Source organism: Physcomitrium patens, chromosome 6, assembly GCF_059467195.1.
Source record: "Physcomitrium patens ecotype Gransden chromosome 6, ASM5946719v1, whole genome shotgun sequence".
Lineage (NCBI taxonomy): Eukaryota > Viridiplantae > Streptophyta > Bryopsida > Funariales > Funariaceae > Physcomitrium > Physcomitrium patens.
The window spans coordinates 8808936-8881024 of NC_143415.1; the positions used below are offsets into that span (position 1 = coordinate 8808936).

General features: G+C 31.1%; 3 protein-coding genes and 1 long non-coding RNA gene across 10 annotated transcripts; 3 read left to right on the forward strand and 1 right to left on the reverse strand.

Annotated features, from left to right (window-relative positions):
• The first annotated feature begins 17109 nt into the window (after nucleotides 1–17109).
• Nucleotides 17110–18884, forward strand: LOC141045534 (uncharacterized). Of its 4 annotated transcripts, none has more exons than XR_012217734.2 (4): nucleotides 17110–17390; nucleotides 17510–17606; nucleotides 18018–18090; nucleotides 18720–18857. It is a non-coding gene; the product is annotated as an uncharacterized LOC141045534 (long non-coding RNA). The 4 variants fall into 4 exon arrangements; XR_016503287.1 differs by lacking the exon at nucleotides 18720–18857 and adding an exon at nucleotides 18249–18301; XR_012217733.2 differs by lacking the exon at nucleotides 18018–18090 and having other exon boundaries at nucleotides 18720–18884.
• On the forward strand, nucleotides 18838–26986 carry LOC112283877 (phosphatidylinositol 4-kinase beta 1). Of its 2 annotated transcripts, none has more exons than XM_024523179.3 (16): nucleotides 18838–20916; nucleotides 21096–21287; nucleotides 21459–21507; nucleotides 21793–21925; nucleotides 22380–22986; nucleotides 23201–23275; nucleotides 23527–23649; nucleotides 23777–23846; nucleotides 24095–24192; nucleotides 24395–24499; nucleotides 24834–24887; nucleotides 25059–25202; nucleotides 25319–25372; nucleotides 25492–25566; nucleotides 25813–25896; nucleotides 26400–26986. In XM_024523179.3, exons 1-16 carry the CDS (start codon nucleotides 19255–19257, stop codon nucleotides 26499–26501), a joined length of 3627 nt encoding a protein of 1208 aa, XP_024378947.1. In that variant the 5' UTR covers nucleotides 18838–19254; the 3' UTR covers nucleotides 26502–26986. The 2 variants fall into 2 exon arrangements, with proteins under 2 accessions (XP_024378947.1, XP_024378951.1); XM_024523183.3 differs by having other exon boundaries at nucleotides 19083–20916; nucleotides 22383–22986.
• A 9143-nt stretch (nucleotides 26987–36129) lies between these two features.
• On the forward strand, nucleotides 36130–42322 carry LOC112283878 (sodium/hydrogen exchanger 3). The gene is made up of 14 exons (XM_024523184.3): nucleotides 36130–37373; nucleotides 37619–37737; nucleotides 37949–38046; nucleotides 38164–38220; nucleotides 38433–38479; nucleotides 39107–39301; nucleotides 39746–39792; nucleotides 39960–40026; nucleotides 40184–40284; nucleotides 40443–40544; nucleotides 40834–40972; nucleotides 41243–41305; nucleotides 41456–41539; nucleotides 41672–42322. Exons 1-14 carry the CDS (start codon nucleotides 37188–37190, stop codon nucleotides 42056–42058), a joined length of 1692 nt encoding a protein of 563 aa, XP_024378952.1. The 5' UTR covers nucleotides 36130–37187; the 3' UTR covers nucleotides 42059–42322.
• A 2818-nt stretch (nucleotides 42323–45140) lies between these two features.
• LOC112283919 (membrane-anchored ubiquitin-fold protein 3) lies at nucleotides 45141–49004 on the reverse strand. 3 transcript variants are annotated; one of them, XM_024523318.3, is made up of 4 exons: nucleotides 48526–49004; nucleotides 47168–47443; nucleotides 46890–47060; nucleotides 45141–46134 (listed from the first exon to the last, which is right to left on the reverse strand). In XM_024523318.3, exons 2-4 carry the CDS (start codon nucleotides 47304–47306, stop codon nucleotides 46079–46081), a joined length of 366 nt encoding a protein of 121 aa, XP_024379086.1. In that variant the 5' UTR covers nucleotides 47307–47443; nucleotides 48526–49004; the 3' UTR covers nucleotides 45141–46078. The 3 variants fall into 3 exon arrangements, with proteins under 3 accessions (XP_024379086.1, XP_024379085.1, XP_024379083.1); XM_024523317.3 differs by having other exon boundaries at nucleotides 45141–46137; nucleotides 48526–48934; XM_024523315.3 differs by lacking the exon at nucleotides 45141–46134 and having other exon boundaries at nucleotides 46521–47060; nucleotides 48526–48934.
• Nucleotides 49005–72089: the final 23085 nt, after the last annotated feature.

Sequence of the window (72089 nt, forward strand, 5' to 3'; positions counted from 1 at the left end):
CTTTAATACATATCAATCCATTAATATTGGTTGTATTGATGTGTTATGTAAAAATTAACTTGAAAATACATTAAGCATATAGATGTCGAAGGATTTAATTGTATCTTGAAGTTGGATTTATAATCTAAAAAATAATATATATTTTTTAATTAAAAACACATTTTTAGCCAACTTAAGTTAACTTTGAATTATGTTATGTATTCCTCGTCAATTTCAGAAATTTTCTTAAAAAAACTTACTATATTCTAATAAAATCTAAATAATACTTAAATAATACTTAATAATCATAATTTAACCTTGAAAAAATCCTAATCAATCCAAAAAAAATCTTCAAGAAAATCCTACGTAGCTTATAAATAAGTTTTAAAAAATTATAAAAGAATCTTAAAGAAATCATAATAAAACCTTAAAGAAATCCTAATAAATTACTAATAAATCTCAAAAAAATCTCATAAAAAAAATTTATTTAATTTTAATCAAATCTTAACTAAAAATTGAGTAAGCTGTAAATACTTATAATTAAATTATAACTAAATCTTAAATAAATCTTCAAAATCATAATCAAATCTTAATAAAATCTTTAAAAATCCTAATAAATATTATTTAAAATCTAAATAAATTTCATAGTAAAATTTAAACCTTAATAATTATTAATTTAAAAATCAATCTTAATTCAAATAATTTATAATTTTGAATCTAGTAGTTGACAATAAGCATCCAAATTTAAGAAAAATCAAATTTACAAAGTGGGAGTAATTATTCTTAATTTTCTTAGATGTTGGCCATCATTATTTTTTAACCTTAATGTTGATCTTTCAACATTAGTAGATTCTTTTTGCTCTATTTATTTGGTATTAAAAATTGCAAAAATATTGAAAACTTAGTCAATTATGAGCTCACAAATAAACCATTTTGAACCAATTAGAAAATTATTATAAATCATAGAAGCCTAATTGAACTTTAGAATCTAACTTACAAGTCTTTAATTTACTTGAATTTTAATAGCCTCATGTATTATTCTTCAATTAAGTTTAAATTTTTAACAAACATCCAAAACAATTGTGTTTACAAGTCTATCCATTTTCATATGTGGATTTCTTATAATGGTTACAAAATATACCAAAATATAATTCATTTTTTATTCTACAAAAAATAAATTACTCAAAACAACCTTTACTTTGTAATGCTCTTACTAAGTCTTTTTGCACTCAATTCCCACAAAACTAATCAGCAAAGAAATTCTTTCAAGTTTTCTCTCTAATCATGCTCTTTAATTAATAAATAATTTCCATATTTTCCATAGTTTCATAGTTTAGTGCCTCAAGGTCTAGTTTTAGCTTAAGTTTATAGCCAACTCTCTTTAGGTATCAATCTAAGATTTTTTTAAGTAATTATTATTAAAAAAATTTCTTAACTTTCATATTAAGATGCTCATAATATTATTTTTCTAGCCTACTTTGTTTTGTCTTCTTGATGCCTCTAAAAAGTAAGTAGAAATTTTTTTTATAAAAAACCAACATTAGAACTAAATTATTTTTAATACTCCTTCAACTTTTACTTAAATTTTTAAATTAATCTACTATTATATTTTTAATTAAAATATTTTATAATATAATTTTTTTCATATTTTATGCAATAGTCTAATTACAATATAATAATGCAAAGGTTCTTATATATAGGCCATAGTATACTTTGTGCCTTCTATATAAGTAAAAATGGTAAATAGATAAGGTTATAAATTAAGTGTCATGAAATTAAGATTCTAAACAAGAAACTTGTAAATAAAAATTTGATGAATAAATGAGTTTACTATTACATCTAGTGGTATTACACATGTAATATGACTATCTATGCATGGAATAAAAAAAATAAGCCGTTATCATTCATCAAATAAACAATCCCAAATTTTAGCAAGATAAAACTTATATAATATATATATATATAAACTTTGATTTGTGTTAATATATGATTTTTAATTTTAATATCTAGCAATTAATATCAAATAAAATCATAATATAATTATTAAAAAATGTTTTTATATATTATGATATAAAAAAAAAATCTTAATTTGTTTGATAATAATATTGAAACACGTGATTATATTACTTAGATAAATAAAAATAAATATAAATAGATAGAAACATATTAGATAGATAATATTTTTTTGAAGAAGCTTTGAAGAAGTATCTTAGATATATATTAGATATTTAGAATTTTATGGTTATGTTATGTTATTAGTAAAACTTATCCTACGAGTTTTTTTAAGTTTAGAAAATCAAAATGGATGCAACTCACAACTTAATACTAAGCTAAAAGTCTCCTGGTCTTTAGGAAATTTTTACAAGACCTTCTTGATAGTTAGTATATATTGAAATAAGCTTAAAACCATCTTCAATCTTATCAATATTTTTCTTGTATTTTAATCTTAATTCAAGAATTTCTAATATTTTTATAATTGAAAACAGTAAAAAAAAAAAAATTCTATCTTGATTTATCTCTTTTTTTTCTTTTTTTTATTTTTACTTTCTCTCTTATAGTAATACAAGAGTGTTTTATCTTCTCAAATTTTTATTCAAACTTGTGCTTTAAATAATTTTATATAGCTATTAATTTATTTAAAATAAAGTATATTGTTTTACTTCTTTAAAAATATTATTTTAATTTTAAGGTTGCTGGCTATTAACCTTTACATTAACATATTTTTTTCTTAAAGATAATAGTCTATCTTCTTTATAAAGATTTTTATTTGCTATTAGATGTTAAAGAATACTCTATTGTAATTTTACTTATGTATTTCTTTATATTTTCTATTTCAAATCTAAATAAATTTTGATGAGAAAAAAAAAAAAAAAAAAAAAAAGAAAAAAAAAAGAGAGATGAATGCAATACTTGGAGGAAGTAAAAATAAATTTATAATTATTCAGCATTTTTACAATCTTTTTGATATTTTTTGAGTAAAAATATCATGTATTAGAAATTTCAACTATTAAATTATTATTAATATATCTATGGAAGAAGTCAAAAAAAATTAATACAAAAATTTACAAAATAACAACCTAATTATAAGTTATTTGCACAAAAAATACAAAAAATACAAAAAAAACAGAAACAAACTTAAGTATAGAAATTTGTATTTGTATTATTAAAAATACATTCAAGTAATGTAAGATTATTACATAAATTCAAGTGGATTCTAGGCACAAAGAACAAACTCAAAAATAAAAATTTAGAGAATAAAGTCGTCTAGGTGTAGTAAAAACCTTAAGATTAAAAAACTCTAGACCACAATTATTAAATACAAGTCTTATGTTACCACCAAATCCTATTCCTTGTTTTAAGCTTTTTATTTTTATTAAAATTCTAAATGAAGAATATATAGCTTAAGCACTCTTAGACACTAAAGCTTCAATATGTTTTATAGATGAAAAAATTATATGACAAAAATTAATATTTTTAATAAATATTTAATTAACTTAAGTAGAAATTATTGATAGATAAGTATTTACACCTAAAGATGTCAGTGAAGAAACCAATCTATTAAAATATGAATTATAAAATTAAGTATTAATTATTTTATTTAAATCATGCAATAGCTTTCAAATCTAATGTTATTTAGACTTCTTTGTTTTAAATTTAATTATTCTTATATGAATTGGAAATTTAAAAAAATCACTTTAAGATATAATCCAAAAATAAAATAAACATATTATTTTCATTTTTCAAAGCTAAAAGATTTACACAAGATACAAAAGAAAAAGTTTTTTTTGTCATTTATGCAACAAAAAGTCTATATTCGAATAAACATTGAGGTAAAAAAATAGAGTAGTATAAGGAATGTTAAGATGAATTGATTATATATATATATTTCAATTTTATGATTGCCTATTTGAACTTTTAAAAAGAACTTAACCACTAATTGAATCAATTTACAACTTTTTATAAATCAAACTTGCTTCTTTGAAAAAATAAATTTACCAAAATCTTGCAAATAATTTTATAGGAATTTTCTTTTTTATATGTGTATTAGCCTTTTTTTTAAAGAAAATAATGGATCCTTATATATGTTTGTAGATTATCATAAACTCAAAAAAATAAATATTAAGAATTTTTATGCTTTACTTTTGATATTAATATTTTTTAATCAATTGAATAAATTTAAAATCTATAAAAATATAGATCTATAAGAAGACTACAATCTATTATATATATATATATATATATATATATATAAAGTTGAATCTTAAACTTAATATGACTATATTAAATATAACATAGCAAATTTTTTGTTTATAAATGGTCCAATTATTTTTCAACATTCAATGAAATAGGTATTTTGTAAATTTTTAGATAACTTTATATGTCATATGAAAAACAAATTTATTTACTCTATTAATATGGATGAATATAGGCTATATATTTTTTGATATTATAAAAGCTGAAAAATGCAGGATTTTATGCCAAGATATAAAAATGTGAATTTCATATAACATAAGTATAAAATTTTGGAGTATATTATCTTAAACAATAGTTTGTAATTGCATTCTAAAAAGATACATTTTTTAATAGACCAAAAAATTTAAAATTTTATTTGTAACATCTAATATATTTTAAGTTTTATAAACTATTATTAGATACTTATAAAGATTTTTTTTAATTATTTTTTATTTATAAAATTAACTTGTAAAATATAAATTAGAATAGAAAAAGTATTAAAAATTACTAATTAAAGATTTTAAGATGATATTGACTACAAATTCTTTTATTTCTATTTTTTCCATCTAATTTTTAAATTTTATTCTTAATAAAATAAGTACATTAAAATTTTAAATAGATGTAATTTTGTCACAATTAAAAAAAAAAAAAAAAAAAAAAAAAAAAAAACACACTTTATCTTATTATTTTATTTTAAAAGTATTTTTTTAATAATTATGATTTTTCATAACTTTCTATAACAACAAAAAAAATCATAAAATAATGGATTTTTTTAAAAAATGGTGTCATATCTAAAACAATCTTTTTATCAAATCACAATGTATACCATTCACAAAAATCTTAAGTGTTTCATATCAAATTGTGACTTAAAGTTTTGCAAAATCCCTTAAATATGTCTATTTCATAATTTTTATTTAATATTATATTTTTTCTTTAATTTTTTAATACTTTATTTAGATATTTATACATATATATATATATATATATATATATATATTATAAACTTCTAAATAATATTATATCTTATTGAAAATTTAAATTTGTACTAAAATTTTGGAAAGCACCATTTAATATATATAAAATTGATATGAAATATTATGTAGCTTTTTTTATCCATAATAATAGACATATAGAATATATTAAGTAGTTATTAGAACAATATTTGCAATGTATCATCAATTATCATCAAGACAAACAAAAAAAAAATTGTTCATAAAAAATATGTAATAATATAATATATTTTTTTACTTAATAAACTCTATTTTTTCAGTTATGGTTATATTTAATATTTTTGAATTTTTAAATTTTAGAACTCTAATATTAATTGATTTTGCAAGAAAAATAATATGATTTTATATTTTAAGAAAAACACAACTAAGAAAAAGCCTGAAAATAACGAAAAAAACCAATACAAATATTTTAACAAAGAAGAAACCTTAATAAAAGATTGATAATAAAATATTGTTATTCCATTGTAATATCAAGACTAATTGACCTTCTGATAAGTTATGTTGATAGAAACTTAGATCAATTTTTATTTGAAAATAAATTAATTTAATTATATATTAATTGCTATCACCACAATTAACAAAGATCCATTACATATTCTTTTTCGTTTTTTTTATTAAGCCTTATGCTATCATCAATATATTTGAACAAAATAAATTATTTTCATTTTTATTTTAAATTAATAACAACCAAAAGTTCTAAAAGGAAGAAATCTTAGATTTAGGTAACACTAAAATACATTTTAACATCTTATATATTGTGATGGATATGATATTAATAAATATATGAATGAGCCATGTGACTCTTTTTAATATTATATATATATATATATATATATATATCAAGAAAATTTACTAAAACCAAAGACTAATCATTGGTAATAAGTGGTATAAATTAAGGAAGAAAAGTAATAATGATCAATAAGAAAATTTACTAAAACCAAGGACTAATCATTAGTAATAAGATGGTATAAATTAAGGAAGAACAATAATAAGGATCAACTGGTAGAACTTTTTGATAAATTATTTTTAAAGATATTAAAATTAACATGAAGATTATCAAGAAAAATGTTTTTTAAAAATATATAGTAAAATTCAATGTATATGATATCACAATCATGAAAGAGACTCTGATTGCTTAGTGATGCTACTAAATGTGGATAACATATACAATGGCATTCAAAATATGTTTTTTGGTGATAGTTATAAAAAAATTAAATATTATCAAGTAATTGGGAGGTCTTGTGTTAATAAGGAATATTACAAATGGCTGAAGGATACTATAAACTACCATTTTATACAACATATATGAAATTTTATTGCTAATATCATTCAACAAATCTTAGAATTTATCAACCTATAAAAACAATTTAATTTTTTCTTATACAACTTGTTTTTTAGAAGAGAGAATAATTTATCGAAGTTTTATTTAGTTCATGTCTTTGATAGTAGAATAAAAATATAAAATTTTTAAGTATTTTTAAAAATATTTTTAATTTTAAATAAATAAAATATAATTTATTATTATCTATCTTTAAAAATTATATTTTAATCAAAATTTTATTTATCATAATATTTTCTTTGTATGCTTTTTTGCAATAAAATATTTATTCTTTAATGCCTTAAAAATATCATCTACTACCCATATCAATCACTATCTTTGCATACAAAAGATTAAAGAATCTATCATACATTAAGTTTTGTAATGTTTGACTGTACAAAAAAGAATTAAATAGATAAATTGGTTTATTTTTAAAGTAATATTCTTTTCTTACCTACTAGCTAGTAATAAATTATGGATTTTATTAAAAATAATAATTTTATTTTATATATATATATATATATATATATATAATAATCAAATCAAGAAAATCTAGCTTTTGAATAAAAAATTATTACTTAGTTATATATATATATATATATATATAATAATCAAATCAAGAAAATCTAGCTTTTGAATAAAAAATTATTACTTAGTTTTAAATATATATATATATATATATATATATATATATATATAATTTAGTTTTCTAAAAATTAAGTTAATTGTTATTTATATTATAAATGCAATCGTATAAGAATTAAGATTAGAATTATTTTCAATAGTAATAAAAATATTGAGAAGTTTTTAATAAAAATCTTGAGTCTTAATTAATTAATAGAATAACTATATTTTTATAAATACAAAAATATTCAAAAACATCAATATCAATTATGTAAGTTTTTATAAATATATAGTGTATAAAAAATAATGTGTACTAATATCTGAAATCGATGAGCATGAATTGTTTGTAAATACAAAATTCAAACATGAATTATTTAAGTCTTCTATATCATAAAATATTAATATATATATATATATATATATATATTTATAATTAAAAAAACATTTCTATCTATATATATATCCGAAGGACAAAAACCTAATCTTACATATATATATATATATATATATATGTATAAAAGAAAAAATCTGATCTTCCAGCAAAATAAATCTAAACTTATATCATTCATTAACATGGTATATTTCACATAAAATTATAAAATATATAATCATGCATCATTTTACAATAATTTTCACAATTCATTTCTCCATCAGAACATTCAATACAAAGTTTGAATTTATATGCATGTACATGTATATATGCACATATATCTATGTATATTGCTTACATAAACAATATATTGCACATATTTTAACCTATGTAACCTAGCTAATATGCAAGCACCTAGGCAATACAAGCACACTGTTTTCTTTGCTTACAAAGGCTGCAAGCTTACAAAGAATTGTTGTTTCAGTCTGTAAATTTATCCCAACTCCAATCTTTACCCAAATATATTGTAATAAAAATTTATTTAGCTGATTAGCAAATGGGGCTATTCTTTCATGCCTTGGTCTGTTTCTTGTGCATGTGCCACCCATTATGTGCTTTATTACAAGGTTTCCACAAAGTCGTAGATTGTCAACTTACAGTACTCATCCATGGCAACAAATATGAGAAATAACTATTTTCTATATTATTCAGCTAAGGGGCTAGCAGTGTACCGAACCTATTCCGAAGGACAGAAACAATTTCCGTCTTCTAGCAAGTTATATTCTTCCATTGATTGCCTCATACAGTTCGTCAAATCCCGACAGCTTTCTCCAGACCTTTACTTCCAGGACATCTTCCTTGTTTACAACCCCTTGTTGCATAATTCCAAAGTTGTAATATGATCTCATCCCACAAAAAGTGGTACATTCTAAAACAAATACAGATATATCATTTTAAACCTAGATCCACCAACATCCAATCAGGAATTTTTACAACCCATGGCATTGCAGATTGAGAGGTGGGAAGACTGCGCGAAGAGTGGTGAGGAAAATGTGGGTCAAGGTCAAGTTAGATAAAAAGGCTCAAACGAGGAACAATGACCAGGGCTGCAGCTGTGGTTGTGTCGACGATTACCAGTTCCTTGTCAGCTTGTTGGGACATCGCTGATGCAATGCGACTCCGCAAATGGAAGCCAACTGCGAAGTGCCTCGGGAGAATTATACTTGATCTGTTCACCACAAGTACTTGCAGATCCTGCCGATTCATGCAGAAAGAGCATGTCAAAGAACATCTACAACTGTTGTATGGCCCATTTCGCAATTCTAGGCCCATGGAAGTACAATCATAAACAAAGCATGTGGCCAACCATCAATTTGAAATAGATTACGAAGTGGGTGCTGCAATGCACTCCTTATCCCGATCCTTGGGTCTACCGACGAGGACGATGTCAATGAACACACCCAGAAACAGGAAACACTTAACGTCTGAATAGGTTTTTCCTGTATTGCCTTCCAGACATGGCTTTCATACTTGATCAGCTCTTTCGGAATATACAGAACCATCAAGAGGAAAGTACTCCGCACATGGTAAGAAAGCACTGATGAATGATCCTTCGTATTGCCGGAAATATTGTATTCAACATCCTTAAAGAACAATGCTTTTGAAGTTGCATTATAGTGAGGAATTTCTAGAGATTGATGAGATTCGAGGACAATTTCAACGCTGATACCTTCGAATCTGCATCGCAGGGATTCACTGTAGAGAAAGTGGTTTTAAAAGTGGCATAAGTTTGATCAGTTGCCACAAACAATATAGACCACCAGAACTAGCAAAACTTCACATTACGGAACCAACAAAAGTGACACCCAGCAGCGAAGAATTGATCTAAATACTGAGCAAAGTCAAGTGTGTGCCACTGGACTTCACCAGACTCTGGTTTCCATTCCTTCGAACGCTGATTGTGGTCCTTGCATTGTTGTATTGGAGCACAACTTGCAACTGCCCACTAACTCTTTAGGGAGACTGAAGCTGACCGTCTGCTTCCCATCAGAAAAAAGACCTACTAGAACTCCATATTGATCAAAGTTAAAACCATGACAAGCAAATCTTATGACATAGAGAAACCAGTCTCTAAACCCTCTCATGTTCCAATAAAGCATGGGATCATGCTTTGTGGAGACTGTTGGAGAATAGAAAGGCCGATTGGCTTGAAGGTAGAAAATAATAATTTATTTGATCTACTGATGTTTTCCGAAAATAAAAAGTGAAATAGAGAAAGAAAGTTGTTATAGGAAACGTAAAAATTGTAATACATAAAATATAGATGGAAAGTGATGGAGGATGATTTTGAGTGGGAGACCAACCAAAGGAAGAGAGAGTGTTGAGGTAGTAGAAAAGTTAACTTACATTTATTGCTAAGATTAATTTGGGGTAGAAGTAGAATTAAAACCTTAAAATTAAAAATTAATGAATAACATTTACAAACCATATAATGGATACAAGTTCAAATAGATAAATCTTTTCTTGTAAAACAATAATATAATGAGTGGCAATTATTTGTATTTTTATTACTAATTAGTTTACATGGTTAGAGATTTTATAATTTTAGTTCTAATAGAGAATAAGTTTTATTCTTTAAAGTATGCATAAAATAAATAAATAAATAAATCAATTTCTATTAAAATTTGTTCTGTTGTAGTACCTCTTATAAGAAAAATACTATATCTACAAGAAAGTTCTTTAAGATTTTCTTTTACAGTTATAAACAATACAGTTACAATTCAATTGCTTTTACTGATTATAAAATATTTTAATTATACACTTATATTATTCTTTGAAGTCACTAATAAAGCTTTCTAGTTTAATATTTCTAATTTATAAATTCTATGTTTTGTATTATTAATCATTCATCTTCTTGTTAAATTCTCATCTTAAATTATTAAAATTAGATAATAAATTTAAAATTTTATATTACTATTATTTAATTTATTAAAAAGAATCCTTTCTAATATTTTTTTATTATAAATCAATAAATATTTTTATAAAAATAAAGTAAAGTAAAAAAAATTAATAGTAATTATTAACATATTTTCAATACTTTTTAATAAAAAAAACATAAATTTAATTACACCAGATTATGGATGAGTTTAGACAACATATTTTTTATTAGAAATTTTTTGTGATATTTTACATCTATCCTTAATATTTAAATACAAATTTTAACTGAGTCAAATTAATTTTATTTTTAGAAAATTAAATAGATAAATAAATATCATATGCTTAGATGTTCTACTATCAACTTCTTTCAAGTAATCTTAGCCAAAGATAGCTATGCAAAGCTTTTATAGTTTCTGCAATTGTATAACTTCTACATGTTTAGTACAATATATGTATATTCATATTTTCTATTTTTATGAAATAAATTTATATATATATGAACTAAATATATATATATTTATGTTTATTATTATATATGTATATTTATATTTTCTATTTTGAAAAACTAAAATCATATAGAAATATTTTAATTTTATAAATATTATTTTTTGAATTTTAAATTTTAAATTTTAAAAAAATAATAATTTTATTATATATATGACAAGAATAATATTTTATTATAAAATTAATAAAATAATAAATACCTAAAATATTGTATAATTTATACTTCTTATTATATTCATATTTTTTGAATATTTTATGCTATAATTAGATATGTGAGAATACAAAAAAATAGTTGTTTATTTTATTATACTTTAAAAATATAAAAAATATTTTCTTGATTATAAATTTATTTAAAGTCCAAATAATTTTAAAAACTTTAGATGTCAACTAAAAGCTTATTTCACATAGTTATTGAGACTTGCATTTTTTATTTATTTTTTCTTCTAAAAAAGCCTATATGCAATGCAAGTTATGTTACAAGATAAAGTTAGTCTAAATAATTAGTTAAAACTATCAAGTATTACAACTTCTTATGCTTTTGATAAACATAAATCAAGTATATTTTATCATGTAATTATATTATTAAATGAAATTATAAAAGATATTTTAATAACTACCATGTATGTTAAGCAATGAGAAAAATGAGAAATTTAATTAATAGTTATACATGAATTACTAGAGATCTTAATAACAAGTAAAGACAAAAACAATCAAAATAAAGAAACATAGGTGAGAAGATAGAAACTTATTATTTGAAGATCATATGAGTCCCACAAATGCATTTGAATTAGTGGACTTATTATAAATAAATAAAACATATTTTTTTAGATATTAAAATATTAAAATTAGATAGTATATTTTTTATCTAAGTATTTATTTATAATTTATAAGAGTCTTATGAAGAAAAAAAATTATATATAAAAAAATCTTAGTATGTCATTGAAGCAATTATTTTAATTTTTTAGTATATTTTTTAAATTATAATAGTCATTATTTTTTTATTGAAATCAATGTCTAAATTGGCCTTCTATTCATATGTAATATTTATTATAAACTTATTAATATTAATTTGTAGGTAGAAGAAATATAAGAAAGAGATTCATACATTTTAAGTGATTGATGTAAAAAATAGGATTTTTAATTGATAAAAATTGAATTTATAACTATAAAAAAATTATGATAAAAAATATTATTAAATTTATATTATAATATTTAAAATATTAAATAATCTATTTGAATTTATTTAGAATTTATTTAGAAAGTTCAAAAATATATATTAAAGAATTTTGAAAAAAATGATTTTACCACTGTGGGAGGCCATTGTAAACAATTGAAGTAAGATTTGGAGACTTTGTAAGATTTGTAGGATAATTAAGTGTCTTTAAATACCATGATAAAGTCAAAAAATTTAAAAATAATATGATTTATTAATAGAAATCATAGTAATTAGCAATTAGAATAATATTTATAGGAAGGAATGTGCATATGTTCCATATAGGTTGTAGCACCTTGGATGTATGTAGGAGGATAAGACTAAGGTCTTGTGACCCCTCTATGACACCCTCCGCATTACTTTTAGAGCCTTAGTGAGGCTTAAATCCTCAAAACTCATTCATAATAACTCTAATTTACATATTCTTTATGTCATTAGAAAGATAAAAGATTTATTCAAAAATAAATAAATAAAATCTATCTTTTACTTTTTATGAAGTAAAAATCTAAAAAACAAATTATAAAAGTTTTTAAAGTGTATATTTATTTTATTATATTTCTTTCAATTCTGTAATCTTTTTTATTTCTTTGTTTCTTGTTGGTTATACTTTTCACTTCACACCACTAATTACAAGCAATTATAACTTGAATTCATCTTGTAATTTGAATTGAGAAGTAAATTTTACTCTTACAAATTACAATAGACATATCTTTTAATTTGTTTGAAATATCAATATCCATTTTGTCAATATTAACTAAATCTTTAGAAAATTAGAACTTAATTAGCACCTATAAAAGGCTTGATTTATAATTAAAAATAATATAAAATGGAAATAATAAAATAATTTATTTGCATTTGTTTATTGTACAATCTTACTTATTACTGCTCTTACATGGAGCATTAGCATAAGATAAAAATTTTAAAAATAATTAAAATATTTATAATAAAATTTAAAAATAATAAATAGTATTAAATTAAATGAAACGTCACTAAATACAAAAAAATAAATTACAAAGATTATATACAAATAATCCATTTATATAGATTTAAATGACATGATATACAACACATATATAAAATAAAACATTGCAACACTAAATTCTATTCATTACATTTGAATGTAATAAACATATATTATTATTTTTTATAATAATTTCATATATTTTTTATTTGATTTCAACTTTATAATAGAGTTTTAAAACATAAACTAGTTATTTTTAGATTTTTAAAATGTATTAAGTATATTTTTGAAAATCACACTTTTACACAAGCTCTCAATTTTTGAAAGCAAGAATATTATTTTTTTTTCTTTTTAATTGTTATTATTTAATTCTTATTGTTTTAATTAATTCTTTAATTTACCACAAGTTTTTTCAATAGATAATATACGGATATTTGTAAGAAAATTTCTTCAAAGATATTTCTATAATTTTTACAAATAAGGTTCATAATAAAATATGTATTTTTAAAAAATCAAAAAAAATATTATAAAAAGCGATTTAGATAGAACAAATAAGTTGTTAAAATTCTAAATCATTGAATTATTATAATTTGAATATTAAGAAATAAATGATATTATTTTTAAATATCATTTTATTATAATATATACTTGAAGAACACATTACTAAGATTTTATGTATTTTTTCAATTTATATGTCAAAGAAAAAAAAAACAAAAACAAAAACAAAAAAAAACAAACAAATAGATGTCAATTAAAAAAGTCTATCTAATCCAAAAAAAAAATCAATAAACGATTTTCTAGGATTTATGTTATTATAATTTAATTACAATAAAACCAATATGTCAAATATTTTTTAATTTAATGAGTTTATCTTAAATAGCTTATAAAAATAAATACAAAAACCAAGTGAACAATATTGTAGATTTTTATTGCAAGAAAATCTTTCAAAATTTCTAAAATTCTTTCAAGAGTTCTAATGTACAAGATATCTAAAAATATCAGATAAATACTAAAAAAAATCACACAAAACAATCACAGAAAGAAACTAAGATGATTTTTTTATAAATTAAAAATTAAATTAATATTAAAATTAAAACAATAAATATCCATGCCTCAATGTGTACATAACAACCGTTGCATTTAAAAACTTTGTGAATTTTTCACAAGACATATGAATGATTATTAAAATTTGGTACTTAGCAGAAGCTATGCAAGTATATTTTACAACACAAGTAAGTTTGAATTTGAGATTTATGCCTTATGTAGGGCCATTAATAAGTCTAAACTTCAATACATATACAATCCAATGTAGAAAGAAGATGCAACATACACAAGCTTACTCAGGAATAAATAAAATAGAGGTAGAACTGCATATATGAATGTTATTAGAAATAAGATATCCAACTTAAAAAATAAAAAATAAAACTTCTTTAACAACACATAAATAATATTATTTATTAATTTTACATAATAAATATTACGTAGAATGCAATACATTAAAATCTGTTTGAACAGTACATAGAAATATAGAATTATAACCTAACTGCCATTAATATTGAATATTAATAAAAGTTTATAAAGATGAAAGAAACATATTAAATTATTATAATCTTAAAATTTGCAGCTTAAAATACCACACCATCATTTTCTAATCTCCTCTATGTTACAATAACATAGGTTTTATGCAATTCTACTATTATAACACCAACTAAAATTATCAAAATTACCTTTGACCATTCACAAAGAAGCCAATACTTAAGACACAAAAGTTTTTTATATATATTTAGATATAGGTACCACAATCAACTAAAGAAATAGGATTGATACCTTTGATACTACATTTATTACAAGCACTAATGTTGACATTGATTCTACACACATGTAATTTCATCAAAATAATCATCTATTATTAATCCACTAATTGGATTTTTTTTTTTTTATATATATATATATATATATATATATATATATATATATATATAGCTTATGCAATCTCTATACAATAACATCTAGTCTAAAGTTTAAACAAAACCTAAAACCTCACCAAAATGTTTATTCTAAAATCCCACCTAATTCCTTCTAACTTCAAAAAGCTTTGATGGAACACATTCACTTCCACACTTCCTCCACCATCAAAACCCAACAACTTCAAAGGTTTTAGTTTTAGTTTAGACATGTGGCAATGAATATATTGCAATATGGATAAATTGAGGGTAAAGACTTTTATTCAGTTTCCCAACTATGCCATGAGTTGCTACGTAGTCACACAAAGACAATGCCAGAGTCCAATGATTATGAAATGCCAATCCAAATAATAAACTCTTGAGACCAATAGTGTGTTCCATTATTATGATTTTAATTGTTGTAATATTGTGAATACCTGTATATGTCATATATATATATATATATATATATATATATATACATATAATTTCAGCACTTAATAATTATGTTAATAAACTAAAAATCTAAACTTCAGTTTTAGATTTTTTTAAAAATGACAATGATGTTAGTGGACATCAATAATGAAGAAATGTGCAATTACTTTTGGATTATGTATATGTGTACATATATATATGCATATTACAAGATTAACATATTATTATTTTTAATCATTTAAATATATTGCAAGCATGATATTTAAACTTAACATTTGAAAATATTATTACTTGGTTTTAATTTGTATATTACATTGAATATCTCTTCAATATTTATCTTAAAATGTTTTTTCAAAATATTCTTGGATAAAAAGATCCAAATTACTTGAAAATATAATAATGGATTTATGTACATACACACACACACACACACACTTAATTTGCAGAATTTTATCTTTCATAGAATACAGAGTGGAATTCAAATGCATTTTAACTTATTAAGTTTAATGGTTGTTATAACAGAATTTTTGTTGATTTACAAAGCTTGTAAGTTTTACAATTGGAAATACGTACAATTGTAATTGGGTATACTGTAAAAGTTAATTTACAATTCAAAAAACTGATGAAAGTTATTTATAACACTTTTATACTTTTAAGCATCAAATGCAAAGTTTTGAAGAATAAAATAAATGATAATTTAATCATTGTTGAGAATTTACCAGAACAGCTTTTATGTAAATAATCTACTGCATAATTATAAAATTTATTTATTTAATCAACTATATCTGTAACCTTTCATTGGATGGTGAAACTACTCTTTTGATTATTTATCAATAACAAAATGATAAACCAGAACATTTAATAAAAATTTATAACATCAAACTGACTACATAATTTGACTTTTAAAATTAAAATTTTTTATTTTTAAAGAATTAAATTGTAATGACAATGATACAAAATATTCATGATAGATATATAATTTTGTAAGATTAAAAATCTGAATGCATCATAACTAAAGTTGTCTATTTAATCTTACAATAATATAATTATTTTTACAAGGTGGGGGGGGGGGAGAGGCAAAATTCATCCACATTCATCCCGTGAAGAGCTCAGGGGAGTGGTGAGGAATTCTGCAGGTCGAAGGAGTAGAGAAGGGGGACTATCCAACAAATGTTCAAACCTCCAAGGAAAACGGATGGAGTCCCATTGTCTCTTGCAGGGAGGGGGGGCATTTCAACACAACCTACCAGAAGGGTCATTCATCCTATATGGATGTTCCTTTCGTCCTACCTACCTACATACCTGCCAAGTGGAAGCAGCAGAGAAAGGGGGAGCGGGGACGGGCCAAGGCTGGTTTGGACCGGGGGGGAGGGTGGTTATGCCCCCCCCCCCCCCGTCGACCCGTCCCAGGGTCGCTATCCTCCGGTTTGGGGTTTGTTTAATTTTAATTCACCTTTTAGTCGTCCACCCCGCCCTGCCCTTGTCGCGGTAGTACCCCCAGCCCCCGCCCTCCCACGCGTCAGGATCAATCCGGCCTCGCGCATTTGCATTCGTATTTTGCATTCCACATTCTCCAATCTTAGCAGTCGTCACCGCATCCACCAACTGATCCCGCTTCACGGCCTGCCAGCATAACTGCAAGCAATCATCGAGCAGTCATGTGCCGGGCACGGTGGTAGTCGCAGGCAGGCAGGGAGGAGGGGGATGATCCTTTTGTGCTGCTGCTGAATGTATGGCCCGCTGAGTCCTTTTTTGCATCCATCGCGGAACCAGGCACAGGTAGGCCACGCTAGCCCAGTCCAGGCCTGCGAGGGGCTCTCGCTGCACAGCGAAGGACGAAGGGACGGACGGAGGACTAGCAGTGTGTGTATTCCTTGCCACGAGTGATAGTTTGCTTGGTTTTCTGGAGGCTTTTTTCTGTTGATGTTGCTGTGGGGGAGTTTGGTTGTGAGGATGTTCAATCGCGGCGGTGGTGGTGACAGGAATATTGTGGAGAAGTAGGTGGGGCGGACTGGGGCGCCTTCTTGGCTTGTGCTCTGCACACAGGGTGGTGCGGGCGACACGAGAAGCGTGCGTTAGGTGAGTGATGATGTGACCGGCGTTTCGAGGTTTTGTGTGTTATGATTCGATCTGGGGTTTTGTGGGTCTGCAAGTGGGAGATTGCGCCGTTTTTGACTTTTTCTTAAGCCTGGTAGGAGGGTCGTAAGTGTGGGAGCTCATAGTTTCTGCGTTTAGAGGGGCCGGGAGCAGATTGGGGTGGGATTTGAAGCAGGGGCAAGAAAGGCAAAGGGGGCGGGGGTTGAAAGGATTATATGTAGAATCTAGAATTTGATCGATTCAGAGATGCTCTCAGCCTGAGGTAATGCTTGCGATCAGATGTGCAGTTCTCGTCGAGGGCAGCTGCTGACCTGCTTGTTTTGATCTGCCGGTCTGGGGTGGGGCTGGTGATTGATAATATGATTTTCTGATATATTAAAAAAAATATCACAGGTGGGGGCTAGGAGAAGAGCGTGGACGGCACCTCTAAAGAACATGTGCAGTCCAGTGGTGGTTTGTTTATCAGGTAGAGACCCTAGGGACTGCTCTCCACGCTTACATGTCTCGCCTTGCGCAGTTTATGTGTGACAATGATACGGTCTCACTTAGCATGGTTGGATTGCAAACATTACTTGGTAATAATCAGGAGAGGTGCATTTTAGAGTGGTGTTTGTCTTAATGCAGGTAATTGTATGTGAAGCTAAATGTTCCTTTCTGGTACGGATTCTGGGATGTAAAATGACTCATTCCTACCTTTCGTGATGTAATTGCTATTTCTTGCCAAGTGGCAAAGAAGACTACTTTTGATTTCGTTCCTGTCTCATTGTCTATTTGACTTAATTCTACTCAATACTGCATAAATCCCCTCCCCCCCCCCTCTTCTTCTTCTTCTTCTTCTTCCTCTTCTTCTATTAGTTTGCTTGTTTGTTTGTCTGTGCCTAGGATTATGTTATGTCGGTTTTTTTACAGATTGCTGAAATATAGAATTATTTGTATCTGCAGTCTTGAATTCAAATTTTGGCTTCACGAGAATTGTAGAATGTTAGCCAGGGATTTAGAATTTCACTGTTTGCTAATAAGCATTGTGGACAAGCATGTATTGCCTTGTTTTCTGCGTCTGTGAAGGTTTTAAACCTCTGAAAACGTTTGCTGCAGGCATTTGGGAACAGTAAAAATCTTAGGGTTTCACATGTGCAATTCGTATTCTGCCTATACCTATTTGCTATCAATCCAGATACATCCGTTTTCTTCTTGACACGCTCGACTTGGCCCTCCTTGGTCCTCTAATCGCTAAATACAAGAGGGCATCGAAATGTGCTTCTGAGAAGCTAACATGTGGCAGAAGATAATGTTCGTTGAGGGAATGGTCGATAAAATGACTGGATGGAAGCACCGGAATTCTTGGCTTCGAGCTGCAGGAACTAGTGATATGCTGAAGGATGTGCAGAAAAGGGACTGGTATGCCGTTTGCTGACGGGCTGACGATCATTCACCATGGATATAGAAACTAGGAACTTGAGATAGGGAATTTGGAAGTGGATTTCTGGTAACGCAGAGATGTGATACTAGTATCGGAAGCACTCGGTGTATGGCAACGGACTTAAGCGTGGGGACCTCCATTGGTACTAGGAGCTTGTATTGCCCTGGATGGGCGGCAATACATCATAGGACGTCTTAAGCAGATAATTTTATGGCTCTGGTCGGGGCTCGCCAAGACGGGGCCATGGTTCGCCTTCTTGGCTACACATCACGAGATCCAGAAGACAGTCCGAAGGAGATTGTGAAAAATCCTAGTGCCTCTGGTGATAGCGGTTGGCTTATCCGCTTCTTTGATTCCGAGTTTTTCTGTGAATGGATAGCTGTGAGCTATCTATACAAACATGAACATTCAGGAGTTAGAGACTATTTGTGTAATCGCATGTACACATTACCTCTCTCGGGCATTGAGAATTACCTTTTTCAACTATGTTACATGTTAGTACGCATGCCTTGTCCCTCTCTTGAGAGGTACATTATTGACATGTGTGGAAAATCACTTCGCATTGCAATAAAGGTTCATTGGTTTCTTCTGGCAGAAGCAGATGACGCGGAAGACAGCACAGATATTCTGAAAGTACAGGAGAAATGTCAGGATGCAGCGCTGAATGGCGGCTGGCCTCCTTTGATCAGACCTCAGAAAAGTGTAGTAAGCGCTAGTACGAAAGGCAGTCGTGTCTTTAAGGCAGTTCTTTCTTCCCGGCGATTACTTCCGATATCATCTTCTTCACCTTCGCAACGAACACCGCCTTCACTACCTACGCCTATTGCAGCTGATGAGGGTTTTCGCGAGACGACACGGGGCAGTGGGGAGGAGACAGAGTCATCATTGAAAGCATTGAAGAAGTTCATTCCGACCTCAACATCAAAAGTTCGGAATGTTCTTCTTAAACCCTTCCGAGATAAAGAAGAGAAAGAGGACAAAGAGGATGATGAGGTGGTTATTTATGATAGGCCAGTGAAGGAGAGCGATTTAGACTCCATTCTAAGACGATCTTCGAAAGAGATCGAATCCGATGGATTCTTTAAGCGGTTTTTCAAGGACAAAGATGATGATGAGAAAGGCGTTCGGAGCGAGGAATTGGCAAACCCGGAAGGATTCTTTCGTAGGCTCTTTCGAGAAAAGTCTGACGGTGATGACAAAGTGGATGACGAGAAAGAGGGGTTTTTTAGGAGGATGATGTTGAAGAAGCCTGACGATGAAGACGAGGACGAAAGTTCAGAATTTACTCTTTTTCGGAAGTTCTTCCGTCAGGTACATCCTGAAGTCGACAAAATGATTGAGGCCAATCCTGGTCAAGAACACCCTGTTCTGATCACTGCAGAGAATGGTCCTGCCCACGAGAATTTTTTGAAACGCTTTTCTTTGACATTTAAGGAAGAAGGTACCAAGTTGTTCAGTATGAAACGAGATGGTGAGCCACCTGTTGCTCCCTCCTCGACGCCTTCTGGATTCTTGAGAAGGCTGTTTAAAGAACGGAATGATGAAGAAGCAGGAGGCTTGGCTGATGAGATGAACTCTCTTTCTTTGAACAGTGATAATACGGATGGATCAAATGAGGGCAATTTCCTCCAGGATACCTTCCGTGCGTTTCGTGGTAAAGTTCGCACTCATGATTCTGAAACTCTTGGGAAGGAGCTTAATCTTGTGAGGTCAATGGAAGTTTCTGGTGCTGAACTGCGATTTGACGTTGATGCCGATGAACCTGAGATGATTGAGAGGGAATCCCAAACGGTGAATGAAAAGCTTTCAACTTCTAGTTGGAAATTGCCTTCTACAGATTCATCATTTTTTGACCTGGGGAAGTCTTTTATTGTAAGTTCATACAATTCTTGACCGAGTCGAATGGTTTAAGCTTTGAAGACGTTTTCCTTGCTTCAAGTGATCGATTAAGGAGTAGACCTTTTATATTTGCTCGTTATTTTCCATCAGAAGAAGTGAATTCGAGGTCCTTATTTACAGTACAAACTTGGTGCTTTGAACTCGTTTTACAGAAGCGACCAGGTTCTCCCAAGCGAAGGACAGAGAAGGCTTCAACTAAACCTCCTCTTCCTAAATATTCTGCATCCAACATGAGAAAGGGGGTCTATCAGGCAACTTTGGACCTTGTACAGTCTCTTTGTGATACTTCATCGGGCTTAGTAGATTGCTTTCCTATGGAGGATCGTCTGCAGGCTCTGCGAGAGGTTTGTAACGTAGATGGCCTTGATTTTTGTGATGAGTATAAGTTAGTCATTATGAGTCTAATGTTTAGAAGAAATGGAGCTCCGACATTCTGGCTAAAAGTATGGAATCTTCTAGTTGAATTCGACGATTATACTCTAAATTTTTTCAGCTGTACTTTCATTTTATGGCAGTCTGTTGCTGAACTAAATCAACAACTGGTAGCTGCAGAAAGTGACGGAGGTTAGTTCATTTTACTTTTGCAAGTTGTGCTTGTCGCCTGTAATATCCTTTTTTACGCTGATGACGCTATCCTTTGCTAGTATACCACGTGCGAGAGGTTAATGTAGCAATGTGTTCTGAGTTTTTGCATTGGTGTTGTTTTCCTGGAAGTGTACGCAGTTGCCTGTGGCATACCATCTTTACTTTCGACGTAGCTGTCTCGAAACTTTTCTGTTCTTGTCACATGCGATATTTTTGGGCTCTCTAACATGATAACATCGTTTTGCTTGAAAATACTTGGCACAGGGGTCTGCTTCCCGATGGGCAAGGGATTGTACCGAGTAGTTCATATTCCCGTGGACGAGTGTGTGCTTCTAAATTCGAGAGATAAAGCTCCGTATTTAATTTGTATTGAAGTCCTCAGATGTGAAACAAAGAGGTTGGGCTACTTCCTATGTTCTTTGTTTTCGCAAGTCGCCTTCGAAATCGCTGTGGTTATAATGACTACAGCATAATGAAGACGGGATTTTGTTTATTTTGTAACAGGTTGCGGTTACTTGCATTCCATGTTTGTTATTCGCTCCCTTTTTTTTTTTAATGTGCTGCTGCTTGGTCATTCCGTCTGTGGTAACTGGCCAGTTTAATTTGAAGGACTTAGTGTTGAGAGAACTTTGTATGTCTGGACTCGTGTAAGTATTTCATTGAGTGGGAAATATATATATATATATATATATATATATATATATATATATATATTGTTGGCACGCCTGCGTAGCTTGCGGGGGATCTATCCTTTCGTATTCGCACATTTTGGTGTGTGCCCTCAATTACTACTTGCTTCAGTTTTGTATCAAGAAACTTCTTGCTTCTGACAGTTGTTTGATATTATGCAGTAGTCAGAGTAAAGATCAAAAGCAGTTAAGTTCGGGAACAAAGACTGCTAAAGGGGGCATACCGCTTGCTAATGGAGATGCTCAGTTGCAGCGGCCTCCTCCGTGGGCTTACCCTCTTCAACCTGATGTTCAACAGGCAAATACGCAGCAACTTTTACGCAGTGCATCCAAGGCAATTGATGTTGCAATGGCACATCTTTGGGAGTCCAAATTGAAAGTTGTTGATGTAAGCTTTTCGGTTCAATCCAGGAAGCCACAATTAGCCGTTTTACAAACGGGAAGTTGTAGCCGAATTGGAGGAGACGCAGTAGAGTGCCGAAGTCCATCAACCTGTACTTTAGATGGAAGTGGCTTGCAGAATCATTATACCTCGTTAAGAGGGGAAGTGGGAGGAGCTACTGAGTTGAATACGAGGACTCATGATAAGCCTAAAGTAAAGAATCCATGGGGTAAAAAAGGGAAAACTAGCGCAGAAGATGAAGAGTGGGTGAGTGTTGTACTATCTGTGGTGCCAGGGGTGAATATGGAGGACATAGAGGAGGAACAGCCGACCCGTAGTAAAGACCATCGTCGGGTCCCGAGTACAATTGCCATGGCTGAAGTGAAAGTAAGTGAGAAATAGTGGACATGTCGGGCTTCTGATGGGTTCTGTCTCTGGTTCCTCTATCAGAATAATTAACCCACATTGATAAGCTAGGAAATCCGTACAACAAACATGATCAATACAAATGAAGAATAGAACTACATGGGTGTTGTATTTTGAGGGAACTCTTCCTCTACAGTATGACTTCAGACTGATTATTGAAACTTCCTTTCATCAGGCTGCTGTAGCAGAGGGTGAAGCCCCAGCTGGTCTTCCGGTAAAAAAGAGTGGAACAGCACCGACACAAACTGAGGTGAGAACCCCTCTCTCTCTCACACACACACACACACGTGTGGGTGTATGGTATTCCATGGATTTAAGGAGGATCTCTACGATTTGCCTTCTTTACATATTTTGAACCATGTAATATTTGTATTGCCTTCGACGACAAGATCCTTGTTTGTGTGTGTGTGCTATGTCTTCTTGCAAGATGGAATCTGCTTAATGAGCAACCTATCTCTGTCATTGTCGTCTTTTATATTTATCAATTGCTCATTTTCGCAGGAAAGGTTAGGGGTGAATGGAAAGGCCACCGATGCCCTTGCAGGTGAATTGTGGGAGAAGAAAAGGGAAAGGATACGGAAGACTTCTAAATGGAGTTCTAGCCCAGATTGGGATTTGCGCTCTGTAAGTCAAGGGTTCATCTATTATGGGGCTTCGCTGGTATTCGGAACAAAATAAAATTGTCATATGATAGGTTGTATTTTTGGTTCTGGTTCGAGTTCCTTGACTGTTGTAGCTTTTGTCATTCTAGATGATCGTGAAGAGTGGAGACGACTGCAGACAAGAGCACTTAGCAGTTCAACTTATTGGACATTTTTACGGTAATTTATCAACTTACTGTTAGATTATGGATGTTCAAAAAGATACTATTATGCTAGTTGCTCTATACATGTTCCTTGTATTAGAAACGTTATGAGAGAATGTTATTGTTTCTTTTTGTATATCGTGAAGTGCCGTGCATTTTCATTACCCTCGTTGCCTAGAAAATTTTCGCACTAACTTAATATTCTTCTTATTACTGATGTTCAAACATAATCTTTCTTATGCAATGTTTACTACACACATACAGACATCTTTCAGGAAGCTGGCCTTCCTCTTTGGCTACGCCCGTATGAGGTCATTGTTACATCTTCACATACAGCTCTGATTGAGACCATTTACGATACGGTGAGCTTTTTATTGGACCTCATGGTAATGAACATAACTGGTGATGTGAGATTTGATTGGTCAGACCGACTTACCGTCAGCCAGTTACATTCTGTATGTGTTTTCTTTGAGGTAGTACCAACATTTGTCAGAGTCAGCCAAGTTCTTTGGTTCTTGGGTTCTATACTTAGCTAAAAAGTTCGATGTTGCTGGTGTTCCTCAGGCTTCAATTCATTCCATCAAAAGTAGGAATAGTGATGTGACCAGCTTACGGGAATTTTTCTGCAAGAAGTATGTTGAGGGCTCTCCTGCATTCAAACTTGCTCAGGTTAACATTCATTCGGTTTTTTGTCGTATTTTAGTAGCCTTGCATGACTATTACTGTGAAGTCTGAGCTCATATGGTATTATACTACAGCAGTTCAGTTGTTATTCTCTCGCGGGTCCAGAGGATGTAAGAAAATTTAGTTTGAATTTATGAGCCATCTTAAGCCGTAGCAACCACAGCAGCACTTGTGCATGTCACATTTCGATAAAGGGGATTACTAATTTTTGGAAGATTAAGTTAACCATTCAAAGTAGCTGTTGATTAGATAGTTTTAATGCACTGGGTAGCGAATTAGCATCGAAATAGAAAATGCTGACATAATTTCGGATCGGCAGAGAAACTTTGTGGAGAGCATGGCGGGATATTCTATCCTTTGTTATATTCTCCAGGTATTCATGCACAACTTTTCTATTTTTTTCTTTTTTGGAGTTGATGGCTATTTTCTGGCTTTTATCTACTTTCAAAAGTTGAATAGAATCAACTAGTATCACTGGCATCCAGCCTACAAGGCCAGCTAATATTTACATTGTGTATGAATGGATTGGGAATGTACTTGGTAGGTGAAAGATAGACATAACTCAAATCTGTTGATCGATGAGGATGGTCACATCATTCACATCGACTTTGGTTTTATGCTCTCCAATTCTCCTGGTGGTGTCAACTTTGAAAGTGCTCCTTTCAAACTTACGCGCGAGCTTCTTGAGGTAACCTTAGTAAACACAACAATCTCAGTCAATTCTACAGTGGCCGTTTCTGTATTGCAATTAAGGACTGATTGAACATGGGGACCTGACTCTTTGTCCGGATCGTTTCAAACTAGGTAATGGATTCAGATGCAGAAGGCACTGCAAGCGAGTTCTATGACTACTTCAAGGTACGCGCCTACTTTCTGGAAATTATATAGCTGGAGTCATTTCTGTGATTCTTGTACTTAATTTCCTCGCCCCTATATCCTCTCTCACTTTTTCAAACTATGCTGCGTTGGTTGTGCAGGTTCTGTGTATTCAGGGTTTCTTGACATGCCGGAAACATGCTGAGCGCATTATTCTACTGGTGGAGATGATGCAGGTGTGGTTTCACTTTAGGAGAATGTCTCTTTGTTAATGGTTTTTAGGGCTTACATAGGGGATGATACGTTAATTTTTCACGTTTATAAGGGAGGGTTTAGAGTGAACAGTGTGACGTCCGGTTTTCTTGTTCTCAGTTCAACGTGTATTCATATATTTTCGAAGGATTTTGGTATTCCCGGAGAAAGGTTTTTTGTATGGCTTTGTTTTCTCTACCTTCACCACATAGACACTTCTGTGATTGCAGGATTCTGGATGCCCATGCTTTAAAGGAGGTCCTCGTACAGTGCAAAATTTGAGGAAGCGTTTCCATCTAAGCTTGACTGAGGAAGTATGTTTCTGAACGTAACAAATGCGTGCAAATAGATACTCGTCGAACTGTTAATCTACTGATCGCATACGCATTTCCATTCAATTTAAGATGAAAATTGTTGTGTTCGAACATGTGTAATCTGGGTTGGCCGACTGCCATACATTTACACATTGTTAGAGGCGCATCTTTTTGTGTGCTGTCACTGTCATGCTTACTTGATGTTGATCCTTGGTGAGAAGCTAGTCATCTAATGCCTACAGAAAAATTTAATAAATAGATAAAACTATCGGGTTAAAACTTTCTTAACGTTCTTCAGTTTTATGAAGGACAGGCTTTTCGAACAAGTTAAATTGAATTTTGAAGGTTCGGAGGTGGTTGTCTGGCTTTATGGGCTGTCTTTGTTCAATCATCTATTTCATTGGACAAGAGATTGACATGAGTAGCCATATATTAAGTGGTACATCCGATGTATGATGGATGTTACGCTTGAACTAATTGGGATTTTATTGCATGCTGTGCAGCAATGCGTATCATCTGTGTTGGAGCTTATTGCTAAAAGCCTGGATGCATGGCGGACACGGCAATATGATTATTATCAGAAGGTTCTGAATGGTATTCTTTAGATTACAATCATCCGTGTCACAGCAGGTAACCAAGCCTCCCCTGGTGGAAGGAACTCTCAATGCTAGGAATCAGCTTTTTATGTAAAACCATATTTAAGAATTTGGTGGGTAACCAATCTGAATGGTCACCATTCCCCGAATGGTAGCTTTCCTTCGCATTGTTTCATGATGATCTTGGAGGGTAGGGGGCCTCACAGTGCTTCAGCCCATGGAGGCAGAGTGGATGTTCGTAAAGAGCATCCAGAAAGCACTTGTATTTTATTATTGTTAACTAGCCTATTGCATTTGGCAGAGATTGCAATGTCCTAGTTGTCCGGATAGATAGCTAGGTAGACAAATGGTTCAGAGGGTTTGGAGGGGTTCCCGGTGGAAGAGCATTGAGATTAATGCTCACGAGTTCATGGTACAAGGGCTCTTCATATAGAGCTCTCATCACAGCAGTGGATAATTAGACTTTCAAAATAAAGTCATCATGTTGTACCTCACCCCTTGCAACTAAAATTTGGGAACACATTATCATGATCATTCTTGCTACTCCTGCGTTCGTCACTGCAATTCTTGTAGCGTCTAATCGGCAATTGAAATACTTATTAAAACCTGTACAGCTGGAAAGACTCTTTCCATGACTAGGTGCGTTTTTTTTTTACTGCAATCAAAAGAGCCACAGAATTTTAATGTCATGGACGAATTCAGAATCATAATAAGTACGTTATCTCCATATTATGTTCAGAAACATTTGTATATTTGGTAGTATGTGGGTAGATCATGAAGTTGAGTTTTAGGCGCATAAGCTTGTTGTAAATGAATGACAGAAAGTAGTTTTGTAATGTGAAGCTCACACGACTCTGGGTGTCACTCCTGGACCTTCCCGTTGTTTTTTTGTGTTACACTAATGTTCAAAACATAGGTGGCAGATTCAGAGACGCGTTTGAACCTTCTTGCTGTACCTTTTCCTTTCCCAACCATAAACACTCTAAAGTAGACCTCAGTCACTTAAGGATAAAGCCTCTCACAAATAAAAAGGAATAAAACTAATGGCAGAGTCGATTAAATAATAATAATATAAAAAGTTTCTAGAGATGGAAACGAAAGTTCCAGGCTCTTTTGAGAAGTGACGGGTGCTCACAGCTTAAAGCTCCGTGTAGGGAAAGTTTTCTGTAAGGTACGGGCAAAAGAGTCTATTGTCTCGTTAGGGATCAATAGTAACAATTGGTAAGTTGTGTTCGAGATCATCGTGGTCTTTTCATTTCCAATTGCTGATTTATTGAAACTCTTTTTCTCCCTTAGTTGTCATTTCCTTGCTGCATGCATGCTTACAGCCATCTCGATTCTTACTTGTAAGCCAGGAATTTATTGAATATTTGTTGTGCTTTGAGAAATGTCTTTGGATGTGAAGGAAGAGTTGTTGAGAGAATTTCTTTACGGAGGAATAGAAAGTTTGTAGTGTCCCGGTTGAGGTTTTGAATAGAGATGATGGAGTAGTTGGACATTTCGTCATAATCCAGGTTCATTTCGCGTATTCTTCTGGACGATGGTGGTGAGGTGTTATTGGGTACAGGCGGCAGTTGGTTTTCTGTTCTTTCATTTCGTATGGGGGTTGGGATCGGATCTGTCGTCTTTCAGGAATGAGGTGTTCGTTCATAATTTACTAAATTTTTAAGATATTGAAGGGCAGCTACCAAATTCAGCTGTGCTGTTGGCCTTTGGGGTTAACCCTGTCTTGGAATGTCAGGATGCCTTGCTGGTATTTATGACTAACCAAATTAGTTTTACTTAACATTTACTCCTAACCCTTTATTTGACATTTAATATAGACACACAGACAGTTTGGTGCTTGTATGTTGGTTTCCATAATTTAGGAAAGCTCACAACAGAGGAAAGCCAGAAATAATTATTTCATTTGCAAACAACCTGGAATCAACATTGAACAGTAACAATACTAGCTCTTTAATAGGCAGTTCTACTGGGTTTAGAAACTAATGCACTAAAAAGGGGCTGTAGTGAATGTTGTTAAAGAGGGACTGGAATAGAAATTGCTTGCTGATTAAGGGAGTGTGATACAACTGTTTTAAGCAGAAGCACCTGGTGATGTTTTTCTTCAATTTTGACTATCTTTCAGTTTGATTATTTCTGGTCACGTGCATGGCAGCATTTTCTTGATAATGGTCATGTTAGCAGTCTGACAAGGGAATCTGGGTACTATTTATAGGATGATGTCAGAGGGGAGCATTTGAAGAGAACATGTGAGAGACTGAATCTGACGGATCCCACAAGAGCTGAGATGCAAGATGCACATATTTCTCATGGTCTGGGATGTACCTAGAAATTTCATCAAAGAAGATATGGTTTTTTCTAGAGGGTATCGAATGAGGATAGCATTGGCAAGAGCTCTGTCCAAGAATGCTACTATAAGTCAGTTGGGGTTTTGTGGGGATTGGAAGAGACAAATGTGTGAATGTTAGTGGTTGGGTCCCATTTCCAGGGTTCCTATATAATGTGTGCATCAACATTATCCACATGCTAAACGGAAAACTCAAGCTCTACACAGGAAACCATGGCCAGTATTGTCGAACTCGCTTAGAGTTGGAAGAAAATTAGATGAGGCAGTATTGCTGGTAGCAAGTGCAAATTCAAGGCATAGAATATATTGCCAGATCTATGAATGGATCTTCACAATTCAGGCTCATCAACCACATCGCTGAGGAGATCTAGTTTTGTGAGAAAAAGTTCTATTGATATCATGGCAACGTCATCGACTCTCTCACAATTGCTCCAGAGAGGCTCAAAATTGCAAAGCCAGAGTGTGGTAAATATCCAGTAGTAGTAGCCTTGGTAAGACATTCACATTCAAGCTTTAACCTGAATGCATATTTCAGGCGTCAGCAACACCCACTCGATTTGCATTTTCTTTCAACTCCATTGATGCCTATAATATTAAGTGAGCACGCAGATTAGCGGATATGTTTCTTGACTTACGTCATGATTCTTGCAATATTTAAACCCTCTGCTTTTCATACAAGTTAAATAAACAAGACCTAACAGTAGTATCTATGGGTTGAGTTGGTGCATATCTATGGGCACTCAAACTTTTTGAATCATTTGTACTAGTCCGTCCCTAATCTGACGCATAGTGAGGACCGGATGTCTTTTGGATAACACCAGACGTACAGCAATCATGCACTTGTCAGGCCGGCATTAGACTCAAATTCTTTCGAGCGAGTCCTGCGTGAAAGATTCCCTACAAGAGTCAGTCCAACTTTATTGTTCATACACTGCAGAGACAGTAATGGTTTAAATATTGTAAACTACAGTGGACTCCTTCACAATCTCGAAAGCAGAGAGGATCGCTCAATTGAGTTAAAAAGATCGTGTGTTGGTGTCATGATTCTCGAGTTAGTGGACCCTTGCAAGATCTACCTTGATTTTGAAACCGAGATACAAGACTAGTAAGCTGGGCTTGGAATCGTTTCGATCAGGCAATCGGGCATGATTGTGAAACAATTTAGCTTATGTCGCCGAGAATCGAGCCGCAGTTTGTCATCAATCGCTGGTTAGGGATCGTTTTCTCCAGTGAGCAGCGATGGATTGCCACCAATTTCCTGAAATCGGAAGCTGATTTTTCGCAGCGTGCGATCGTATGTTGAGGGTTGTGATCCTCATGCTCCGACGGGCGGCCACCGACATAAAGATTTCGTCCGCCTACCGTCCGGCGTCCATTAGTATCGACGTGGCTGGACTTGGCCTTCGCGTCATCGTCCATCGTACTTATGTTTTAGGGTTTTAATTTTCAACGATTCGGAATGAAAATTATGAAATTAATTAAAGTTAATATAACTTAATAATTGAAATCAAGTATTTTCTATTAATTTCTAAAACTTAAAATACATACATACATATATTTGATAGATGCCTTTAATAGGATATTTTGAATCAATTATAAATTTAAGTTTTTTATTTTCTTTTACATAAAATAAATAAACTCACGATTATAATTTATTTATTTCTATATTTAGTCCCCAAGAATATATTTACTTAATATATGTTAAAATAATTTACTTTTAAAAACTATATGTTAAAATCAATTCAACATTTGTATAATGAAACTCTCTTTTTATTATGGACCATAAATAGTATAGCACTTTATGCTTAGCACTTATTAGTGTTTGATACACAAAGAATATTATTTTTCATCACAACTCATGCACTAAAATGCTCCAGATATATTTCTTGCCAACAATGATATAAAATTCTTTGGATTACAATAATGTTTTCATCTTCTTAAAATAAATAAATAAGTAAATAAATAGTGTCAAAATTCTTGTATATGAGATTGTTTCATTATCATTGAAATTTAAAGTGTAAATTATCAGATATACTTAAGTGCAAAATTATGATATAATTTCAACATTTGCACATTGTACATCTTATTTCTATTTGATACAATTACAACTGTGTGTAGATATACTTTCTTTATCAACTTAGCTTTAAGTGTCTTGATAGATGGATACACATTGACAAAATGTATAAATATATATATATACATATATATATATATATATATATAATCTAAAAATATTAATAAGCTAAAATAAAATAATTTTTAAATAAATAATGGATTTTTAAATTATAAATTGACATATAAAACCAAACTTAGTAAAATTGTTGAAATGTTTTAGAAAATTATTTTTAAAAAAAAATTAAACAAGTATGTATATATATATATATATATATATGTAGATATATGTATATAACATTATTGCATAGAATAACATATATTTATTTACAAAGTAATGATTATACAAGATTAAGTCACTTTAATATACAATATTTTGTGATGTTTAAAAGAAATAAAAAATTTCATTTACACTTTGTAATGTTTTTATACTTATGTGGTAATATTGGTTAACACTTTCTTTAAATGAATATTTTTTCTAATATGTTTATAATAGAATAAAAATTTCAAAATACATATATATATATATATATATATATATATGTGTGCGTGTGTGTGTGTATGTTCAAAATTTAAATACCATCTTAAAATTGCTCCAATCAAAATAAAATAACATTGGTGTTTCTAGAATCTTTAATCTTGAAGTCATTTCTTAATTAATGAATCTTTAAATATTTCGACGAGCTGAATTAATTTTTTGGATAAAAATAACTACTTTATTTTATGTTTTTCAAATTTATATTTGAAAATTTTATTTATTTAATATAACAGATTCATTACATGTTTTATTGTTAAAATTTTAAACAAAAATATTTCAAATATTATGTTTACTGCTTAGTTTACTTATATTGTTTGTAATTTGATTTCATAAAAGGAATTATAGTGTTACAATTATTATTATTATTATATTTTTTTATAATAATAACAGTTTTTTTATATTGATAAAGTAGAGTTTGTTTTATTTTATATTTTTATGTTTATATATATATATATATATATATATATATATATATATATATATATATATATATTGAGTCTAAATTATTATAAATTAATATTAAGGACATAACTCTTGACAAAATTGTAAGAAATAAATATGCTTAAGCATCACTTAAAAAGATAAAACTAAAGAAATGAAGAAATATAAGCATAAAATCAAAAGAAAATAAATATTAAAAAATTAAAAAAAAAAAAACTTTAATGTCTAAACTAAATACTAAGAAATAATACAGTCTTGAAATATGACTAAAATACAAAAAGAAACTTTGATAAAACTAAAGATGGCTTTATTTATCCTTCTATATGTGCAAGCTATAAAAAAGGTTATTTAAAATCTATAGTTTCCATCTATTTATAATAAAATTAAAAGTAATCAAAAAATTATTCAAAAGAAAAGAAAAGAAAGGAAAAAACTTGAAATGAATTTGACAACATAAAATAGAAGTTGTGATAAAAAAAACTTTAAAAAAAATATATATTTTTTTTAAATCATTGAATGTTCCTTGTGCATCTTTATTCTATCCCAATTTTTCTTCACATATAACTTTTATAAGTAGAACAAAAATCTAGAAGAATTATTTTAAAAAATATTTTTTAGAAACTTTAAAATAACATAAAATATCAAATATCACAAAAAACAAAATCTATACTTTTTCCTTAACAATAGTTTATACCTTCTAAAAATCTATCTAAGACTCATTTTTTAGAATGAAATTTTAAAAATTCTACTCAATTTGTATGAAATGAACACAATGTCTTAAATTTATAATAATCCACACATATTTGTAAAGATCAAGAAACATATTAATAAAAACATTGCAAAACCCTTTACATATATATGTTTAACTTTGTATACTGACAATATTTCATAATACTGATGAAGAAATAAAACAGAGGTACTAAAACTCAACAAAGTACAAGTAGAAAGTGTAGAGTCTTTAGATAACAAAAAAACTTGCAATAATTAAAAAGCTAAGGTTTTGGCAGATAACATAAGATCTTTGCAAAATAATATTATACAATAATCCATCTACAATTTCTAGTTTAGGTAAACAAACTTATTTTTTGACATATTTATTTTTTTATAATAATGTTTTTTTTAATTGTAATTTTAAATCTTGTTTACATAATACTTAAGTGTATATTTTGATTTTCTATAATTTAGACAAAATTATTCATGTCATTGTCAAGTTTTTCTTGTGTTGTAAGAAATAAGAATAATAGTAATAATAATGATATACTATCAATTTGTGTATCTTTTAATTTTAATTATATATTTTTAACATCCAATTTTATATCTTAATTAGTAAAAAATCTTTTTATAAGATCATAGAAGTATTAAAGTATCGTCATACAAATATTAGATTAAAACTTAAAAATTTAATTATTTCATTTGATAGCAAAAACAATTGCGTGACTCAATGTTTGATGATTATGCAAGTTTAGCAACATTTTTTTACAGCATGTTGTAGATTAGTGAATAATAAAAAAAAATAAGTACAATACTTTTTTTACTTGTTTTGAAATTTTATTTGCCCAAATTGTAATGTGTATGCAAACACAAATCAATTATTTTGTTACAAAATTCATACTTTATTAGTTAATATGAGATTTACATTACATTTTTATACAAATTATAAAAATCCTAAAAATACCTCCAAGTTGTTCAAAAAATGTCTTATTTTTCAATAATAAAAAATATCTATATTATATATATATATATATATATATATATATATTGACTAAATATTTGAATACAAGAACAACATTAACAACACTAAGAATGACTCTAGTCTTGCCTCTATACATACTATATATCAAGACAATGTGGTAGCTTTCTAAAGACCATAAAATTATTCTAAAGTATGTATTGCTTTTGTAACACCTTTCTAACTCTTTCTAAGCTATTCTTGTAGAATAATCATCTAAATTATGTATTGCTTCTATTAAAAAACCTAAAAATAAAAATATTCTAAGAAGTATTTTACAGCCACATAGCATATTTTAAAAATCTATAAATATAATCTATATTTTATAATTCTCAAGAAATATATTATTAATAATATATCTTATCTTTTCTTTAATTTAATTTAATTTTTCCTTATTAAGTATTAAAAACAAATATTTTATAAAATATTGGTAAAATTTACAACATTTGTTTGCAAAAGTCTAACAATTATTTATTTCAAGATTATTTATTTAAAATTTTCTAACAAAAAATTCACTTTATTTAACCATTAATATATTTATATATATGCCTTTATATATACATATATCATGGTGATCAAAACAAGTTAAATCATTAATGAATATGCAATTTACTAATGGATTTAATTTTTATTATTTCTTTAAACATTTCATCAATTGAGTATTGTAAAATATATATATTTGTAATCTATAAAATTTAAATTTTTAGTAAGAAATATTTTTTTTATTAATAAAATTACACATATATAATTTTGTAATATAATATTTTATTATCAACATCAAAAAAAGATCTATCATATCATGTATATATATATATATATATATATATGGAAATTGAGAAACGATTTATTTTTTAAATATCTCATGTTATTTGAGAAGAGAAGACTGAGAAAGATTTATTATGGATATTTTTGAATGTATTGGTGAAAAGCCAAAAATGATAAATATCTATTAAAGATTTGTAAATTTTGCTATGAATATGTATGTAAATATAAATCATTAAAATTACACCACAATAAATATGAAAAATTAAAAACCAAAAAAATTGAATAGTTGCATTTCATGCTCTTTTTAAATTTTTTAAATTTTTTTATTGCATTTTTTACAATTAGGTGTATTTTTTTTATTCATTTATGTTTATTGTTTTTATTTCACATGTAAGTGTGTAGTCTTTTTAATGTTTTGTTCATTTTTTAGTAGTATCAATAAAAATATGTTCACGAATACTTTGTTACATCATGGTTTTTTTTAATATCATATATCATTACACATCAACAAGTTGCTTTAGAATTACCCCTAAGTCATTTTCAGAGCAAAGTAATGTGCCTAATGTGCACATGGATGCATGTATGCATGCATCCATATCTATCTATATAAAAAAATTGACCAACCATGATTTAACCACTAGTTCATATATATATATATATATATAGCTACACACCTAAATGATGATTTTCATTATTGAAAGCAATTAGTCAAAAGCCACTTGACTAGACATTAACATTATTCAGTAAACATTGCAGACCTAAAAAAAGTACTTTTGTATCCATCCCCGAACGAAAACGAAGGATGGATAGAAACGTTCATCTTCTATTTGTCATCCAAGGGTCACTGTCGAATCCATGTGGCAGAGGGACATACCAGCGATGGTCATCATCAAGAAAGACAATGAACTACTTTCTCGTTCCAGAACGTACCTTTTGGCATGGAATGTTACCTTATGGAGTCTTCATCACATGGACGCAAGTATCCTGAACTGCCACGTGCGGTTTAGATGGACTTGGGACTTCAATGCGGCCTGTCAAGAAAAGGACCTGAGTTCTAATACTTTAAAGGAGGGCTTCCACTTTCGAGCAGACCTTTTCACTTTTAAATAGGTTTTCTTCCCAGGGGTCGTGATCTAACAAGGCACAGGTCACATGAATCCCATTTGTAGACTTTAAAAAACATACTCGCTGGATTGAGAAATCATCGAGCTGAGAGTGCCTGTCAATTTGTATGTGGATCTTTACGGCTGTGAGTCTGGAATTGAAGTTTTTAAAACTGTGGGTGAGTTACTAAGATTTATTTTTTTTAGAAACAGATATGCATATCTGTCTATGTATATTTTAAACCCATTTATTGTGGAAGCTCTTAGCTATTACCTTCAAACGGGTTTTCACTTGGAAATCGGGGCTCGAAGGCGCTGGCACAGGTACTCCAACATTTCACCACGTAGCAGAGCCACTTTTCGCGCTTTGGTCGCCACGTCAAGATTCATCTGATCTCGTGAAAGACCATGTCCTCTGACAGAGTTGGGGAAGGCGCAAACTCCACCTGGCAGTTAATCATTCGGCAGCCGCCGGTCCAGCTAGGCCAATTGGTGGACCCAGTTGACGTGTCACCATCGGGGACGGAAATAGGTGACCGTGAGTGGAGGGATCCAGGAACAAGTCAGACGCTCTCAATGGCCTCCCGCTGAACAAATGAGCGGCAGTGCACTGACAGCGTGTGACGTGATGCGCTCATGGCCGAGCGAGCTGAAGCAGAACAGGACGACGACGGTCGGATTCCTGGGTTTTTTGATTGCGTCGCTATGGTTTCGAGGTCTCAGTAGCTTTAGGGTTGTTCGACATTGGACGATGGTGTGAGCTTGTACGTTGGATTAGTGTAGCCTGGATTGTATTGCTCTTAGGGACTAAAGTTTTATGGTCCTTAGTCAATAAAGTACTGTCAGTAAAGTATATTGGTGTTTGACGATCCTAAAGTGCGATGGTAAGTGATTTCAGAGGACATTTTACGTTGGAATAGTTTGGATTCGTGAGACTTGATGGAGTTAGGGGTTCAAGACGATGCTGCGGGATAATTTCTTTTTTTTGATAGTTCGATCAGCTGAGAATTTTTATGCAATCGAGTTGAATCGTATTCTGATAGGTCCTGGAGGGAGGGTTCGTAGTGGTCTTGAAGCATCGATGCATGCAGAAGTTAGTTTCGAAGTATAACACTTCTTGAGGTATATTTTTTAAAACAATTTTTATAATAAAAAGAAATGTATAATGCACAAGGAGTAACTTGATCATTGGTTCCTTAGGTAGGGTAGAGGCAGGCTGTGTGTGAATTTCATCTTACAGCCGATTCTTTCTTCACGAGGATTAGAGTTCTATGGACCAAGGAATTGATTGAAATCGGTAGGCAAGTTTCAGGGTGATTCGGATACCCTGTAGTGTTCATGAGGTGCAAACAGCCAGGCGGATGCGAATGTTGGCGTTAGAAGCTCCCAGGCAGTTGGTTTTCACGTCGGTTGTGTTTCTCCACCTGCAGTGCGTAAGCGGTTTGCTGAACTCGTGCTCGGTGGGTGAAAGAACTCGAGCAGTTTAATTACATGGAAGAATTGGACTGCACTTCCTGCCTTGGACGTCTATATGTTAAGTGATTGTCATGAGAAGATATATCACATAGCTTTATTCTTGGAGGTGGTGTTTGGAAGGACTTGGAGGACAGTAGTTCGAATCAAGAATTAGGGATCAGGAGTTTCAGGAACGTGGAAAATGGTGACCAATGATGTACTGGGCGTTGCTCATTCTTTGTTACTCAAAACCCCAGATCTCAGAGACGATCACATGCATGTGGTTTCAATCTGTCTCTTTGTATTTTTACTATGTGCGTGCATTGTGTTTGGCCACCTTTTGGAGGAAAATCGGTGGATGAATGAGTCTATCACTGCTCTTCTTCTGGTGAGTTTTGATATTCAATTCAAGAACTCGTCCTTGGAAAGCTGGTGGGATTCTAATACAGGTGTGATTGGTTAAAATTCTTTGTGTTTTAGTCCATTTCTTCAATTTCGATTTGAGGAAGTATGAATGCACTAAAATATTATTGACTTATTTTATGGTCAGTAGCGTTCTTCATAAATTGCAGTTATGAAGGTATATCACAGACAAGAGGATTGAATCTGACATTTTATAGTTGGATCGTGTAGGGACTTTGCACAGGAGTTGTTGTTTTAATTTCAAGTAATGGTCAGAGTTCTCATGTTCTGAAGTTCGATGAGGAGCTCTTCTTCATATATCTTCTTCCCCCTATCATTTTCAATGCCGGGTACGTTAGCATTAATCACACTGACTTGCTTTTTGCCCCTTTAGAGCCTACAATAGAGCATAATAACTTCATCTTCTATTGTTGATCTTGTATTGAAGACTTCTGGACGGCATTGTTCAAGTAAGATCCTGTATTCACTGATATGAGACTTGATGATTTTAGCGCTCTGTGATTGCAGTCCGGTGATGACTCGAATATGGTTGTTTCTCAGGTTCCAGGTGAAGAAGAAGGAGTTCTTTCGGAATTTTATTGCTATCATGTTATTCGGAGTCATCGGAGTCTTCATTTCTTTCGCAGTTATTTCAACAGGTGTGAATGATAATTCTTTGTAGAGGTACCATGAGTTCTGAGATTTGGATACAACCTGCTCTGAAGAATTTGGAAACGATGATTTTCTACTTATTTAATGGTCTTCATTCATTGCAGGAAGTTGGTATTTGTTTCCCAAGCTGGGACTCAACCTGTCCATGCGGGATATTCTCGGTGTGATCTCAACACCACACTGACCTATCTGTTGCTTATATCAGATGCATCCATTAGGCGCAATGTGCCATGTAATGTTCTAAATATATGGCATGTCCTGTTTACCATTTATACATTTACTGTACCTTGTATTTGTCTTGAAATCTACTCATTTTGGAATACCTCCATATTGCAATGTCGACTTTCTTTGAATCTGTTTATTGGAATGACAGCTATTGGAGTAATTTTTTCTGCTACCGATTCCGTCTGCACGTTGCAGGTACAATTCATACGACGCTATTCTAATCTTTTGAAACCACTGTTTATTTTCCTACAGTAAAAACGATTAGCAGTAAAGTGCAGTTTTGTTGAATTTTGGTCATGTGCACTTGGTCGACTTGGCTCACATTGTAAACTGATCCCTTGTCTGGAGTGTATAAGACAGAGTGTCAATTTATGCTAATTGCTTAGGAATACGTGAAATATATATTTTTTCGAATTTCTTTGATGAGTAATTCGTACCTGAAAGCGCACATCTTAATTTCTTTTAGGCTTGGTCTAAACAAATGTCTAATCAACATGTGCCTTGGTTTATCTCAGCTGATCACCGTTCGAGTTTGATTTACAATGACACATGTGGAGATATATTACGTGCTCAGATTTTTAATGTATTCAATGTGGTGGCTTAACTCCTAGGTTTAGTTTTAAGGTTTCTGAAGTCCTCACTAAAGTTCGTTTTAACTCAAATTTCTTACTTGCCGTTAATCTAGGCTCTTCTGAATTTCGAAAACAAGAAATGACTATGAGATTCATGGTACCTGAATTGGATGGTTCAGGGAAATGATTGGATACTTCTTTAATGATTTTTTTTTGTCAATTGTTCACTTTGTGGTGCTTGTCTTTGCAGGTGCTCAATCAGGATGAGACCCCTCTGCTTTACAGTTTGGTGTTTGGAGAAGGAGTAGTCAATGATGCTACTTCTGTGGTTCTATTTCGGGCTGTTCAATCGTACAACTTTGACAGATTTTCACCCTTGGAGGATCTACAAATTGGTTGCAATTTTTTGTATTTATTCTCCTCGAGTTGCATCCTTGGAATTGCAGTAAGCTTCTATTGCTTACCAGCTCGACCTTATCTTGTTGGCGAGGTTTTTGCTTTCAGGGCCTGATGAACATAATTCATGTCTATTCTAAGAAATATTATGAGGTTTGGCAAGGGCTTGAAAACATTTTGTGGTTATCGAAGTGGAAAGGGTCTCAATGATTAATCGTTAGATATAACGGGTAAGGCCTACATGTAATCATATTGCTCTTTATAAATGAACATGCGGCAAACTAAATATAATGCTGAAAATTGTGTTCCATTGTCTATATGTTGCGCTTTGAGTACTTGATCAATAGTCGCTCGGACTTTTGCAAATTGTATCTGTTTCGTTTAGCGTGCTTTAACTGATTTGGGATTACTATGTACATAGTGTGATGTATTATTAGTATGGTTAAGTCTCCTTGAAGCTTGCCAATTAATCGATTTGTTACTATGATTGCAGTCGGGTCTAATCAGCGCATATATCATCAAGACTATGTACTTCGGCAGGTAAAACTTTTTTTTGGAGATGCCTGCACATACTGTCGAGTCTGGTTTCATTTGCATGTATATGTACACCAAGTTGTTCGTGTCCTGATTTAGATCTTTTCTTGTTAGGGTGCCCTCCTGCTTTAGCTTTTTCTGATCCACTTTGGATTGTTTTTGATGAAGTACAGACATTCCACGGATCGAGAGATAGCAATTATGATATTGATGGCGTATTTATCTTACATCTTGGCTGAGGTCAGTTTGACCTTCTATGTGGATTGTTCGTCCAATTATCTGTTCCTGGAATTTTTCAAATAGATCGATGAGGAAATGAGCATACGATTTGGATTGTTACAACTTGTAAATCTGAAATTTTCAGAAATTTTACTTTCGCGTGTCGTCATTGGTGCAGCTTTTCTACTTGAGTGGAATACTCTCAGTGTTCTTTTGTGGCATTGTAATGTCTCATTACACTTGGCATAATGTCACGGAAAATTCTCGAACCACAACCAGGTACGTTCCTTCATGCCTCTTAGCTTCGATGTTCTATACTAGCGAACGAATGGCAACATCAAATATTCTTGAGACTGATGCGTAATTTCTTGGAGGTTGGAGTTATGATACTGATGCTTGTCATCAACGTGACATTAATGCACTTTGGTGATTCACAGACATTCCTTTGCAACGATGTCATTCATCGCAGAGACGTTCATATTTCTCTATGTTGGAATGGATGCGCTGGATTTAGACAAATGGAAGACGACGCAATCCAGGTAATGAGTTCAAATATTATTCTCGATGGATCTTAAGCTCTTACTGCTTTTATTCGTTCGGTTGTGGGAGTCGAAATTTAAATTCAGTTGCTGTGCCTTTTGAATTGGGGAATACGTACCTTGAGTTCAGCAAGTTAAAGTTATCCTTTTAGCAACATCTTATGATATTTATAAGAATCCTTCGTCTTCGGCTCTCATTCTAATTCTTTTTTGAAAAGTGTTAGAATCTCATTCATCTTCGTTTATTTTTTATAACGAAATTAATGTGGAGAAGTTTTGTGGTGGACAGTTTCAAGGAATCTGCGGGGCTCTTTGGTAGTTTGATGTGCCTGATCCTGTTAGGGAGGGCCGCATTTGTGTTCCCTCTCTCTGCTCTGTCCAACTACAGCACAAAGTCTCCAGGAGCCAAGATTAATCTTCGTCAAATGGTTCCTTTCCAGCCATTTTCTCATGTCTTCATTACCTGGATTGAATTTTAGTTTTTAATGCTTGTTACATTCAAAGTAACTTACTTGAGGTTCTAGAACTGGCCCATACTTAATAAAGTTGTCGCTCTTAACGAAAGAAAGATCGAGAAAACTTAGCTTCTGGGGATGCAATGCTAAGAATTATTGCCATGATTGCAACAAATGTAGTGTACCAGGAAAATTTCGGGTGTAGCTGCTGTTTGGTTTGATAGGATGTTATGATTTTGGCAGATCATCATCTGGTGGGCTGGACTAATGAGAGGAGCTGTCTCAATTGCTCTGGCGTTCAATCAGGTGACTTATTTTCACTCGAACCATTAAGACTCATTCTTAATCAAATTATGGAATGTTTGAACATTAATCACAAGCTTATCTAACTGATGTGGAGAACTTCGCACTTACTCTGAGGCGTTGATGTATTAACTGAGGTTTTCACTACTGCAGTTCACTCAGGGTGGTGATGCCAAGACTTCAAAACAAGCTACGTCGATGGTCACTACTATCAATATTGTCCTCTTCAGCACTATTGTAAGTGACAAAATACGTTTTCATAATGTGATTGAGTCATAACTGCCTTCATTCAAATGTTACTGTCCATTCTGCAGCTTTTCTATCACCTCATCATGACCATATTACTGATTCTATGGATATTTTATGCAGGTGTTCGGCACTGCAACCAAGCCTCTTATATCTTGGTTACTTCCGCCACATTTAAGATCAAACTACGGTGATTCAGCTGGTCTCTCTCCAAAAGTATCTCTTGATGTTGACTTCCATATGCCACTCCTCATGGATACAGAGCATGATGGAAACGGAACAAATGATCGAACTGTAATAAGCCAAATTCTACATGGCCTTCCTCGTCCACAATCAATAGGCATGCTGCTTACAGCACCAAGATCAACCATCCATTATGTATGGAGGAAATTTGATGATGCTTACATGAGGCCCATGTTTGGTGGCAGAGGGTATGTTAGATTGATGTCCCGTCGATCCATGGATATACCTGAGGAAAATGAAGACCTTGAAGATGAAGATCAGAACTGAATCAAGGCAGTGACCACTGTCCCAGTTACTCGACCTTTCTTTTAGGAATAGAATACTGGTTGAAGAATACAAGCTATTCAAACTGGGAACTATTTGCATCCCTTCCCTGGATCTTTAAATAGGGAGTGCCTTGGTTTGGCACCTTACAATATCTTTTACACAGAGTCCTTGCACTTAGGATGATCAAAGTCCAATGTTGCTTATTGTACAACTCACGGAATTTCATGCTTAATATCTCCTGCTGGAGGAGTATTGGATCTGGAATTTGTTTGATGGCCAATTTTGATCCATGGTGTATTTAGTTAAGTGATATTACATATTTATTCGAAGATGTAATGCTTCGCGTGGGATCTTTAGATCCTGGTTCTTTGGGCTGTGCTATTAATGCTACGCGTGCCATGGCTTTTGCTGAAGTTTTGAATCATAGATTGCTCTTACAATATGCTTATTATACGTATTGGTTGGTCGCAGGTCATCCTTATTTGACTCATTATCACTCAATTTATGGAACGGTACATAGAGCCCTTAATTCATTGATTAGCCGTCTTTCACAGGTTTCGAAGCATTTATGCAGCGTCAGGTTTGGTGACCCTGGTATTGTGGCGTAAACATTTATTTTTGACACAGCCGGGGTACGTGGCGTAAACATTGCTTAAAATATTTCCTCAAATGCCTTTGTATCTTTAGCACTTTCATTGATCTTATGTCTAAGCCAAAAATTTGCGGAGGGAGATTGAAAATAAATGAAGAATTACCAAGATGTAGCAAGATACATGCAGCATAATGTTTTGGTGCTTATACTTGTGACACAAATAACACTTGCAAGAAATGAATCAAGAGGTGTAGAATAAGAATATTCCAAGTCACAAACTATATTGTCAATTATCAGTCAACACATTTCCAGGAGTACGGAATTTGAATACAGACTTACTGGAAAAAGCGATTCATTTCATGTTTTTGTAAATATTGTGATAAAACAAAGAAGTCATTAAAAATCCTATCGTTTTTGTAAAACATGATGTAATAAATAGTACTTTAAGTGTAATTGATGACTTAAAATAAAACAATGTGTGTAAGTATCATGTTAAATCTTTATTTTTTTGGTGTTGTAATAGAGACAAGGGATTATATACAAAAAGTATATTAATGTTTCATATGTACATGTAATATTTGATGTATATTCTTTACGGATTATTTTCAATATTATATTCAAAAAAATTGTATTTTCTCTCTTTTTACATGCATAAAACATAAATTACTGCCCAAAGTTTTTAATGGAATTAAATTGAATTGAATTTTTAAAATAATAATTTTCCAAATTTTATTTAATACATATAATTTTATTTTCTATGGTAACAAGTACATGGTTTAACAACTTCTTAATTTTGTTTAACCCCATTATATAAACATAAATTATTATTTTTAATTATTTTTCTTCAATATTTGAATTAATAGTATTAAATTTCTTTGTATATGAAAGCTGTAAAATTGAAATTAATACACAAATTAAACAACATATATATTTACTTATATTTACACTTTTTTTTATATAATTTTAGACTTTTATAAAATTAATTATCAAGAAGTTACAATTTCTTAACGTTGTATTGTTTTTTATATAGATTGTTTACATATATACATATTTTTTTTCTTTCAAATAAAATAAAGTTGTATTATTTAAAACATATTTTAGGATACTTTATTTTTTAAAAAATATAATAGTATTTTTAAGATTATATTTAATTAAAATAAATTCAAGATTGAAGATTTTATAAATTACATATATATATATATAAAATTTTATTAATGCTAAATTCTCAATTAATATTGCTAAAACCTGATTAATACCTAAAATAATTGCAAAGGGGGAGGAGAGGGGAGGGGATAGGAGAGGCAACAACTCTCCTTGCAATGGTCTTGTTGATTGGTCAGTGGGTGGAGTCAAGGGATAGTGCCTGTGTGGTGATCTCTATGAGTAAAGCCTTGGAATAAAATTAAAAATAGTTAAAATTTATAACTATTTTTATTTTAAAACTGATTCGATTAAATAAAATTAAATAATTATGTCAAGTGGGTGGTGGATTGTGGTGATGTTAGCAATAGCCTATGTATTTATGTATGTATGTATACATATATATATATATATATATATATATATATATCAAAGAGACCATTTCTTGTAATCATCTAATATAAATTCTTAACCATTGATCTAAAATATTCATTCTAAAAATTAAATGCATCATATGTTTCTATTATATGTCTCTAAAAGACTTTTTAAAAGGAACACCTACATAATACAAATGGGTATAGAATTGAAACCATGTTTAATTGCATAATTGATATTATTAGTTCAGGTAAATATTGTGGATTCAAAGTTTTGTGTAGTTTTTCACATCACTTTTAAAGCATAGAAGCTAAAGACATTTGGCAAGGTTGTTGACACAAGACAGCCAACTGCTTAAATCAGTTGCAGTGAATGATGGCCCAGATGGACAGTGTGCATTCAACAACTTATATCACTTTCCCTAGTATCAAAAAACTGGTGACCCACAACCTTTGCAATGCACTGATTGTTGAATGCATGTGGAGTAATGAGAAGAAAACATTATGGAGATGCAGAGATACTGGGAATCAGTTTTGAATTAACACATTGCAACACCACTAACCTCCCTACATGCTACGTACATGATCTGGGTACATCTGGGTTCATGTCACTAAGTCAAATCTTTACAGACATGTAGTGTTTGTTGGGCTGTTACCTCCTGAAAGAACTGAACATTGACATGAAATCTACATCCATAAGTATGTACAAGCGAAGCCTCAAAGACTGCCGATAGAATTCAACGATGTAAGCTCTGCTGCAATTGACCTAGAGCTATCACAATTAAAATTCTAAAAGATTTGTGACATATGCCATGCCACATCACTTTCCATTATATGAAAAGACGAACTTTCATTTCATCTTTATACTAGAAAAAGGGAACAACCCTTACAAACTGGGAAAAGCTAAATCATTTATTAACAAAGCCGTGGCACTGCCGTCATGAAAAGTTATGTGTAAACGGAAGTGCACCCTCACTAGAAATTGAACCAATGCTTCAATATTAAGGTGAAAACTTAAGAAATGTATCATACAAAAAGTCATGTGCAGACAATGCTGTAAAACTTGCACTACCAGCACTGATCTAGTTCATCTCCACAATACGTACTAGTTTTATATAACTATACATAATTAAAGGGTGAACAGTAAATGCATGTCTAGAGTCAGCTAAGTAGGTCACAAATATGAGAACCTAAGGTTTTCGTCGTACTAAACTCTTCCACGTGCACGAATCTAACGTATAAGGCAAAGCAAGATGTTCTACCTGCCTCCAATCGAACCTTTCTCCGATTGTAGGTAAGGGAGAGCAGACATGACAATTCACACAATGAGACACATGAGCGGACAGGTCCTGAAAGTTGACCTTATGCAAGGCCTCTCAGCAAAGCACAAACATGCTCATATCCTCTGAGAAGGCCATACATCGGCAGGCCATGCACAACCTAATGTGCACCATATTATTGTATACAGCTGCACATCTTTCCTATGTAGGACTTCAACGTGCATTCTCTAACTGTCTAGGTGATGCTCCAGGACAAAAAGACTCAATAATCTTGGCTTGCCCGAGGTCTTTGTCTCTTTCCATGTGGTCCATGCTCCACTCCCAAGAAACACTCGCAAAAATATTGCAATGAAAGGAATGCTCACAGCAAGTTACTGCTGTATTCACACTGACCTAGATATCACCAGGTCTGGAGCAACGTCTGCTGACTAATTGTGACGATTTTTGAGTGACGAACACACCACCACCACCACCACCACCAGAGCAACTATGCACTACGTCAACATCGTCTTTGATTTGAACTTGGGGCAGCAAACACAACTGCCTCATCACCCAGGTGTTTCGTACTTTGACCTATGACATCACGCTTTGGTTCAGATTCCCCTTCCTACACATGCAAAGCGCTTCCAGAAGGCTAAAGTATTGTACAGCAGCACGGTTTATTCTTGGGAGTTTCAGACTGCTGTTTTCCTGCTTCAATGCATATCACACACAACACAGCGGAAATAAAATTAACCTAATGGAACACCTGGTTGACGCAGACAAAGATTGCACAGATCAGAGATCTGAAAGAACCACATATTTGGCACAAAGTATTGAGTGTGCATTTTCAGACACTTACAAAAACTTGAATTCCTGAATCATAATCTAATTAGAAACAGGAGGAACTAAAACGTAGTACGGTTCGTACGGCTTGTCGGTATCCAAAAGCAAGAGACTGAACAAACTTAAAACCCGTCACAGTTTATGAAAAGACAAATCTACGGAAGATTATGTGCCAAATCAAAATGAAACAATCGACTTGAGTTGCACGATGCAATCAACTGCCCTAACATCTATGAAAAGAATAGACGAACTAGTGGCAACGATTTTCCGCTCATTTATTGCACAACGCTTACAGTTCAGTCAGCATGGCGCTTTCATTAAAACTTCTGGTGTGCATGGGACTAGCCGTCTAAAATATATACAATTAGACTAAAAAAACCCTTCTAGAATATACATCGCCCAACAGAGGCCACGCCAGAACCCTATTTACAGTATACCAAAGTATCTGACATATTACTTCTTAAATACAAGTCTTACAGAGGCACAATATGAGAACTAGTGTAACCCGGCCACAATGAGAGTGGTGCTTATAACCATAGACACTAACGAAAATGTTAGACAAATACAGAAATCAGAAGCGCAATCTTCACAGCCAGAGGGGGTAGATGAATATGTGGTACCACTAGCTTTATCATTCGTAGGTGGCCGTATGACAACATGCATGGTAATCACACATCCCGGAATTTCCCCCAACAGTACTCTGGAATCAGCAAGAGTTTTGCTATTCTCCAGAATTTTACCGGCATTTATCAATTTAAGGTCGTGAATCGACTTCGGACCATTTTGTTTCTCTGCACAAGCGCACAACTACACCAGTCAAAATCCCTCTTCGACAATCAAATATGCCCATTAAGTGCCTGGTAAGTTCAGAGACAGACAAAAAAGTTGTATCACACACCTTTTGGCCAATGGTTGAGGATACTCTCTTTGATGTTGGCTACAGTAGTTGCCGGGGGATATTTGTTGGGACCAATGTCAGTTCCGTCATATAAACGGAACTTAAGCTCCACTGGCTCCTCCAAAGACATCACAGACATACCTTCCAAATAACCTACTTATAATTAACACCGTTGCAAAAACACTAAGACGTCAAGCCCCAGGCCACGTTAAACTACTAGCGCTTCGCCGCTGCCTCCACCAGATCAAGAGCCAATCCCCTCGAGTTTACAGCCACCTGCATAAAAAGATAAATTAGGCTATATTCACAGTTAAATCTGTCTCGCACACAATTGAGAAGTATCAACTACTAACGACTGGACACGAAGTTTCTTCATACAGAATCTGGCCAATCACTCGTGATATCTGACTATAAGACAGGCATAAATGGATCAACCAAAGCCACTTTGAAAAGAAAAGTGAACGTATGCACCCAAAACACTTCAATTTTACCGTATTATAGAATGAGAAAAGAATGTACAGGAGATACACGTTTATTGTTGTAAAACTTAAACCGATCGACATTTGTTGTAGAAGGATAGAAAAATGTTGAAGTCGCAGTAACTCTAAGCGTTGCCAGAGTCCCAACTAAGTGTTTCATACAGGAGAGCACTAAAGCACTGAAGCACCTCTAAATCACAACCCAGTGGAATGATTTCAGCTCAGATCCAAGCTGTGCAAGGAGCTGAATAGACTCGCCATGGTAGGGTCAGTGACATTAAGCGGACTATCGAAAAAACATTCAATTAATCTGCCACTGCAACCTTCATTCCTTAAACGACGCTTCCCACAATGATGCAAAACATGCATGACCAACCATCATTCCTATAAACGATAGTGCCATCCTTCACAATAATTGCACGCAGGAGATAAAAGATCATAGCTAAAGCTCCAGGAGATCTCACACAACACAAAATACGCCAAACCAGGAATTCATGGACACAGAATCGAAGGCACAAAGAAGTAAACCAAAACCCTCTGCAAGCTCAACATCACGAACCAGACCCTCAGACACTCCTACAGTGGAAAGAACGGCATGCATCTTCAACACCTCGGAAGAGCGTGAACAAATTCACGAACAATAACCAATCTAAGCCTGTGCCCGCCCGCCACACCACACATTTCCTGACAAACGACCACCATAAACCAGAAGAACTGATGGACCAAGAAGCTCGCAACAACCTGGCAAATCCCCAACCGAGCCTACCGTCACGCCTGCACGCGGGACATCAACCTTATCACCCCCGTCGACATCATTCACATCATTCGACATGTATCACCATCACCACAACAGGGCAGCAGTTAATTAGCAACGCTCACCTAGGCCCTAATTGTACTCACACCACCTCCGCCACAGCTAACCCCGATTCCCAACAGCTCCACAAGCAGCAGCATCAGCTGCGGCAGCACCCCGTCATGAGCTCCCCCCTATCGCTCTTGCACATCCATTCCACAGTCCCCTCGCGCTGTCGCTTCTGAATCCCCCTCGTCCTCCACGCACGCTCAACTCCCCTCCCCTCGCCTAAAAGCTCCACAGGCTGTCTAGCTAGGGGGCACTACAAGGTAGGACGTCGCTGCGGGATGTGTAGTTAGCGCACTCGGAGTGCGGGGAGCGAAAAAGCAAAACCCTAGGCCTTCACATCTTCTTCCCTGCTGCAGCAGCAAGACTTGGATGATGAGATGGTGGAGGTGGTGGTCGTGGCGCTGGTTGATCGACGAGGCAAAAAGGAAAAAACAGAAAGAAAGAAAAAAGGTGCGAGCGAGGGTGAAAAGTAGCCTCCGCCTACAAGTCAGGTCTAGCGCAACATCCTTTCTCAACACACGCGACGATAGCCCTTCAAACAACAACCACGCATGCATGCACATACACACAACAGCTTTGAGTGTAATGTACATCTAATGTAGTCATTAGTGTTTGTTATACTTGGTAAGTTTTGAGAGGATTTTAAAAATAAATAAATAAATATCATTGTACCAATGATATCCAGAATATTGTACTATATATATATATATATATATATATATATATATGTGTGTGTGTGTGCGTGTGTCTATCTTAATAAATGAAAACATGAATCAATATTCTATGGACATTAAAAAAGTTATATAGAATTTTTAAATAAACTGTAAATCTGTATGAAACAGCTTTAGTAGTATAAATTTATCTCAAAATTTTAATGGGTGTTTTTTTTAAGTTTTTTAAAAAATGGAATATGAAATAAATGTTCTAAAACACATAATTGTTAATATGCGTAATAAATTTGAAATAACTAAGAAGTATACTTTTAAAACCACAGCAAAAGTTTTTTCAATCAAATTCATACAATCAACTTCAAATTCAGCCAAAAATATAAGGAATTCACTGATATGAAGAAACATATGCCGAAAAAGAATCTATTGGTGAAAAATGTTCAGAAGAGCAATTAAAATATCAATCAGTTATAGAAGACATGAAGTAAATTACCAAGTAGTAAATGAAATTATTGAATGTAAACAACTTCACTATGCCAAAAGTCTTCACACCAAAATATATCATGAATAAAGTGTTTGATAATATTTCTTTTGTAAATTTTTTTATAAAAGTATTAAAAACTTGGAGCTAAATTGGTGAAATTAGAGTGTTGGTGCAAATGTTAAAGTACATTTAATGCTTAATATTGGGATTCTATATCTTTAAAGTAAAATCAAAACATAGCACATAATTAAAATACAAAATATATATTTTTAAAAAGAGATACAAACAATTTTGTTAAAATGATGGATTAGCACATAAAATAATCAATAATATATTTATCTTGGAAAAGTAAAGGTTATAAATAAAGAAATGTACATATCAATGACAACATCACATTTTATTCTATAGATAAATGTGCATAGTATAAAATAATAATATCAATAAATTAATTTAATTTTTAAAAAAAATTAAAATTTAACCTCGTGAATACCAAATTATAGTATGAATTTTTTTTCAAATCTTGTTGAGAAGAACAAATAAATAAACAAACAAAAAATTCAAAAAAATAAATAAATAAATAAAATACGATAGAGAAGTGGAAACGTTTATAGCATCAAAAACATTAAATTAGATTCTTTTGTATAAGAATAATGTCATAGTATTAATTTTTAAGTTCAGAAAAATACAAACTATTTCATATAACTAAGTAGAAATCATGAACTCATGTCTTCAAAGAATAGACATTTGTTGATAGACAAAACTTAACATCACTTCTAAATGTAAGAGCCATAACCGAGCACATAGTATAAAAATTGATTAAAAATACAAATATACGGTAGAACATGAAAATTTGGCTTAATTTCTGAGTAGAAGCTAAATTAATGGTAGTTTAAATTAGATTTTTTCTACATTATACATCTTCAGTAGAAATATCAAAATAGGAGATTTTATAACGAAATTGAGTTATAAAATTATTTCTACAAACTGGCAATAATTTCTAGCTCATTTACATATTTAATAGATTTTATTTATGTAAAAAAAATTAGTATAGGAATGTCTCAAATATTAAGATAAATAAAATTTCTTAATACCTTGTTAAGTTACTACAAATTAATGAACTTATTTTTATTCACACAATATGCATATAATTTTCTTTCTTTCTTTTTTAAAAAAGAAAAAAAAATTAAAAATAAACTATATATATATATATATATATATATATATATGGTTTTTAGGTTTTAAATTTTATATATATATAAAATTTAAAACCTAAAAACCATTTAAATGATGCAAATTTATAAATACTGAAAACTTTATCTTAATATTTGTGACTTTTCAACACCTTCTTTTTTCTTAAAATGATAAATAAAAATCTTAATATTTATTTCATTTGTACTAAAATATCTAAATTCTATGAAACCTTCTATGAAAGATTAAGATAATGTATTTCCTCTTCTAGAACTACTTTCCCTTTTTATTCCAGAACTATTTTAAAACAATTTTTTTTTTGTTTTTTTTCAACAAAAAAGATTCAAAATTTTATCACTCATAGTTTCAATTTAAATAGTACCTATTCATGTGAAATTTATAAAATATTTTAAATTTTTGAAAATTAAGATGTATTATTTTTTTAAAACAATTATTACACTATTTTAGAAACTATTTGGTGAAAATAAGATAGAAAATAGAGTAACATATATATATATATATATATATATATATTCACATAAAAAAGAAAACTTATTTTTTGAAAAAATCAATATAAATTTTTGTTTTGTACTGCTTGATCAGATTTTTAAATGCTAAGATTCTAAAAGATCCAAAAACAAATTCACATAATAATATGACATGGAAATGAGATATTCCAAAGAATCCGAAACCTAAAATTAAAATAAGAATTTTTCTCTTAAATTCCATGCTATTTTATAAAATTCTTAAAGAATATTGAAATGGTGTGGCTTATTTTGTAGCTAATTTTTTGGCCTCAACAATAGTGACTTTTACATCCTTGTAAGTAAAAATAAATGAATAAATAAAAAATGATTATGCTCAAATGTTAGTGTTTTAAATTTTGATAAGTAATCAATATTATTTTTAAATATAAAATTTGGCATTATCAATACCATACATAAAGTTAAAATAAATTACTATAAATTTAATTATAGTTGAAAAAGTAGTTACATTTTGAAATGCACTTAAATTCTGAAATAAAGCATTGTTTTTTTAAAATTAAAAACATGAGCATGATTAGGCACAAAGATGGAATTACATTAGCCAATGGTATTAAAATTTTAGAATTTATTTTTTATTGAATCTCATAAGAAAATTAAAAAAAAAAAAATCAATGCTAAGAAATTTTCAACTCTTCATCTTTACATAATACAAAATTAGTGATGTATGATAATTGTTGTGTTTTTTTCATATCAATAGTACCATTTGTAATAGATGCTATTGGAGCTTACTTGTAATACAATTATAGTGCCTTGTGAAAATTCACAATTATATAATATATTATATGTTGTAAATATTTCCTTTTAATATGAAATATTTTGGTAATTTTACTATATTAAATAATTTAGAACACATATTATTGATTTAAATATTGATTTAATTTCGAATTTTGCATACATCTCAATAACCAAGCTTGTAACAAGTTAAAATATTTTTAAGAAGATCAAACTTATAAAATAGAAGATAAACCCTAAAATCCACTCAAGTATTGACAAATCTTCTTTTTCAATTTTAATGCCAATCTCTCTAAGCCAAAATCTCTTAATTCTACTATTAAATATCTCTCAAAATTTATATATATGTTAAAAATTAAGTGTACTATCCATATATAAATTCCACCTTAATCTAATTAGTAGATTTTTAAAGGTCTTAAAAATCCTAACTAACCCTTAAATTCTATTTCAGAGACCTCAACCTTTTTAAACTTCAATAACCTCCAATCTAATTATTTGATCATACTCAAATTTACAGCACGTGATAAGAATAACTTTAATTACAAGCCTACAAAGTATCATCCATAAATCTACTACCAAACTCACAAAGTTCTCCAAATGCAAACTCTTTCTCTATTTCACAAAATCAGATTTATCAAAAAAAAACTTTGATTTTGTAAGGCTCTTACAAAGTCATTACAAATTCAAATTATCCAAAGACAATGTTTAAAAAAATTCTATGAATTCTTCTCTCAAATTCCACTCTTTGATTTACAAAAGAATCAAAGAGTTGCCATTGGTGAGTGGTTTTGTGCCTTGAGGTCTGATTTTGACCTTCGTTGACAAGTGATCCATTTTGTATATTAATTCTTCTTTTTCTGAAGTATTTTTTGCTAAATTCAACTCCTAACTCCCTCAAAAATATGCTTATATCATTTATTTTTCTAATCTACCTTGTTTTGCTTTATTTATGGTCGTATAAAATAAGTAGAAGTCTACTTTACAAAAAGGTAGCATTTGTACTATTAGTTTCACTATCTTTTGACTATTATCTATATTTCAAAAATAATATTATAGCTATAATATTTTAAAATAATACCTTCTATAATATAATATTTCTTTATTCTTTTACCTATAAGCTATGTTATAATACAACAACAGACATCTATTTATTTTATTTTATTTTATTTTTAAAATTTTTTATCTATCAAAGTATGTATGTACAAACAATCTATCAACTACTTCTAATAAGCATGTTTAATGGCATTGAAGTATGTTATAATTGTGACAAGCAATAATTCATGTTTATATCTCAAAACTACTAGTCTTTGATGTATAGGGGCATTTTTAAGGCAAGCTTTTGAATACTTTGTTTCCTAGCTTTTGGCAATTGCCAACAAATAGGATGACTTAACATATTAATCAAAGGCTCATATTTGTGCTTATTATTACACCTTTAAACCTTCCAAAAAAAATTCCTTGTTATTCTAATTCTTGACTTATGATCAACAATTAATGAGGTGTGTATTTGTTGTGTGTTACTTCTTTTCCAAACCTAAATAAAAACTATTGTGGTATTGCCTATCCATATTGCACTTCAATATAACTTGCCAACATAGTTAGACCACACAATTGATATACTATGTCTAAGTTGGGGATAGTGATTGCTGATATAAACAATGAAGTTGTTATAGTTGGCAAAGACTTAAATAATGTTGAATTATATGGTGAGGCATGAATAAAAAGAGAAAAAAATTGACATAAAGATTTTTTTTTAAAGGTAAATAAATTGTTATATGTTTTGTTTAGAATTACTAAATTGATAAATTACAATCAACTTATAAATACTTATATTTAATATATGTGGAGTTGAATAGAACTATAGATGATCAATGGTATATAAATGGTGGATGGAAATAAAAATAAAAATAAAAATAAAAATAAACATAAAAATAAATATCAAATTATTTTGCCTTAATTGCTCATGCCCTTAAATCCTTTAAAAAAGAACATTATTTTCTTCTGATCCCTTAAATTAGAATTGCTATTGTTTATTACAATGCTAAATGAAGGATTGGTAACACTACCAAATTTGTATATAGATACAAAAAGAAGTATGAATGACACATTTATAGCACCACATTGTTGGCAAGTGCCAAGTGAAATTAATAAATGTATGAAAAGAAATATCAATTTTTGAAAACAAATTTTATCAAGAATCTAGCACAATATAATCAATATCTTATTTTGGCAATATTTTTAAGCTTATAAATTTAATTAAATAGACAAAAATACCATCAAAGATATGGATAGAATTTTTACATTCTTAAAAAAGTTTAATACTTAACAAAAAAAAAATTGGTACAAAATTTAGATAAAATCATTCAAAATAAAAATATTAAAATAAAATGACAAATTATAGAAGTTAATTTTTTTAGAGAAATCACTTTAAAAATACTATTAATAAAATAATATATTAAAATTAATTAAAAAATATTTTAAAAAGAAACTTTTAGACAAAAATATAAATAAGTAAAAATAAAAATCATGATTATATAATTATTGTATGCCTTTGTGTCTATATTTTAAAAATTTAAAAATTTAAAAATGCTATATACATATATTAACATAAAATAAATTTAAGATAAAGTTTCAAATTATAAATTAATTATAAATTAATTAAAATAGATGTATAGACATATAGACATATAGACATACAATATAAATTATAAATTAATTATTGTATGTCTATATGTTTATATGCATACTTTAAAAATATAAAATTTAAACATATAACATATTTTTAGAAATTATAATTAAAATATTTATTTTAATTTTATTGTATGTCTATTTGTATATTTTGAAAGTTTCTATAAACATGACAAATTTTAATATTTTTATACATAATTAAAAAATAAATTAAAAAATATGTTTCTAAAATAAAAAGGTATTAGGATAGATATTTTTTAGTATAAAAAACTAGACAACTTATAATTAAGATCATAGATTAAGATAGATACTTAGAAAAATAATACTAATTCTAGCATTATCTTTTGTAATAGATATTAATACTATAAATATAAAATAGAAGTAAATAGAAGTAAGTAGGAGTAGGTTTAAATTTTTTAGATTGACATTATTTTCTCTAAGCAATTTTGAAGAATTTGTTTTGGACTGAGATTATAGATTTTGACTTTTAGAAATATGCTACAAGTCTATTAAAAATCAATATTATATATTTTTTTACATCGCTCAAAAAGATTTTTAATTTAAAATATAATCACCAGTATTAGAAGATACAAATTTAAAAATATAAAAACCTTATGATTTAAAATTTATACATCACTTTTATAATTATAATTTCATTTTTTCCTTAAATATATAAATTTTTTTATTTCATTTATTTTTAATATACATTGACATATTACATGAAGTCTTGCTTGAAAATGCATTGAGTATTTGGCTATGGAAGATAAATTAAAAATTATAACAACAAAATTCTAACAACTTTAATAGAATATTAAATAAATTTCCATTAAATATTAAAAATCTTAATCAAGCCTTAATCAAATCCAAAAGAAGCCTAAAATGATATATAAAAGAAAAATAAATAAATCATAAATAAATCTTAAAAAATAATTAAAAAGAATAATTTAAATACTAAAAATATAAATTATAAGTAAATCCTAAATAAATCCTAAGTAAATTGTAACCAAATCTTAATGAAATCCTAAATTTCAAACCAAATCCTAATAAAATTCTAAACTCTAACTTAAATCCTATTGCAAATTAAAACCTCAATAATGAATAATTTAATCTTAGATTTTGACTAATTCTTTTTATATTTCTATATTAAAAAAATTAAAATCAAACATGAACTATTTGAAGAAGAAAAAACTTATCAAATAGAAGATAAAGTTTATAATTAAAGATTTAAAGTAAAAAAAAATCATCTTAAATTTTAAATAGCATGTAGTATATTTAAAGTCTAAGCTAGAATATCTTTGTTATATGCTTGATTAAGAAAATATACAAATTAAATAAGATATATAGATAAGAGTTTAAATTTTTGCAAAACTAAAGATCTGGACATGCCTCTTAGACTTAAAATAAGAAAAATTAGTGGTAGAAATTAAGATAGCTTTGTTATTAGATATAAACCTTTATTAATAAGTTATTATTATATTAGGAGTTAGAATTGGAATTGAACCAAAATGTACTTGGATCTAATTTCTTTGTAATTTGTGCAAAAGCCATGGGCTACTACTATTATAGAAAAGACTCCATAAGGAGAGATAGCCTTTGATAGAATTGAAGTGGCTAAAGAAGTAATAATCTAATTATGATTTCAAAACTAGATGCTAGTCATTTTATATTAATGTGTGATACAAGGCCAAAACCTTGATAGAACCTCTAATATTTATCTAAAAAATTATAAGCACCAAAGACCATAAAAAAATGCCACATGTAATTGATAAAGAGTTCAACAACAAATTGATTGGCTGACTAATATCAAGAAATAAACGAGTTGGGAGTAGCTTAGAATCAAGAGTGGCATTTATTATAGAATGTTTATTAGAGTAATTCTTAATGTAAAAAATACCATTTACTTATACATCTTATGGAAAGAAGTAGTAATTGGTACAAATTTATTTATCTTTTAATTACATTAGCAACAAACAAAAAATGGTAAAAATTCCAAATCAATTTCATAAAGATTTTTTAAAACTAAAGAATTATATCAAATTAAAAAGCATATAAGTTTTGAGAGTTTATTGAAGTTAGTTGACATTGATTAATTAGAGAAAAAAATTAGTTAAAATTAAAAGATAAGTAATTTATAAAAATTTATTAATTTAGAATATAAACTATATAAAAAATTAAAAAATATGTGTTTGATGTAAAGATACTTATAAGAAAGATTAAACTCAAGATTTCAAAGGACAAGAGGGTGAAAATTAAGTTATAAGAAGATCTCAAGACCATTGGATGTAAAACTTTGCTTAACATCTTATGGAATTTTTAAATCAATCAAATTATGTAGGATTAGTTTCAAAGAAAGTTTCTTTGAACATGAATGGTTCAATTTGGAGAAAGTCTAAGAAGTGGAATTTTTACTTAAAGAGGCCAAATTCTAACTATGGAGATTCTTTCAATATTCTAAGTAAAATCCTATAATATTTGAGAGGCATGAAAATTCCATTACATTTGAGATTTAAAGATGAGGCAAGTCTTTGAGTTCTTGATTCTTATCTTTTATTCCAACTATCATAATCCTATTAATAATTCTTGGGCAACAATCATCATAAAAGCTTTGATAGATATTCAAACAATGAAATGGGTGATATTATTCTTTGATAAAATTCTTTGTTTTGCATTCAAAACTAAGAAGATTAGATTTATGTAGTTTTTTATTTTATTTTATTTTATTTTATTTTTTAATTTCTATAAAAATTATTAAATCTATAATTTGGTAATAAAAAATGATAGAAAAAATGAACATGATGAAATATTACTTGGTAACATAAGATAATTAAAGTTTGAATTTTAGAAAATAAATTGGGATACATTTTCGATAGATGATAAAGACATGGAAATTTAAAAACCATATCAAAGATATAATCCTAAGATGAACCTTGATTTATTGAACTTAGAAACTCAAGTTGCAATTCTAAAAAGTAATAAAAGCTTTATGCTAGATAAAGATTCTATTGGTGGATTTTATGTAAATTTTTTTTATTATATATTTTGATGAAATAGTTAAATATATCAAATATATCGAGGCAAGTGGTTCATAGGCCTTTGAAGCCAATGGTAGTGGCCCACTCCTTCAACTTCTGACCAAGCATAAACTTCCATGTCCTCATTATGAAATTGTCCAGCAAACACGCCTTCTCGCTAATCATCGTAAGCAAGCATGGACTCAAAAACAATCACTAGTGATCGGTTACTCGATATCTTCCGTCGTCGTCATGGTGTAGACAGTTCTTCATCTCGGGGTCGCCTTCGTGAGCTAGTCGGTTGAGATAATCTGACTGGCATAGTATCTATCTCTTGGCTATCTATATCAGAAGACCAAACTATGGCTACTGAAAAAATTCTATTTTATCTTGGAGAAAATAACTACATCAACTACAAATTTTGGTGGTGCTCTCCCCCTTTCTTATATTCTTGGGTGAGCAAGCTTTAGAAGGAAGCTATCGTCTAACCGGCTTAGGTTTATGAGGATGTTGTTGATGAAACTCTTATACCTTTTGTGGCGCATTCGCGAGATTTTCAGTTGGCTCCCACGTTCGCTCATTAATGTCGTAGCCGCACCAATGAACAAGATACTCCAACTTGCCCCACCTTCGCCATGAATCTAGTACCTTTTCAACCTCGTATTCCTCATGGTTCTCGATCTCAATACTAGGTGGCCGACATTGTACTCTTCTAGGAAAAGATGACTCTCGATAAGGCTCTAACAGAGAAATATGAAAGACTGGATGTATCTTCATAGAAGCCGGTAATTCCAGACGGTACGCCACTGGATTGATTTGCTTCTGGATAATAAATGGTCCCAATCTTTGATAGTCCAACTTATCACATGGTCGCTTGGTCTTGATATTCCGTCGAAGAAGCCATGTTTTATCTCCAATTTTGAAAGTAGGTGCTTGATTCCGAAATCTATCTACAGACGCCTTGTAGGATTTTTGAGCGGATTGTAATTGAAGCTTCAACATATTTTGAAGCTCTGATAGTTGTTTCGCAAATCCTTCAGCTGCTGGATTGTTATTTGTTGATGGACTCAATAAATCAAGCTTCGAATGATACCCATAGTTGGAAAAGAATGGTGTATATTGATTCGACACATGGAGGGTGTTGTTATATGCAAACTTGGCTAGCGACAGATATGTGGTCCAATTGTCTTGCTGATAGTTGCTGCTGCATCGTAAGTATTGTTCCAAGACTTAGTTCATCCATTCCGTTTGGCCGTCAGTTTGAGGATGAAAATTCGAAGAAAGCTTGATATCCACCTTCAGTATCTCAAAGAGAGATCTCCAAAACTTTGATACGAACTGGGTTCATCGATCTGATACGATATCATCTGGTAGTCCATGATATCGATACACATTATCGAGAAAGAGCCTTGCTGTGACTTCACTGTACGATGTCTTCTTGCAAGGAATAAAGTGTGCCATCTTTGTAAACCGATCTACCACGACAAAGATGTTGTCAAATGAGTTCAATGATGGAAGGTCCGTGATGAAGTCCATGGAAACTGAAGACCATGGTCGACATGGAATCGACAATGGCTGTAGGAGTCCATAAGGGCAATGCCGAAGATTCTTGGATCTTGAACAAATGTCGCAGGAGAGGACAAAATCTTTCACATCCTTCCACATTTGCGGCCACTAAAAATCTCGAGAAATAAGCTCCAAGGTCTTGTTGAATCCAAAATATCCCGCAGCTAGAAAATCGTGGCAAGATTGAAGAACTCGAAGTCGTGCTGGTCCTTTTGGGATATACAACTGCTCCTCAAAGTATAAAAGATCTCCCTCCACCTTGAATTTGTCGTCATTGGCATGCTGCTTGATATCAATGGCTACTGAATCTTTAATGGTCGGGGCACATACCTGATTCAAGAAGTCAGCATCAATTGGCACAATAGTAGCACAAAGCCAAAATTACTTTCGCTTCAACAACGTCGTACATTATTGATCAAACGCTGCTTCTACAGCCTTTGATACAAGATACGATCTCCTCGATAAGACATCAAATAGTCCTTGCTGCTTTCCAGGTCGATAAGTGATAATAAAATCGAACCTAGATAGCAACATACTCCATCGAGCTTGACATCGATTTAGAACTCGAGCCGATATGAAATACTCCAAATTCTTGTGATCTGTGTATACGGTCACTGGGTGTGCAGCTCCTTCAAGAAAATAATGCCATTCTTGGAAAGAATCCATTATAGCAAGAAGTTCCTTATCGTGGATCTCATAATTGATTTCAGCAGCAGAGAACTTTCGAGAATAGAATGCAACCGAATGGAGCTTCTTGTCTTCTCCCATTTGTGAAAGTACAACTCCCAAAGCAAAATCTAAAGCATTAGTTTCTAAAGAAAAGGCCTTTGTAAAGTCTAGGTGTACCAAGATTGGAGCCATAGTAAATGCGATTTTTAGGTCTTGAAATGCCTGTTCGCTAGAGGTCCCCATTCCAGCTTATCCTTGCATGTCAATCGAGTGAGAGGAGCAGCAACTTGAGAGTAATTCTTGATGAAGATCCGATAGAAGTTGGCAAAGCCAAGAAAGGATTGTACGTCTCTCACCATCTTTGGAACCTCTCAAGACACCATTGCTTCTACCTTCTTGGGGTCCATCTTCAAGCCTTCCATAGTCGCAACGAACCTCAAAAACTCCATGTCTATTTAGTAAAATAAATACTTCTCTAACTTGGCATATAGTCCTCGCTCGCATAATTTTTCCAAGACCAAATAAACGTGCTTTTCATGCTCTTCCTCATTTTTGGAGAATATTAGAATATCATCCAAATAGATGACAATAAAATCGTCAAGGTACTCTTAAAAAATGTCATTATTCATATGTTGAAAGATCACTGGAGCATTGGTAAGACCAAAGGGCATGACATTATACTCAAAATGGCCATACCTTGTACGAAACGCTGTCTTCCTTTCATCTCCTTCTTTGATTCGTACAAGGGTGTAAGCTCCCCTTAGATCAATTTTTGTAAAAATCCTTGCACGTCCAAGTTGTTCTAAGAGACCAGAAATCAAGGGTAATAGGTAACAATTCTTCTTTGTTACCTTATTGACGCCTCGATAGTTCATGCACATCCACAATGAGCCATCTTTCTTCTTCACAAATAAGATGGGTGCTTTAGCCGACGATTTTGAATGATGGATGAAGTTCTTGGCTAGATTCTCGTCGATGTACTTCTGCAACTCCGCCAACTCCATCTGCGATAGATTGTAGATTGGGCCAAAAGGTGGTTGTGCTCATTTCTATAAGTCTATGGCGCAATCATATGATCTATGTTTCGGTAGCATATTGGCATTTTTCTTTTGAAACACGTCTTTAAAATGCTTATATTGCTCTGGTATACTTGTTGTCGAGATCTTCTCCCCGATAGTTGGAGTCGCATAAATGACAAACGGTGTGCCTTCTTTAGATGATCTTATAAACGCTCTTGCTCCAATAAATAAGGATTTTTCTATTCAGGGTTTTCTACTAGGCTTGCTCTTGGGTGGTTTTGTGGGAAAGGTCATCTTCCGCCACTTCCAATCTATGGATGGGTTATGCTTTTTCAACCAAGAAAGACCAAGAATAACAGGATTTGATGGAGTTCTAATAATATTGAAAATAATATGACTACTATGACCCTTAAACGTCACTTCTATAGGTTCTGATTCATAGGTGATACTACTAGACAATAAAGGTCGCCCATCTATGACCTCAATGTGAACAAGTTTGGATTTTTGTACTAAAAGGATCTTATGATGCTTCACAAATTCTTCGTCTAAGAAACAAGCAGATGCTCCTGAATCTAATAATGCTAAGGTTCTCAGTTTTTGAGGGCCAATAAGCAAAGGGATTGTAAAACAAAGGGCAAGTTGAGCGAAAAGAAAGGAACCTGGTTGTTGTTGCGATATTTTACTGTCCAGCTGCATGGTTCCTATTGTGGCTGGGCATCCTCGTTTTCTTGAATAAATGTACCCCTAATCTTGACAATACGTCGATTTTGCTTCTTGGGACAGTTTCCAACTTTGTAGCCTTCTTCATTGCAATACAAGCATAGACCTTCCTCCATGCGTCGCTTTTTTTCTTCTAGAGTAAAGGATTTGACACGTAATGCATCAATTTGCATGTCTTCTACCTCTGAATGTGAATTCACGCTACTTGCTGACATAGTTGGGGCGTGGCAAACCATATGTTGTCTTGAACGTTGGTCTTGGCGGCGTTGGAATAGGCGGTTATCGCACTTCACAGCTTGGCTAATAGCTTCATTGAGCGTTTGTAGATCAGGAAGAGGTAACAGCAAATCCTTCACATTGTCCCTTAAATCCCAATAGAATTGACTCATCAACGCTTCTTCGTCCCAATTGATGTCGCATGATAATTGCCTGAAGTCCGATGCATAGACTGATGTAGAGCGCATCCCTTATCGTAGTGATCGGATCTTTGTTGTAGCCCATTGAACCTTGTCGTGTTCACCAAATGCTTCCGCAAATGCCTCCAAAAAGGTTTCAAAGTTGTTTAGTATGGACAATCGTTTCTCAAACAAAGGAACAAACCATGATAGAGCTTGTCTTGTAAGTAAGGTTCCAACAAGCCCAACACGTGACTCCTCCGTTGGATAGCGTTCTGGCTATAAAACTGTTATCAACCTGATTTGGTTGACGAATCCTTGAAACTTAAAACATGTACCATCGAACTTGTTCGGAAGGCTAACTCGGAGCTCCTTATGTTGTAGAATGAGCGGTGCTTGTCGAACCTGAGGCAAAGTTGCTTCTTTAAGTGCAGAAGTTTGAGGCTGGTAGAACCTAGATTGTGCCATCCCAGATGCTCCATCATTATGAAGCCTTGCCACGACTCCTTCAATCTCTGCAGTTCTTTGCAATAACGTAGAGAGGGCATTCATGATAGCATCTAACTTAGACTCCGAACTTTTCGTCATACTAATGTCTTGGCCCTCGGCCATTCTAAGAGAAGGACAGAAATGACTCTACAAGAAGACAATATTGGTTTAGAGGAGGGTACTCCGCAACCTTTAAAATGCCTTAAGAGCTTCAAGAAAAGGGATAATCCACTCTTTCCAAGAAGAATAAGACTCCAATATTGTAACAAAAGAAGTATCGGTTTAGAGGAGGGTAATCCGCAACCTCTAAAATACTAGTACACTTCCAAGCAGAGGAGTAATCCACACTCTAACAAAGAAGAAACTAGCTCTGATATCTGAGGTGAGTGCAGTCTCGACAAACTGTCACGGACACAGAAATACAAACTCGAGATCTAACAAGAAGTTCAAGAAGAACTAGCAAGAACTAGATTAATCAGATGAGAACAACACCAAAGAGGTGAGCTAGAGCTCCAAGAGATGTGTTGTCGAGACTGAAGAACTCTTCAGCCTCGATTCCAATATATACTTCTATTTAGGAAGCTTCTCAAGCAACTTCTACCATTTAGAAAGCTTCTAGAAGGTTCCAGAGACTTGCTTCTAGAAGGTTCTAGAAACTTATCTCTAGAAGGTTCTAAGGACTATGTCTCTAATATCTTCTACCAACTAAGAAGCTTCTAGAAGGTTCCAGAGACTTGCTTCTAGAAGGTTCTAGAAACTTGTCTCTAGAAGGTTCTAAGGATTATGTCCCTAACAATAAGTGATCTTAAAATCAAATCTTAATAAAGACATACTCCTATGGGCTTAGCAATAATTTAAAACACGTGTTGACATGAAATACTTGAGATTCTTGTGATTTATTCTCATAATATAAAATAACTATATAATCAAAATATAATCAAAATTAAATTTTTAATTAAATATCTAATTAACTTGATTCAATAATTATTCAAGATATTTAAACATGGCTTTAATAAAAGCCTCTTAGTTTATTTTCTTATCTTAATAGTTAGAAGGTTAAACATTGGTTAGTAATTTTACCTTCTAGGATGTAGGGATTTTTTTATTACCTTAAAAAGACCATAACTTAAAAAAAAAAATAGATTAAAAGAGATAAATAATTAGCATGGTTGATACAAGATTTAAATATATGATAGGGTTGGACTAAAAAATTCTTAAGACAGGTTAAATTGATATCCAAAAGTCAACCATTTGTGAGATAGGATCAAAATCAGATCTCTAATGATCAAAACAACTACCAAGGAAAAAAAATAGAGTTTCATTTGGAGATCAAAGATTAAAATTTAAGAGCTAATTTGAAGCTTGTTTTAGAGTCAAAAGGCTTATTTTTGTAGGATTTGTTCAAACTTTGTAATTATTGTTCAAACTTAGGATTTATATTAGTAACTTGGAATTTATGTAATACAATTAGGGCTAGTACTCTTGGCTAATTTGTAAAATTGGTGTTACATCTATAGTTCAAATTTTGATAGTGCTTAGTTAATTAGGTGCACTAAGTGTATGTGAAATTTTGTGATAATCGAATAGTATAATTGAGAGATATCTAGGTTTTAATACAAGAAGATATTAGAAGTTAATAGTTTGGGGTTGGATAGGGTTTCTATGATATTTGAAGATCTATTAATTGGATCAAGGTGAAATTTGGCATGGTTTTAGAAGACTTGAAAAGAAAGCTATATACTAATTTTGAATTAAATTTAATAATTAAAAAAGGAAAAATCACTATTAGAACATTTGCATCAACTTTGAAATTGGTAGCAAAGTAACATCAATATGGTTTTTAATTTTTTTTTTTTATGATTTTCAAGATGGATTGAAGTCAATTCTTTTTGAATACATAAAAGATTTATAATGGCATTTGTATACAAAATTTTGCTCTAAGTAGATAGTAAGATTAGGAGCTACATTTCTCTAAAGCTTATTGATTAGAATTAAAGTTTCCAAAAAAATTCAAAATTACTTAATTATGAAAGTAATAAGGCAAATAGAGTTTATGTAAGGTTGAAATTACTGAGAAGAGTATTTTTGAGTACTTTGTATTGGATTTAAGTACTTTTGAATTAAAGTTCAAATTACATTCTTCTTATAAGGGTGATACATATTAGGATTCTTAGATACTTGTAAAATACAATTCTACCTTCTATAGCCATATGCCTAGTGTCATACTGTAATTGCTTATAGTATGTAAAAATTAGTTAAAACATATACAATGTTCATAAGTCTTGGTGTATGTTAGAATGGTTAATAGATTAATTTAAAGAGAGTAGATTTAAGAAACTTTATTTTGAGTTTTATCTTTTGATTGTAGCATTTAAAAAAATTATAGGACCTAAATGTTTAGTATGAAGCCTTGAGAGGGGATTAGAATCTAAAGATGAAAATCTTAACTAGTAGGAGGCTTATTGGGAGGGATGAAAGGAAGACATGGGTAGATAAAGGCAAGGAATGGAGATCTTCATTCCTATTGGTCGAAAGCCATGTCCAGTGGACTTCAAGGAGGCTGCCCAAGGCCTTATTAGGAATTAGGGTTTTTCTTTCAAAGTCATTTGAGCTTTTGGGGCTAAGGTCAGCAAGTTTAGGTTTTTGGATATGGATTGGATGCAAATTTTGTGTGATTTGGAGTTTTTACGAATGAGTTATTGGCGCTCAAAGTTAAAGTGTCAATTTCATATCTACTGTCATTCTTTAAGACATAACATACGTTTATAGAAAGCAACAAAAAATCGATGACTAGAATTAAAAAGAACACTTTTTTGATTAAACTTTTCATATATTATTTGATGAATTTGGAGTTTAAATGAAGAAATTATAAAGAGTTAAAGTCAGCACATCCAAATCAAAGGTAGTAAGTAAGTGATTTTATTCATAGTAATGGTAGGATCCATATCTTGAATTTTTGGACGAATTTTTGGCTAAATTTTTTGGAGAAGGTATATTATTTTATTAAAAAGCTATATATATATAAAATTTGTAGAATTTGAGTGCTTAATTTGTGAGATATGAAGAAAATTATACGTGGGTATATAAAAACTAGGATTTGAAGCTACTGTTAGGATTTTGGTGATATCTTAAGATCCGTTGTCATACTTTAAAAGCTTACAATATGTAAAAATTAATTAAAATATATTCTATGTTAATAAATCTAGATATATGCTAGAATGGTTAATAGATTAATTTAAAGAGAGTGGATTTAAGAAACTTTATTTTGAATTTTATCTTTTTTGATTATAGCATTTTAAATAATCGTAAGACCGAAATGTTTAGTATAAAGCCTTGAGAGGAGATTAGAACCTAAAGAAAAAAATCTTAATTAATAGGAGGCTTATTGGGAGGGATGAAAGCAAGACATGGTTGGATGAAGGCAAGGAATAGAAAACTTCATTCCTATTAATCGAAGGCCATATCTAATGGGCTTCAAGGAGGCTGCCTGAGGCCTTATTAGAAATTAGGGTTTCTCTTTCAAAGTCATTCGAGCTTTGAAGGCTAGGCTCAGCAAGTTAAGGGTTTTGGGTATAATTTGAATAAAGTTTTTTTATGATTTCAAGTTTTTTTTGAAGGAGATATAGGTGTTCAAAGTTAAGGTGTCTAATTTGTGCCTACTGTCATTCTTTGAAGCATAACATATGCGTACAGAGAGCAATGAAAGATCGGCAACTTAAGTTGGAGAGAGCACTTTCTTGGCTATACTTTACATATATTGTTTGATGAATTTCAAGTCTGAATGAAGGAGTTATAGACATTTGAAGACAGCACATATAATTCAATGGGAGTAAGTGAGTCATTTTGTTGATAGTAATGGTTGGAGCCATATCTTGAGTTCTTCGACGAATTTTTGGTTCAACATTTTTATAAGTGTGAATTATTAAGTTAAAGAGCTATAGATAAAAGTTTCATGGTATTTGAGTACTTATTTTGTGAGATATAAAGAAATTAGCACATGGGTGTATGTAAGCTAGGGTTTAAAGCTACTATTAGGGTTTTGATAATATCTCAAGATCCGTAACGAATTTGTAGTTGAGCTTTTTTGTGGAAGGTTTTGAAAGTATATCAGTACTTCATGTAAAATTTAGGATTGTTTGGACGGTCCGATCGTGAGATATGAGCTGTTGAAGTTCGAGAAACATCTCTCAGAAGGATATATAAAGGTTTTAAGATCTTTATCATACATTTGGGTGTTTTCTTGGTACTTGGGCTTGTGTTTTGATGTAATTGCCCAAAAAAGAAAAGATATTATATATATAAACTTGATATTTTATATCGTAGACTTGATTGAATATTTAGTGGCAACCAGAAGTCCCACGCTTTCTTGAGGCAAACTCTCTCTACCCTGACACCGTGACGAATTTGCATTTGAAATTTGTTGTGGTAGTTTTTAGAAGTACATCAGTACTTCATGTAAAATTTGAGTGTGTTTGAACAGTCCGATTGTAAGATATGAGATTTTGAAGTTTGGAAATAATATCCCATAAGGATATTTAAGGATTTAGAGGTTTTATCATATTTTGGATATTTTTGGAAACTTAAGACTTATATATTTGGTATAATAGCACTTAAAAGTGATATATATATATATATATATATATATATATATATATATATATATAAAATTGGTCTTTTTTATCTCAAGACTTAATTGAGCAATTAGTGACAATTAGGAGCCTTGTGCTTTCTTGAGGCAAATTCTCTCTACCCCAATACCAATATATTTCCAAATAAGATGACACATTATAGGAAACTATATATACAATAATTGGACTAGAGGCACCTTCTCAATAATGATGCCATTCTTAAAATGAATCCACAATTATAAAAAGCTCGTTGACATGGATCTTGTAGATAATTTCAACTACTGAAAATTTCTTAGAATGAAAAGAAATCGAATGGAGCTTATCATTTCTTCCCATTTGTTATAAAATAGCATCTATAGCAAATTCTAATGAATCTATTTCTATAAAAAATGCCTTAAAAAATTGATGCAATATAATATTAGTGTCGAAATAAATATTGTCTTCAACGCTTCAAAAGATATTTTTGCTTCTTTGCTCAACTAAAATTTGACTTTACATATTAGACATGTAAGAAGAGCCACAACTTGAAAAAAAATACTTAATGAAGATTTGATAATAATTGATAAATCTAAAAAAATTGCTCATCTTAAACTATTTTTGAGACCTTTCAATCCATGATAGTGTGGACCTTATTAGGATCCATTATTAATTCTATATTGGAAATAAAGTATCCTAAAAAATTAACTTAAGTAGTATGAAATACACACTTTTCTATCTTTGCATATAATCTTGTATCTTTAAGTTTTTGCAACATACAAATACCATAAAGTTCATATTCTTTTATATTCTTAGAATAGATTAGAATGTCATTTAAATAATAGACAATAAAATCATGAAGAAATTCATGAAAGACATCATTTATAAGATTTTGAAATGTAGTTGATGTATTTGTAAATCCAAAATGTATGACAATATATTTGAAATGTCCATATCTAGTTCAAGAAGCAACCTTCTATTCATTTCTTTTTTTAATGCAAACTAGGTTGTATGCTCCTTATAGATCTATTTTTGTATAGATCTTTATTTGATTGAATTATTCAAGAAGTCTTGAAATCAAAGATAGAAAATATCTATTCTTGATGGTGATCTTATTTAGTCTTTAAAAGACTAAGGACATCCATAAAGATCCAGCTTTTGTCTTTCCAAATAAGATAGAAGCTTCTACTAGAAATTTTGAGAGATATATGAAGTTTTTAGTTAAGTTCTTATTAATGTACTTCTTTAGTTTAACAACTCATTTTGCGATAAGTTGTAGATTGATCCAAATGGTGGTTAAATTCCTTCTTATAGATCAATTATACAATCATAGAGTCAATTCTTTAGAAGAATATATGTATTTTTTTTTTCAAAAATTTCCTAAAAAACTTGATATTAGCTAAGAATATCACTTGATGTCTTTCTACTATCAAAAATGAGTGTGGCATATATAGCAAAAGATGGCCCTTCTTTTGCCACATGCATGAAAGCTCTTGTATCTACCAATAAAGGTTTGGATGTACTAGGCTTATCTATTTTTACTTTACTATCAAAATTTTGGATTAAATTACAAGAAAAGTTAAGATTATAAAAAATCCAATCTATTTGAAGATTATATTTTTTTAACCATGATAATCTTAAAATAACCTGATTGAAGGGAGATCTTATGACATTGAATATTACTATAGTATTATGATCTTTAATTGCTACATCTAAAAGAAATTGTCTCATAAATAATGTTTCTAAAAAATAAAGAATGACCATCTATGACTTCTATATGTATGGAATTAGTTTTCTTAACTAAAAATATTTCTTACTTTTTGACAAAGTCTTTATCTATAAAATAGGCTAAGGCTCCTAAATTTAATAATATAAATACTTTGTGATTTTTAGATCCTAAATTTACATCTATTGTAAAACAAGGTAAGGGATAGGAAGAAAAAAATAGACCTACACTAGGTATTTCATATAATTCCAACCGCATGGTGTCAGGGTAGAAATAGTTTGTCTCAAGAAAATATTGGGCTTTTAGCTGTCACTAATTATTCAATCAAGCTTGAAAATAAGGGAAGCCCTAAGTTTATATATAATTTTTCCCTTTTTGAGTAATTACACCAAATACACAAGCCTCAAGTAACCAACAACATCCAAAATGTGATAAAATCCTCTAAACCCTTGTAAATTCTTATGTGGAAATTTTTCCGAACTTCAACACCTCATATCTCCTAATCCGACCGTCCAGAAAAACTCAAATTTTACATGAAGTACTGATGTATTTTTATTAACTTCGACAACAATTTTCAACTGCAAATTCGTTGCAAATCTTAAGATATCTTGAAAACCCTAACAGTCGCTTCAAACCCTTGTCTTTATATACCCACATGCAATTTTCTTCATATCTCACAAAATATAATCTCAAATGCCACGAAATTTGTATACATAGCTTTTTAACACAAAAATTTATATTCTCCAAAAAGTTTGAGCCAAAAATTCATCCGAATATTCAAGTTATGGCTCCAACCATTACTACAAATAAATCTGCTTACTTACTGCCTTTGATTTGGAAGTGCCGCCTTCAATTCCTTATAACTCCTTTATATGAACTCCAAAAGCAATAATTCTTTCATAAAAGATGTAGGCCTTGAAATCGTCGTTCCAGTTGCACCTTCCGATCTTCAAAAGCTACTGTAAAATTCCTCGTACCCTCAAAAGAATAACAATATATCTTAAATAAACTTCTTAACTTCAAACAGCTACAACTTCTTCACTCTAACTCCAAATCTTCTAATTTTTGCACACAAATTGTACCCCAAACTCTAAACTTTACAACTCTAGCTTGTAATCTCCAAATGCCCTCTTTGAAGTCGCCGAAACCCTTCTTAAGGTCGCGGGCAGCCTCCTCAAAGCCCATTGGGCATGGTATTCGACCAATAGGGATGAAGTTCTCCATTCCTTGCCTTCATCCGACCATGCCTTGCTTTCATCCCTCCCAATTAGCCTCTTACAAGTTTAGATTTTCATCCTCACGCTTCTACCTTCTTCCAAGGCTTTATACAAAATATTTAGGTCATATATATATATATATATATATATATATAGATATATATATTTAATGTCAAAATTAAAAAAAGTAATGAAACAAAGTAAAGTTTCTTATACCAACTCTTTTTAATTTAATCTACTAGCCACTCTAACACACATCTAGATTTATTAATATATAATATGTTCTAACTAATTTTTACATACTGTAAGCATTTATAGTATGACAATGGTCCCTATTGTAACTAGAAAAACTCGTTTTTTAATACATTATCTTCTTTAGTAATTTTATTGTTTATTACTTCTTTGGACAATATTGAGCAGTGTACTTAGCTTTTCCATAATATAAGCACAAATCCTCTCAATAACAATGAGTCTTTTTTCGCTTAGTGAGGGATTTAAAATATACCATATCAATTTACATTAGTTTTGGCCTTAATAAATGAGTTTTTGAAAATTTAGGAGCTTCCATCATTATTTAGCTTATTCCTATCTAATTAAGTCTTTGTTCTTCATGTCTTTTAAATAATTAATTGTTGCATTCAATAGCTTGAATAATAAATTGTTTCAAAGATTTTATTTTTGGTATTATTAATAATGAATCTTTGATGTTATCCTTCAATCTATATTGAAATTGATTGATGAAGGCTTTGTCATTCCAATCTATGTGGTAAACAAGGTTTTGGAATTCAGCAGCATATATGGTAGCTAATTGTGATCCTTATCATAAAAATAAGAGCTTGGTCTCTACTACTTTTTCTTGATCACTTTCTCCAAATGTGGCCGTAAACACTTCTAAGAATAATTTCAAATTATAAAAGAGTCGTGAATTTTTTTCCATCAAAGGTACAAATTAAAAAAGAGAACTTTTAAATAAAAGTATATTTATGAATCCAACTTGAGTAAATCCATCAAAATATAAGAAGGGATGTAAAATTAGATAGAACTTGACTTATTGCAATAATCTTCAAAATCTTTATCTTATTCTATCAAACTTCTTAGGCATATTAATTCTTGTCCCTATCATACTTGTAAAAATAAAACTTCTTGGATTTAATTGTGAAATTAATTCACTTTCATTCTTCAATTATACAACTTTTTGACATATATTCTAGACTTCTTCTATAGGCATAGGATTAGTATTTCTAAAGTTGGTGCTTGTAATGTATGAAATTTCTATCCTAAGAATATTAATAAGTTCTTAAAGATCAATAATAGTTATACATCTATTTTTATTTCTACCAAGTATAGCATCCATGACATTTCTTTTTATTTCAAACAACTTAACAAGTTCACAAGTTAAATTAGAGGAAGATAATCTGTAATCTCTAATATCAAATAAAAATTTCTACAAAGAAGGATAATCCACTCTTTTTAAGAAAGGTATCAATACTAAAATATTAAATAATTTATTTAAAGTTGAATAATCTACAATCTTCAAAATACAACAATGGAAGTGAGATAATCCACTTACTTCTAGAACAAGACAAGAATAATGAATTAGCACTCTTGTCAAACTATCAAGGACATAAAGCTCAAAGAAAAAAATCCTTAATACACTCTTATGTCACTCAAAAGATAAATCAACTATAAAAAAATGTAATATCAAAACAATGTCTATGAAGCTTTTGGGAAGCTTTTCTAAAAAATATTATGAAATAAATCTACTCTTACTAACTTCTATTTAATCATATAGATAAATATTAAAGTAAATATGTATATTCATGACATGAAGTGTCAAATTCTAATTTTTGATTTTTTTAG

What these genes read in the sequence shown, in the direction of transcription:
- LOC112283878 (XM_024523184.3), top strand. Translation starts at nt 37,188, where the DNA reads ATGGTGACCAATGATGTACTGGGCGTTGCTCATTCTTTGTTACTCAAA. An exon ending in CCTATCATTTTCAATGCCGG is followed by an intron (nt 37,738 to 37,948) that starts GTACGTTAGCAT and finishes GTTGTTTCTCAG; the next exon opens with GTTCCAGGTGAAGAAGAAGG. An exon ending in TTGTCCTCTTCAGCACTATT is followed by an intron (nt 41,540 to 41,671) that starts GTAAGTGACAAA and finishes TATTTTATGCAG; the next exon opens with GTGTTCGGCACTGCAACCAA.
- LOC112283919 (XM_024523315.3), bottom strand. Translation starts at nt 47,306, where the DNA reads ATGTCTGTGATGTCTTTGGAGGAGCCAGTGGAGCTTAAGTTCCGTTTA. An exon ending in CCTCAACCATTGGCCAAAAG is followed by an intron (nt 47,061 to 47,167) that starts GTGTGTGATACA and finishes GCGCTTGTGCAG; the next exon opens with AGAAACAAAATGGTCCGAAG.
- LOC112283877 (XM_024523179.3), top strand. Translation starts at nt 19,255, where the DNA reads ATGGCTCTGGTCGGGGCTCGCCAAGACGGGGCCATGGTTCGCCTTCTT. An exon ending in TTGAGACCATTTACGATACG is followed by an intron (nt 24,193 to 24,394) that starts GTGAGCTTTTTA and finishes GGTGTTCCTCAG; the next exon opens with GCTTCAATTCATTCCATCAA. An exon ending in TTACGCGCGAGCTTCTTGAG is followed by an intron (nt 25,203 to 25,318) that starts GTAACCTTAGTA and finishes GTTTCAAACTAG; the next exon opens with GTAATGGATTCAGATGCAGA.